The sequence below is a fragment of the Dermochelys coriacea genome, chromosome 9 (genome assembly GCF_009764565.3).
Source record: "Dermochelys coriacea isolate rDerCor1 chromosome 9, rDerCor1.pri.v4, whole genome shotgun sequence".
Lineage (NCBI taxonomy): Eukaryota > Metazoa > Chordata > Testudines > Dermochelyidae > Dermochelys > Dermochelys coriacea.
In genome coordinates, this window is record NC_050076.1 from 55,956,418 (window position 1) to 56,017,365 (window position 60,948).

Consider the following 60,948-nt stretch of genomic DNA (forward strand, 5'->3'; position numbering starts at 1 on the left):
AGGCAGAGCAGCAGCAGTGCTGAGGCAGTGTGGAGCTGGAGCAGTCCAGAGCCAGGTGCAGTGAGCAGCTGGGGAAAGTGAGGGGGACCCTGGGCAGCAGGCTCAGTGCAGGGAGACACCCCCAGCCAAGAGGCTTTACAGGCCAGACTTGGGAGGGGGATCGTAACCCCAACGTGTGTGTGTGGGGGGGGGGGGGGGGAGCCTGACGCTGGGAAGAAGGGTCCTGCTGCCTACAGCCTGAGGGCATGTGCTCACCACCAGAGCAAATGACTGACCTGCAGCATCCCTGCAGCACAGCCAGGCCCTGGGCAGGAGGCCTGGGACACGTGAGGAACAGACTGTGAACTGCCCTTACATTCCAGCAACAGCTGGTTATGGTGTCATGCCCACAGAGCAGGGTGATGGGTTTTCTTTTAACCTTTCCCATTTTTTTTCCTTATTTTTAAAATTGATTGGTGTTTAATAAATTGTGTTTGCTTGAACAATATGCAATGATCAGTGGGTCAGGGAAGTATCCAGTGCAGAGAGAGCACCCCGTAGTGGGGACACCCTAGCTCCTGCCCTAAGTGACCACAACAAGGTTGGGGGTTAAGCCCCCCCAGGAATTCTGGGCCCACACTTGCTGGGGTTACAAGGACTCTGCCACACAGGAGACTAGAAGGGGAGCCCTTGAGGTCAGATAGGCCTCTGGGTGGAAAAAAAAAGTGGGAGCGAGGACTCAAATCCTTCCGCTAGCCTGTTTCACTGGGGTAATTTTTAAGCCAGAAAAGTTCCCCATAATAGCGGGATCATTTGCCCACTTACATATGTAAATACAATAAAATGGGTGCCTCTGATTTATTTTGCAAACAAAGTAAAAAACATCTTAAAATGGAAGTGAGAAAATAGATCAGGCAATAATCATATGGCAACAGACTGCTTCGGTTGGGCAATATGGAGGTGTGGCACACAGGCTTTATACTACCGTCCAATTTCAGTGGATTTACTTTGGTGTAAATTGAGTAAGAGCATGGCAATCAGGCTCATGGTCTTCAATTAGTTTTCTTTCAGCTAGTCAGTATTTTATAGCACTGCATCTAGACCAGATGCAATCTGTAAGAGTTCCTCCTCCTTATCCAGTCTCAGCTACGTCTCTTTTTCACAAGACAGTAAGTTAAATCACTGACATAGTGTTGAAGGAAGATCCTTAGAAATCTATAGCAATGACATCTGTAAAAGTGTGAGACCAATCAGGTTATGAGCTGGAGGTCCCCACCAGTTGGAAGCACCTCTATTCCTTCCTCCACCTGCTCACTTGTAGGTTCTGCCTCTCTTTCTGTTTCTTTCAGTTTCTCCATGCTGCACTTTGGTGTGGTGGCTGCATCTCACCAGGGCTTTTTTGGCTTTTTTGTCTCTACTCTCACTCCTTCTCCTCTTCATCTATATTACAAGTAATTAACTATGCATTAGAACAGGGATGGGCAAACTATGGCCTGGGGGCCTCATCCAGCCCTTCAGATGTTTTAATCTGGCCCTCGAACTCCTGTTGGGGAACAAGGTCGGGGGCTTGCTCCACATTGCTTCCAGAAGCAGCGGCACGTCCCAGCTCCGGCTCCTATGCATAGGGGCAGCCAGGAGGCTTCACACACACACCCAAGAGCCACCCCTGGCCATGCCTCCATTTAGGAGCTTGGGGGGAGGGTGTAGGACATGCCGCTGCTTCCGGGAGCTGCTTAAGCACCGCCCAGAGGATCCCAGGGGATGCCTGATCCCCTCCTGTGTCCCAATCCTTTGCCCCAGCCCTGATACCCCTTCTGCTCTCCAAACCCCTCAGTCCCATCCTCCTGCACCCTAGAGCCCGCACCCCCAGCCAGAGCCCTCACACCCCCCACCACACCCCAATCCCCAATTTTGTAAGCATTTATGGCCCACCATACAATTTCCATACCCAGATGTGGCTCTTGGGTCAAAGTTTGCCCACCCCTGCATTAGAAACAAGGGGATGGGAACCTTAGTCTCCCACTTTCCAGCTGAGTGCCCTAACTGCTGAACTATAGTCTCTTTCACACATTGTCCCAGTACATATTTAATTATTTATACACAGTGATACTCGGATAGTGCTTCAGGAGCCAAATTAGTGATCAACATTACCCAAAAAAGCCACAGAAGTGTGAATTCAGAGTTTCATTTAATATAGTGCCATAGATTCATATTTAAACAGTATGACAGGGGAAACATATATTTATAATTTCTCATAGCAAAATAACTGACCAAGTATTATTATTTTATCAACTACAATTGTGTAATATAGTAAAAGTGCATCTTGATTGGTTAATAATTAAATCACAGTATTTTAAAACCATCTGCTGCAAAAGACACATTAAAGAGCCACTTGTGAGCATCACTGATTTATACACAGTGGAACAGTTTCATCAGGAGAGATTGAGAGAGACCTTTCCCAGAATATACCTAGTGAGAGGTGGAGGACACAAGTTCAAATCTCTTCTCAGCAGGCAGAATTGAACACTGTCTTCCACATCCTGGCTGAGCATTCTAACCACTGAGCTAAACATTTTGTGTGGAGCTAGGTGTGCTTTGAGAAAGCTTGCCTACAGAGTCTGATCCAGTAGGCAAAGTGGGGAATACTTAGGGCTTGTCTACGCTACCTGCTGGATCTGCAGGCAGCGATTGATCCAGCAGGGGTCGATTTATCGCGTCTAGTATAGACGTGATAAATCAAATGCTGAGCGCACTCCAGTCCACTCCGGTACTCCACCAGAACAAAGAGCGCAACTGGAGTTGATGGGGGAGTGTCAGCTGTTGACTTACTGCAGTGAAGACATTGCGGTAAGTAGATCTAAGTACGTCAACTTTAGTTATGCTATTCACATAGCTGAAGTTGCGTATCTTAGATTTTGACCCACGCGGTAGTGTAGACAAGCCCTTTGGTTGAGGCTCCCTCGAGGGCTCTGGTATGAGATCATAGAATCCTAGAATATCAGGGTTGGAAGGGACCTCAGGAGGTCATCTAGTCCAACCCCCTGCTCAAAGCAGGACTGTGACGCAGTAGGGAGTGGGGTGGATTGACCGGGGAATGTCGTCTAGTTCTGCTGGGACTGTCTGCATGGGCGATGGGAGAGCAGGGGATGACTCCACTTGAGTGAGGATACCTGAGCCTGTAACCTGAGATGGGAGGGGGTTGGGCCCACGTGACACCTTTGCCCGGGAAACTGGACAAAGGCAGGGGGAGGAGGAGTGAGACTGTGGGCGGGGGCTGGCTGGGAAGATGCAGGGAACCCCAAGTCTGGGGTCTAAGCTCCTTGCCCCCAAGAGGGACCTGACTGAGGGGTTCTGGTACTTACAAGCCCTGCTTGGAACTGTGTTCCTGTCATCTAACAAACATTCTGTGTTTCTGGCTGGCTGAGAGTCACGGTGAATCGCAGGAAGTGAGCATGCAGGGCCCAGACTCCCCCACACTCCGTGACAACTGGTGGCAGATGTGGGATCTACTGCACTCCATGGACGGCGCTTCCTGCAGTAAGTGACTGGGGAGCAGTAAGCCGAGGGGGATTGATGGGGACCAGGCATGCTGAAGGCTCAGAGGAGCCGTTTTGGGGGGGGGGCGGTTAACCCCTGGGAGTGTGTGACCAGAGAGAAGGACTTTTGCAGTAACAGGATCCCACTGGGGATTGCAGTGAGCTGTCCCAGGGATAGAGGAGTCTGTGGCTTGACCCTGGCAAAGAGGTGGTGACCTCGAGAAGGGCTGGCACCCTAGGGGTTCTCCCTGGATACTGTGGGGAGCAGCGAGCACACAGGCCTGCGAGTGGCCAGCAAGGAGATGTATAGCAAATGCCTTTAGAGCAACCTGGTGGAGCTGTGCAGGCAGATGGGGCTGCGCATTGGGAGGCTCACAAAAGAACAGCTGATTGCCCAGCTGAAGGAGGGAGATCACTGGGACAAACCAATCCCTGTCTCTGAGGGAAGCAGCCTGGCAGATGCAGTGCAAGCACCGGTATCTGTCCCAGCGGGGAGTGAACAGGAGGCTGCTGAGAGCTTCCCAAGACCCCTCCTACCTATGCCTAGGGGAAGGGCTGGGAGGAGCCCAGCGAATACTGAGGGCACCGTGACCCCCGCGGCCAGCAGGGGATCCTCCCGGCAGAGCTCCCCATCCCTGGAGCTGAGGTGGCTGCAATGGGAGAAGGAGCTAAAACTGAGAGAGTTGGAGCTCAGGCAGCGGGAACTGCAGGAGGAGTGGGAAGAGCAGGAAAAGCAGCATCAGCATGAGCTGGAGGAGAAGGAGAAACAGAGACAGCATGAAGAGAAGCAGAGACAGTATGAGCTGGAGTTGGCCAAGCTGAGGAGCAGCGAGCCCCTGGCTGTGGTGAGTGATGGGGGACCCAGGACTGCACGGAGCTTTGATAAGTGCATCCTGGCTCAGCTAAAAGAGAGGGAGGACATGGATGACTTCCTGGATACCTTTGAGATGGCCTGCAAGCTGCATCAGGTTGATCTTGCAGACAGGCTCCAGTTTCTCACCCCCTTACTGGATCCCAAAGTTGTGGCATTGTACCACCGACTGGAAGGGGCGGAGAAAGGGGACTACGAACTATTCAAAAAGGCCCTGCTCCGCGAGTTTGGGCTGACTCCTGAGATGTATCAGAAAAGGTTCCGGAGTCAGTGTAAAACCCCTGAGGCCTCATATCTGCAACTAGCCATCCACAGGGAGGGATATGCCACCAAGTGGGCAGAGAGGGCCCAGATGAAGGAAGACCTGGTTAAACTGATTGTACTAGAGCAACTGTATGAGCAGTGCCCATCTGACCTGAGGCTATGGTTGGTGGACAAAAAGCTAGAGAACCCGTGACACACAGGGCGGCTGGCCGATGAGTTTGTGAAGAGCCAGACAAGGGATGGCAGGGAGGAGTCCCAAAGGAACAGGCCGGCCATGATGCAGAGGGAGAGTCACCCTGGGATCTCCGAAAGGAAGACTATGGAGAACCCCTTCCCAAGGGGAACATCCAGCATCAGTGCCAACCAACCAGCTCGAGGGGAACAGGACATGGGCTGCTATTACTGTGGCCAGAGAGGCCACATGTGGACAAGGTGCCCCAAGCTCAGGGAAAGACTGAGCAGACCGAACCCACCCAGGGTTTTAACTGGGTAGGAACCCAGCTGGATGAGGGGCAGGCTTCCCAGGTAAGGGGGGCTGGCAGCTTATTAATTGCTCAGGAGGGGGAAGGGCCCCAGGCCAGCTCCTCTTGGGGGCTGGATGCCCAGACTCAAGGTTCTCCATTTACAGGGTGGGCATGAGGCTGTCCTTGTGGGGCAAATGCCTTGTTCCCCTGGAGGTGGATGGGAGGAAGATCAATGGATACTGGGATATGGGTGCAGAGGTAATGCTGGCCCGGCCTGAGATGGTGGTGCCAGATAGGGTGATGTCCAACACCTACCTGACCCTGATGGGGGTGGGCAGGACCCAATTCAAGGTGCCCGTAGCAAGGGTACACCTGAAATGTGGGGCCAAGGAGGGCCCCAAGGACTTGGGAGTGCACCACCATTTGCCCACTCAGGTGTTAATGGGAGGGGACCTGGAGGACTGGCCAAGCAACCCCCAGGGTGCCCTGGTTGTGACCCAGAGCTGGCGAGGGGCACTGCGCCCTGACCTTGGGGAGGGTACCTTGCCCGAGGCACAGGATCCTACCTCAGAGGGGAGGGAGCACTGAGGGGCACGGCTCAGAGAGGCTGTGGTCTCAGACCCAGCCAGTGAGAGGGAATTGGTCCCCATCCCTTCCCCAGCTGCTGAGTTTCAGGATGAGTTGCAGACAGATCCCTCCTTGCAGAAGCTAAGGGACCTGGCCGACTTCAGTGCGGTACAGACCATGGGGAGAGGTTGCAAGGAGAGGTTCCTGTAGGAGAAGGGGTTCCTGTACCGAGAATGGGCTCCCCCAAGGGAAATGGAGTCATGGGGGATCCGGAGGCAGCTGGTATTCCCCCAGAAGTTTTGCCTCAAGTTACTGTACCTGGCCCATGACATCCCTCTCTCAGCGCACCAGGGAATTCAGCACACCAGGCAGAGGCTGCTACAGAACTTTTACTGGCTGGGGATCTTTACTACTATCCAGCAATATTGGCGATCCTCTGACCCCTGTCAGAGGGTGGAGATGGCCCAGGACAAGGGGAAAGCGGCTTTGAGACCCTTGCCCATCATAGGGGAGCCTTTCCAGAAGGTGGCCATGGACATAGTGGGACCTCTCAGCAAGACTGCCCAGTCAGGGAAGAAATGCATTCTGGTGGTGGTAATTTCACCACCCACTACCCTGAGGCAGTGCCCTTAGCTTCCATTGAAGCAGAGACTGTGGAAGATGCACTGCTGACCATTTTCAGCTGAGTGGGGTTCCCCAAGGAAGTCTTGACAGACCAAGGGTCCAACTTCATGTCGGCCCTGCTCCGGTGCTTGTGGGAGAAATGTGGCGTTTGGCACAACTGGACCTCTGCATACCACCCCCAAGCCAACGGGCTGGTGGAGAGGTTCAATGGAACTCTAAAGATGGTGCTGAAAACCTTTATGAACCAGCATGAGCAGGACTGGGACAAGTACTTACCTCATCTGCTGTTCGTGTATAGGGAATTACCCCAGGAGTCTACTGGGTTTTCGCCTTTCGAATTGTTATATGGCAGGAGGGTAAGGGGGCCCTAGACCTGATGAGAGATGAATGGGAGGGGAAGGCCGCTCCCGATGGAGAATCTGTGGTGGAGTATGTCCTGACCTTCCGAGAAAGACCTGCTGAGTTCATGGGCCTGGCCAGGGAGAATTTAGCCAGAGCCCAGAGGAAGCAGAAGGCCTGGTATGACTGCACAGCAAGGGCCTGCGCCTATGACACCAGGGATCAGGTAATGGTTCTCATCCCCATGAGGAGAAAAAAAAAAACTACAAGCTGCCTGGGAAGGTCCCTTCAAGGTTGTCAAGCAGCTAAATGAGGTAAACTATGTAGTGGGCACATCGCTGCTGGGTGTACTATGTGAATATGATGAAGCCATATTATGACAGGGGGAATGTGGTGTTGGCCGTGTGTGGACATTGGGAGGAGCAGGGAGATAACCCTTTAGTAGATCTGTTCCCTGGGACAAGAGCTGGTTTCCCCCGGGGAAAAAATCCCTCTCTCCTATCAACTAACCCCTGCCCAGCAAGCTGAGATCAGAGGGATGCTGCAACTGTACTGACAGCTGTTTTCCAACCAGCCTGGGACTCACTAATTTGACTGTCCACTGGGTAGAGACAGGATCACATTCCCCTATAAGATTCTTCCCCTTCCGTGTCACAGGGAAAACTGCTCAGGATCTGGAAAGAGAGGTCAGGGACATGCTGGTTTTGGGGGTGATCCAGCCATCTGTCAGCCCTTGTGCTTTGCTGGTGGTGCTGGTCCCCAAAAAGGAAGGGTCGATCTGATTCAGTGTGGACTATCAGCTCAGTGCCATTACTATATCTGATACCTAACCCATGCCCAGGCCTGACGAGCTCCTAGACAAATTGGGAGGAGCTCGGTATCTTACCAGCATGGACCTTATAAAGGGCTACTGGCAAGTGCCACTGGATGCAGATGCCAGGCTGAAATCGGCCTTTATCACCCCTCTGGGCCTCTATGACTTCCTGACCCTGCCTTTTGGTCTCAAGGGAGCGCCAGCCACCTTCCAGCGCCTGGTGGATCAGCTTCTGAGGGGGATGGAGAGTTTTGCTGTGGTATATATTGACAACATCTGTGTCTTTAGCCAGACCTGGGAGGACCATGTGTCCCAGGTTAGATAAGTGCTGAATCAACTCCAGGAGGTGGGACTGACCGTAAAAGCCGAGAATGCAAGGTGGGGATAGCGGAAGTATCTTACGTGGGCCATTGGGTGGGGAGTGGCTGCCTAAAGCTGGAACCAGCCAAAGTGGAGGTGATCAGAGACTGGCCTGCTCCCTAAACCAAAAAGCAGGTCCAAGCCTTTATTGGGATGGCAGGGTACTATCAAAGATTTGTGCCCCACTTTAGCACCATAGCTGCCCCCATCACTGGGCTATGCAAGAAGGGAAAGCCAGACAAGGTAGTCTGGACCGAGCAGTGTCAGAGGGCTCTCTTTGCACTGAAGGAGGCTCTGGTCAATGGCCCAGTTCTGGCAAACCCAGACTTTGACAAGCCCTTTATGGTGTTCACCGACGCCTCAGACATGGGTATGGAGTTAATGCAGGAGGATGAAAAGGAGGAGAGACCCCCCCCCCCCCATCATGTACCTGAGCAAGAAGTTCCTCCCCCTGGAGCAAAACTACATGGCCATTGAGAAGGAATGCCTGGCCATGGTGTGGGCCCTCAAGAAACTAGAGCCATATCTCTTTGGGCAACACTTCACGGTGTACACTGACCACTCTCCCCTGACCTGGCTACACCAGATGAAAGGAGCCAACGTCAAGCTGAGGTGGAACCTGCTCCTGCAGAATTATGATATGACATGGCCCATGTAAAGGGAAGTGCCAACAGGATAGCGGATGCATTGTCCCGGAGAGGGGGCCCTGAACTTCCCAGGTCACTGGTCAGAGTGACCATGTTCAGTTCAGTCTTAAAGGGGGGAAGAGATGTGACACAGTAGGGAGCGGGGTGGATTGACTGGGGAATGCAGTCTAGTTCTGCTGAGACTGTCTGAATGGGGGATGGGAGAGCAGGGGATGACTCCACTTGAGTGAGGATACCTGAGCCTGTAACCTGAGCTGGGAGGGGGTTGGACCCAGGTGACACCTTTGCCTGGGAAAGGTGGGGGGAGGAGGAGTGAGACTGTGGGCGGGGGATTTCAGTTTTGGGCTGGCTGGGAAGATGCAGGGAACCCCAAGTCTGGGAGTCTAAGTTCCTTGCCCCCCAGAGGGACCTGGCTGAGGGGTCCTGGTTGTACTTACAAGCCCTGCTTGAAACTGTGTTCCTGTCATCTAATAAACCTTGTGTTACTGGCTGGCTGAGAGTCACGGTGAACCGCAGGAAGTGAGGGTGCAGGGCCCTGACTCCCCCATACTCCATGACAAGGACCAATCCCCAGACCCCTCAATGGCCCCCTCAAGGATTGAACTCACAATACTGGGTTTAGCAAGTCAATGCTCGAACTACTGAGCTATCCCTCCCCCCTCGAGATAGGTGCCTAAATGCATTAATAGCTGTGCGCATGCTCCCTGGCAGATTTTTAGGCAGCTAGGGGACTTTACCAGCAGAAATGTAGGGACTTTAGATGTCCATTGGGTCAGGCAGCTGCTGAGCAGGAATTTTTTGGAGAGCAATAGGGCTTGAACATTGGACTTAGGCATTTAGGTGGCATCTCCATGTCTCTAGGCCTCAGCTCCCCAACTGTACAATGGGTATTGTGATGAATACATCAAAAGACTCGTACTCTAATTCTATGATAATAGGGGTCCTAGACAGTAATACGCACATCTTCATTCTGTAGGAATCCATTCTTACAGGGACTCCCAACTGAAAAGCTAGTTAGTTTCACCAAAGGATTTAAAAGCAGTTTCAGCGTTAACCTTATCCCCAGAGGCCCTGTGCCAAAGTGTGTGGTTTTTACAATCCCCTTACATAGCCCCTCTCCCATTCGACTAGGGGAAGCAGTGAAACTGCCTACGCACACAAAGTGCTATTGAATGCATAACCAGCATTTCCTAGAATTATCTGTTTCTTTGCAAAAAGGAGTACTTGTGGCACCTTAGAGACTAACAAATTTATTTGAGCATAAGCTTTCGTGAGCTACAGCTCACTTCATCGGATGCACGATGACCTGTTTCTTTGATTCCTCTTCTCCAGTGTAAAATATGAAAGTAATCAAATGGAAATGTAGCATTTTATATTTACCATGGACTTAGTTTAGTGCCAATCTCTTCCCATTCAATAAGTACCTAAATTGTTTTCAATTTTTCTATCTTTTTAGGATACATTGATTTTTATGGAGTCATAATAGTGACTTTATGGCAAAATCTGAAAGCATTTCCATTCTAAGCCTGAATTGAGACACTAGTTATCCTGATAAATTCTTTCCACCTGTCTGAAGCTCCTGTGGAATTCTATCTAAGTTGGCAGTTATCCAGCCACGCCATTTTTGAGGTATGTGACTCTGAGTAACTGCTCATTTTCCAAGACTGGTCCAACCATTTCTCATTTCACTTTTAAGTCAAAGACCTTGCTGTGCAAAATGGATCACCACCTTAGCCCTCATGAAGAACTCATGCACAGGATTTGTTTCACCAAGTTTGGTTTCCAAACTATGGACAGCCTGACTGCTTCCCTGCCCTGAGAGAAAGGATAAGGGGAAGAAGAAAAGGAGTACTTGTGGCACCTTAGAGACTAACAAATTTATTAGAGCATAAGCTTTCGTGAGCTACAGCTCACTTCATCGGATGCATCTGGTGGAAAAAACAGAGGAGAGATTTATATACACACACACACAGAGAACATGAAACAATGGGTTTATCATGCACACTGTAAGGAGAGTGATCACTTAAGATAAGCCATCACCAGCAGCAGGGGGGGGAAAGGAGGAAAACCTTTCATGGTGACAAGCAAGGTAGGCTAATTCCAGCAGTTAACAAGAATATCAGAGGAACAGTGGGGGGTGGGGTGGGAGGGAGAAATACCATGGGGAAATAGTTTTACTTTGTGTAATGACTCATCCATTCCCAGTCTCTATTCAAGCCTAAGTTAATTGTATCCAGTTTGCAAATTAATTCCAATTCAGCAGTCTCTCGTTGGAGTCTGTTTTTGAAGCTTTTTTGTTGAAGGATAGCCACTCTTAGGTCTGTAATCGAGTGACCAGAGAGATTGAAGTGTTCTCCAACTGGTTTTTGAATGTTATAATTCTTGACGTCTGATTTGTGTCCATTCTTTTACGTAGAGACTGTCCAGTTTGGCCAATGTACATGGCAGAGGGGCATTGCTGGCACATGATGGCATATATCACATTGGTAGATGCGCAGGTGAACGAGCCTCTGATAGTGTGGCTGATGTGATTAGGCCCTATGATGGTATCCCCTGAATAGATATGTGGACAGAGTTGGCAACGGGCTTTGTTGCAAGGATAGGTTCCTGGGTTAGTGGTTCTGGTGTGTGGTTGCTGGTGAGTATTTGCTTCAGATTGGGGGGCTGTCTGTAAGCAAGGACTGGTCTGTCTCCCAAGATCTGAGAGAGTGATGGCTCGTCCTTCAGGATAGGTTGTAGATCCTTGATGATGCGTTGGAGAGGTTTTAGTTGGGGGCTGAAGGTGATGGCTAGTGGCGTTCTGTTATTTTCTTTGTTGGGCCTGTCCTGTAGTAGGTGACTTCTGGGTACTCTTCTGGCTCTGTCAGTCTGTTTCTTCACTTCAGCAGGTGGGTATTGTAGTTGTAGGAATGCATGATAGAGATCTTGTAGGTGTTTGTTTCTGTCTGAGGGGTTGGAGCAAATGTGGCTATATCGTAGTGCTTGGCTGTAGACAATAGATCGAGTGGTATGATCTGAATGAAAGCTAGAGGCATGTAGGTAGGAATAGCGGTCAGTAGGTTTCCGATACAGGGTGGTGTTTATGTGACCATCGCTTATTAGCACCGTAGTGTCCAGGAAGTGGATCTCTTGTGTGGACTGGTCCAGGCTGAGGTTGATGGTGGGATGGAAATTGTTGAAATCATGGTGGAATTCCTCAAGAGCTTCTTCACCATGGGTCCAGATGATGATGTCATCAATGGAGCACAAGTAGAGTAGGGGCATTAGGGGACGAGAGCTGAGGAAGCGTTGTTCTAAGTCAGCCATAAAAATGTTGGCATACTGTGGGGCCATCTACCAATGTGATATATGCCATCATGTGCCAGCAATGCCCCTCTGCCATATACATTGGCCAAACTGGACAGTCTCTACGTAAAAGAATGAATGGGCACAAATCAGACGTCAAGAATTATAACATTCAAAAACCAGTTGGAGAACACTTCAATCTCTCTGGTCACTCGATCACAGATCTTAGAGTGGCTATACTTTCAACAAAAAAGCTTCAAAAACAGACTCCAACGAGAGACTGCTGAATTGGAATTAATTTGCAAACTGGATACAATTAACTTAGGCTTGAATAGAGACTGGGAATGGATGAGTCATTACACAAAGTAAAACTATTTCCTCATGGTATTTCTCCCTCCCACCCCACCCCCCACTGTTCCTCTGATATTCTTGTTAACTGCTGGAATTAGCCTACCTTGCTTGTCACCATGAAAGGTTTTCCTCCTTCCCCCCCCTGCTGCTGGTGATGGCTTATCTTAAGTGATCACTCTCCTTACAGTGTGTATGATAAACCCATTGTTTCATGTTCTCTGTGTGTGTGTGTATATAAATCTCTCCTCTGTTTTTTCCACCAAATGCATCCGATGAAGTGGGCTGTAGCTCACGAAAGCTTATGCTCTAATAAATTTGTTAGTCTCTAAGGTGCCACAAGTACTCTTTTCTTTTTGCGAATACAGACTAACACGGCTGCTACTTTGAAACCTGTGATAAGGGGAAGGAATCTCACCAGCAGGTGTAGCTCACTAATTCCACCCTGGTTACAAGGGAGGTGGACGCTGCTCTTTTTAGAAGTGAGAACTGGGGTCTAGAACAGAAATATGTGCACAGAAACCCTAGGAACAGCAAAACTTGGGGAGAAGACGTAGATTCATGTTACCAATAAAGCCAATTCCCAGGAAGGGGTATATGTTTGGACTAAACACAGTTGCTCAGATTGTGGGAGTGGCCAAGTTGCACTTGATGCAGGACTTATACAAAGGAGACTATATGCTACCTTTGTTCTTCCCAGGTCTTGGTGCCTCTAAATTGCACTTTCCTGCCCTCAATGAGTCATTGAATCAGACAGAAATAGAACATAACCGTACTCTGGCCATGCCCACTATATATCCCCTGGGAAACTCACTCAGCCAGAGGAATTCCTGTAGGAGCAGATCAGTTTGAGTTACAGTTTCTGTGCCACTGAGTTGTGCAAAGGGGCTGTATCAGACCAGGTTGTGTAGGTTTTGGTCAGAGCATAATAGGAGCTTCTGCTATAGGCTGTATACTGTATTTTGTACACTAAGGCTACAAGGAATAAAATCTGACTGGTGCCATCATATTAAAAACAAATCAGTCTTTATTTTTATTAATTCTTATGTTTTATCAAGATTCTTACAGTCATAAAAAAAACATACATTCATTAGAAGATCACTGGAAATAACACCAAGATTCTCCAGCTGTTCTCCTAAGAAAGATTATGAGGTCTCCAGTTAGACTAGGGTATAATACTGGCAAAACATTATACAAGGTTTTGTAAATTAAAATAGTGGGTTTTTTTTTAAAATTCTGATCAAGTTTTAAATAGTCAAACCCCCAAGTCCCTGCCAGATAATCATACATTCACTGGAAAATGTTCTCATTAAATGTAAATGTTTGTCCTGATCCAGAAAAGGTTCATCTCAGACTTGTTTTCAGTTAGAACAATGAAATCCCACAAGCCTGGCATGGTAAACACATGCCCTTCTGCACTTCTCTCAGGCCTCTGGCCAGCATGGCTACTTCCCATGTAACACTGCCATTGGTTGCGCTCTGCCTATTGATGTATTGTGGCCAGAGGAGGAAGAGTTCATGCTCATTACAAGGGAATCCTATGGGTTGAGGCCATGCAAACAATCTGTTCCTCAATTCCACAGCCCTTCAGCAGGCCAAGCCCCGCATTTCAAATGGGGTTTTATTTGCATATTTTTGGTGCTGAGGAGCTGCCAGCGCCTAAGAGGTATGGAATCATGCTACCACTGTGTAATTACCTTTCCTGCTGCCCAGCTTCTTAACTCCTATTTCTGTACAATCAATGCACCTACATTCCCCTCTCTGCTGTGCAACAGAGAGGAAGGGAGCAGAGACATTGGTCAAGCGGCTAATAGCCCCAATCCATGAAGAAAATTGATGTATGTACCCTAGTTAACATGTATATTTTCTCCTTTCCCTTCCTTGTGGATTACCAAAATGCAAGCATAACCAGATGCTGTCTTTATAAACTGGCCTCTTCTATTCCATGGTGCCCCAATACGATCTTTGCCATCAAAACAGCCTAGTTTGATACATAATCACCAGTTTAGCCAAAATCTAATGAAAGACTGTAGTCTACTTCCATGACTTTACAAGATCTATGGACAGGATGATTACATTCTCTGTTAAACTAAGCGAGGGCACGGTGAATGAAAGGGGCAAAATTCTGTCCTGGTAAAGGGGTAAAACTCTGGCCTGGTTAGTCCAAAGCTGTCTTTGGCTCAGGGTGTTGTTGATGGGATGCTGTTTATACCTCTGATCTCAGACCTTTGTAATATCTGTGTGAAAGGAAAGATTACAGAGGAGTTGACATTACTGGAAACCCTACTCTGGGTACCAACTACAGTATTTCTAGTGTGCCTATAACTGTAGTATCCAAGTGTCAGCACGAATTGTTAACTCTGGCTTGGCGCTAGTGAGGCAAATGCTATAGAGAAGCCCTAAACACAGCTGATCTCAGCTGGGAGTTACAGGGACAAAGATATAATCATGATGCCCACTAAGAGCTGCCTGTTGGACACCTAGTGGAGCTCAGCAAATTATTACCACTGCCATGAATTTACCAACTGTGCCAGGATTACCCCACATACATACACCTATGAGCAAGTGAGGGGCAAATACCTATAATTCCAGGATCAGGAACATCACTGCCATAATCCTGCCATTTACACTCCAGAGATCTACCAGAATTTAATCTTCCATTTCCATAGCTGACTGCACCCACAAATCACATACTTAGATCGAAGAGGCCTAAGCTGCAGGTGTAATAATTTGCACATGTAAAATTGTAGGCCTGTGTTTGAAAACAGACTGTAAATTGTCTTGCTATGCAGAGTAAGAAGCACAGAGATTTTAAACTGCCCCACTGGCAGAAAGTGATAGAAAGCGCAGATGGTCTACCAAATCTGGATGCTGCTTACACTTTCTTCTTGCTGCGTGTAGCTCTTGCTAACATCCATGAGCAAGGACTATGAATGAAATAACAAAATCTAAAGTAGAGAGGAAAAGCCATCAACAGAGCATTAGAGAGTTAAGGCTTTTCAAGGGTTCCACCAGCTGGACTGGGATGGGAGATAATTCTAAGCACTGCAGCATGGGAGAGAATGACAGGTAGGCCCCATATATGCAGTCCTTTACCATTTCATTACAATCAAAGTGAGCAAAGCAGCTTTGAAAATTGTTGTTCAATCTGTCAGTGTCTAAAGTGCAGTTATGAGCTAGAGATACAGTCGATACAACAGGACATGCACCGGTTTCTCAGCAACACGAAGCTCTCAGGAACTAGCTGGCAGTGTCTTGTAAGGGTTCAGAATCCCTTTGGGGTCCAATATGGCCTTGATCTGCTGCATGAGAAGGACTGCCTCCTGTGGCTTACTGTATTGAATGTAATGCTTCTTCTTGAAGCCCAGTCCATGCTCTGCACTGATACTGCCATTATACTGTGCAGTCCACTTGTACACAAATGGCTCAATGGCATCCAGCAGGGAATGGCTGTAGGACTCAGCTGTGATGTTCAAGTGCAGGTTTCCATCTCCTGGAAGAAAGCATAACAGAGCTGGGTCTGAGATGGTTCTGCTGGAGAAACTGAATGACCCTGCTATGGAAATTTATCATTGGCTCTGCTGTGTAACAAAACAGCAGAGTGTGTGTTATGTCCTGAGAGCAGCTGTCCATTAGTATTCTACAAACAGTGGTTCCTCTCTTCAGACAGTTATGTGCTTGAATAACTCAGAAGGTTTCCTAGTTAATTGTGCCATCTCTAAGAAGTACAGTCTGTCAGAAAGCCCTCACAATGTAGAGTAAAATAACTTTCCATTTCCTGATTTTGTGCTTTTAGAACTTCAGCCATAATATTTCTTGTGGCAAAGATTTATCTAAAACTTACTTCACTAGGATTGTGACATTTTAATTTACCCATACCACATTATTCAATCTCTTCCAATTATATATTTGCAACCATTTAAATCAGGGGTTCTCAAACTGGGTGTCGGGACCCCTCAGAGGGTCACGAGGTTATTACATGGGGGGTCATGAGTTGTCAGCCTCCATCCCAAACTCTGCTTTGCCTCCAGCATTTATAATGGTGTTAAATATATTTAAAAGTGTTTTTAATTTATAAGGGGGGGTTGCACTCAGAGGCTTGCTATGTGAAAGGGGTCACCAGTACAAAAGTTTGAGAACCACTGATTTAAATGTACCTCTGGGTTACATTAATAGAGTTATGTTTTCTTTTGGACTGCCTCTGAATAATGATCTTTGATTCACATCTAAATATCTATTGACTATTTGGGAATCAAAATAAATCTAAAGTTTTTAGTGATTCATGTTCACTTCGGAAGCTCTCCCAAAAGGGAACATGACTCTTAACATTAATAAGTAGAATTAAAAATAATAATCCTATTTGTTATACAGTCAAATGTGTACAAAAGACAATCTTTATTAAGCAACATCCTCCTTAAAGACACTGCTCTAAAATATCTTCAAATAGAGAATGCTTAACAGTGCTACACTTCTAATGACTGCTCAGCTCTGTTAAGCAATCCATTTGTCTGTCTCCGGAGTAGCTGAAGTCAAGTTTCACTACATAAATTTCAAAATATCCCTTTGCAAATTCCAAGGCCCTTTTTTCTTCAATTGTATTATTTTAATCACTTTCTTCTGGTGGTTAATGGCTCAGCCATAACTGGTTTACAAATATTGCTACTTCCTCTAACAAGGACAGTGGTTACCTACCAAACATTTACATTTATTATTTGACAGTGCAGATCAAACTTATTGCCCAATTAAATCTACCCAAAACTCTACATAAGGAGCTACAAGGCAACATCTCTTTGAATAACTTCTTATACTGTGCTATTTTGTTAGCAATTGTTAATGTTATGAAGTCAATTTTTCCATTAGCATAGGGATCATGTCCGAAATTAGAGGATTTCCACAAATCCTCACACCTCCGACTAGAGCTATAGCTCTCAGTCAGCCAATTCCATCTAGTTTCCGTTTCTTAGAAGCTAAACTACAAAAGGAAATCTGTAATGTTTCCCAACTCACCTAGATGGCCATAGCCAACCACATTCTTGGCAGTCTTGCCCAGTCGAGCCCTGGTATCAATCACAAGGTCATAAAGTCTCTCCACAGGGAGTGAGATGTCATATTTGTAAACACAGCCATCATGAGTTAGGGCCTCTGTGATCCGCTCCCTCAGAGACCACAATATCTGTGATTCATTGGATCAAACAGGATAAAGTGGAGCGAGAAAATTAAAATGAACCAAATACAACAGATTTCATTCTTCATTAAGTTTGGGGATGGGGGTGGGGAAGAGGGGCAGGGAACTGTTATCCAACTATATGAGCTACTGTGATGGCCTTATGTCCTCCCTCGACATATGTATTATCTTACAGCTCCCAGAAACATCCATTTATATTTGTTTGGCAAATTGGCACCAGCATATGGTGGAGCTATGCATGAGGTCTCTAAATTCAGCAATTTCAGATAAAGCAGTACTGGTTAAAATAACTGACTTGCACAGTACCCTGCTACTGCAGTCTTTGGTTCCCATGCACCTCAGTCCTGCCTTACCAGTACCCTGCTATCTCAGCCCCATACAAACCATCTCAGCCTTGATGCACAGCAGCCTCTGGCTCTACATACGGGGCTCCTATCCAACTTTGACTGTGTTTAGTTCCTGTCTCGGAGAAAGGAGAAAACATATAATTTCATTTTCCTGGATATTTTAGAATGGCTAATTTTCTGTCTAGAGTGAATATTCAGATCTCCTGCCAGTGCATTGGCTGCAGGGGAAGGGGAAGACTATGGAAGCATCTCCCCACAAACATCCACAAAGCCATCTCACTGTCCTCTTTAAACTCTCCATTGCCAACAGGGCAACAAAAAACCACAATGGTCAGGCAACTGGTATGCAATGACCACTGCTTATCACACTGACCAGGAGTGTCTCGTTTCCTTTTTTCAGTGTTTCCTTGTGCTCTCCTGTTGGTTTGCTGTATCTATCTGTTGTCTCTTGTCTTGTATTTAAATTGTAAACTCCTTGGGATGGTGGCATCTCTATTACGTGCTGATACAGTGTTTGGCACAATAGGGCCCTAATACAGGACCCTAGGTGCTGCTATAATGTAAATAATCATCATCTCAGCTCTATGCTAGTACTCAAAGCTTGCTTCCCATACATGACTGCAACATGCTGCTGAGACTGAGAGTCCAGTCCAACACAAGATCTTCCACTATACACACCACTGTAACATATTCCAAGGAAGTGAGGGTCAAGGTATAGTCCAGCACTGCAAATCTTCCCACTTCTACAGAGGAATAAGGTTATTCTACTCCATCGCCTCTCAGCCTCTCTCTATTGTTTTTGTTTTGCTGGCTAAGGAAATGAGGAATTTCTCTACTACTTTGTGCTCAAGCAGAATTGCATGCCTAGAGAAAGAAGATTCAGCACCTCCTCATTAACACCATAAGAGAGGGCTCTGAGGAAAATATTGGCAGAACATTTGAAAACAGCCAAAAAAATTGTTGGCATACGTTTCACCACATAAACAAGCTACAGTTTTTCCTCCTGATGTCAGGAGACTTGGGAACTCCTAAACCACAGAACAAATTGTTTAACCATTCATCAAAGTACAAACTCAAATAGAGAATTATTCCATGAGTGTTTGTGTAGGACGGGGAATCACCTTTATTTTCTTATCCTCTGTAGCCACAGTCCCATCTGTCACCAAACCAGAGACCATGACACGTTCCAAGAAATTGTTCAGCTTTTCTTCATCATGGGCAGAATTGGAGCCTGATGTTTCAATTAAAATATAAAAGGGGCTTCCTGGAAATGAGAGGACAGAAAAAGATAATAGCAAGTAGAAGATAGGGATTTAATTCAGACGATTAAAAGATCATCTTGAGAAGTCACTGGGTTAAAAATAAAGCAACATTCTCTACAGTGACTCCTTTTGTATAAGGTAGAGGGCTGAGATAACTGATCTTCCCAAGCTTCAGCATCCTTTCACCATTCCCTATAGGAATTCTGCTGGCCAAGGCAGGACTGAAATAGTTGTGAATGCCTCCAGAGCTGTGATATGTGGGAAGACTCCCTCATGAACAACCGCTCTGCACTCTGCATTGGCTAGAGCGCACCGAGCTCTAGACAGAGCACAATGGATGCAATGTCCTCGAGAGTTGGAAATTCTGCAAATATTTTTTGATTTTGTCAGAGTATCTGCTTTGTGTTTGAAAGTGAGTGTTTCAGAGTGATACTATCTGTATGGAAATAAACTCTGCTACAAGGCATGCAGCTTATCTACTGCTTTCTTCAAGTTAACCAATGTAAATAAAGTCCAAAATTCTGAAAGGATGCACTTTCCCGCTGCATTTCACGTAGGTTCCCTCTGAGGAATCCCTCTCTGCTACTCTATAGCCTTGATGCTACATCAGTTGCTCTATGCACTGCCCTTGTTTTAATCACTCTTTATTGTAGCAGCTGCTGTTGAGATGGGGCCAATAACTTAAAATAAAATACCGCCCCCCAATAATACAAAAAATTATGATTCATGTGATAAAGAAAAGGAGTACTTGTGGCACCTTAGAGACTAACAAATTTATTTGAGCATAAGCTTTCGTGAGCTACAGCTCACTTCATTGGATGCATTCGGTGGAAAACCCGACGTAGGTCACGAAAGCTTATGTTCAAATAAATTTGTTAGTCTCTAAGGTGCCACAAGTACTCCTTTTCTTTTTTGCGAATACAGACTAACACGGCTGCTACTCTGAAACCGATTCATGTGATGTTTGAATGTCTCAGAATGACTAAGCTGGGGAGACAGGGAAGTTTGCTCAGTGATAAATTGTTACAATGTTACTGGAATTTATTCAGCCTATTTATTAGGTTGCTGTCTCCTTCCTACCCCACAGGACCAGACATAGTCCCTATGAAAAGCTGTCTTTTTGCTCTCTCTGGAGAGACCCCTTAATAACTGAACATGTAGGCTAAACACTTCTCTTGCCCTAGCAGGAGACTAGCTGCTCCATGGCAAGGTTGGAGTGCAGTGTTGGAACAGTGTGGGGAAATCCAGACTTCAGTTAACCTGGATACTGGACTCCCTTCTCACCTTTGGAGAGACCCTTCTTTAGATCAGCTAAGTATTTAGCCCACCATTCCCCCCTCCTCCCAAAAGAAATCCCCAGAAGATCTTTTTCCACAGCACAACAAAACATCAAGATACCTGGGTTCATAGCACAGCCTTATACTTCAGATCACCTGTCTATGCATGTACATTAATTCTAGTACCTGTCACTGGTTTGGACAGTTTGAGGTGGCTCTCAACCAATTTCATGCACTTGTCATCCATGAATTCGTATGCAGACAGGATCTCTCCCAGCATGCCTTTGCAGGTAGTGAAAGTTTCAAGAACCTGAGAGAAACTCTGACAACCTTTCCACAGACAACAAACACAGAAAAAATTAAAACTGCTAACATACTAAAAAATATTACCTGGCTCAAAATAGTTTGTCCAGGGTCCAGTAAATAATAATTAATGATGTGTGCTACACAGAACGCTGTTAGAAATGTTTGTGATGGTAAATGTTTAGAGTAGACCATGCAAGTACACCTCTTACCTGACTGGTCTTTTTCATACCAGTGATTTTTAGAAAACAGGACACCTTGGATCCTATCAAGATGCTTAGGGCACCATTTCCCTATTCCCCACTTATCTGGGCTAGAAGGGTGGTGAGGCAAGGAAGTGGTGAGGCAAAATATAACCAATACAGCTAACACTGGGTCCCTTCCCTTCTCTACTTCTACCTACCATTTTTCTACCTGAGAATGACATTTTGCCTGCCAGAGCTAAGCTAAAGCTCAAATGGCATGGTGACAGGTACCTTGGGAATACCACAGATGAGAGTTTTGCTAAATCCCAGTGACCACAAATATTTTAATACACACCACCAAACTCTCAAATATTTTGTTATTAGAAATAAAATCAAGTTGGTGATTTACAGCAATTTACTAACTTGTGCCTTCTCTCAATTCTCATTCTTTCCCAGCTTCTTCTGTCATTGGTTTCAGCAGTCAAGTTACTAAACAACAGCCCCTAGGATCACAGGGCAGCTTCATCTCCAGTAATATACCCCAAATCAATCTCTTGGTCCACTGATACTGTATGAACAGCATTGCATATTGTTTCTGGTTACCAACACCACAGCTGGAGAGTGAGAGAGGGACAGAGCCTACCTAGGAAGGCCAGATTCACAGACTTGGGTTTCCGTGGACAGAGGATAGAGACAGCAGTAATGACCCCCAAAGTCCCCTCTGACCCAATGAAAAGCTGCTTCAAATCATAGCCAGTATTATCCTTCCGCAGAGAAGCCAAGCAGTTCAGAATGGAGCCATCAGCCAAGACCTGGCAGAGGACAAAGAAACAATACTGATAAACCCTTCATTTCAATTACATAAATACACACAGGTGATGAGCTGGTGTGAAGAGACAAGATGATCAGAAGTTGCAGCAAACCTCTCAAGAGAGAGCCCTGCATGGATACATCTGATCCATAAAAATGGTCTGCAGATATCCACAGATTTGCAGGGCTCTACCCCTCAGCGCTGCAAAGTGGTTATATATTTTTTCCTTTTCCAATTATTGTCCCTCCCCACACTTTTTCCCTATCGCTTCTTCCACATAGCTCTCCCTGTCCAAGGCGCTCTCTCATCTACATCCTGCCCATTTTGCTCCACCAAATTCCTCTCTTCCTTAGATGCTCTGCTCATGTGTCTCATGTAAAGCAAGGAACAGTTACACCAATAAAAACAGAAATGTTTTTCATACCAATCAGTGATCTTTCTCCAATGGACATGATCAGCCACTATATGTAGATTTTAGCTTAGGACAGCTGATGTAACCAATGAAAGTAAAGTGCCAGTTTTGAAACAGTGAGGTAATTAATCATCAGAAGTAATAAGTTCTCCATCATTTGCGTCCTTAAACCAAAATTGGATGGGTTTCTAACAGGTATGCTCTAGTTAGAGATTGCCTTGACTTCTTAGACACATTAGAGATGAAAAAGACCACCTGGGTCATGTAATCCTTTCTCCTGCCAATACTGTTCTTTACAACAAACATACTAATGAATTTTTCAGTCTATCTTTAAATGTTCCAAACACCAGGACTTCCAGAAGTAAGCAGATTAATTTACAACCTAATAGAACTACAAAGACATTCAGCCAACACTTTTCTGTGTTTTAAGTGAACTTCATTAATAGGCTGGTAGCACGACCTATTTTGCCAAACCTTAATGGTTTGCGCTGACATTTTCCATGCACGGTGTCTGCCTCAGCCCTGTATCATAGAATCATAGAAGATTAGGGTTGGAAGAGACCTCAGGAGGTTATCTAGTCCATCCCCTGCTCAAAGCAAGACCAACACCAACTAAATCATCCCAGCGAGGGCTTTGTCAAGCTGGGCCTTAAAAAGCTTTAAGAATGAAGATTCTACCACCTCCCTAGATAACGCCTTCCAGTGCTTCACCACCCTCCTAGAGAAATAGTTTTTTCCTAATATCCAACCTAGACCTCCCTCACTGCAACTTGAGATCATTGCTTCTTGTTCTGTCATCTACCACCACTGAGAACAGCCTAGCTTCATTCTCTTTTGAACCCTCCTTCAGGTAGTTGAAGGTTGCTATCAAATCCCCCCTCACTCTTCTCTTCTGCAGACTAAATAAGCCCAGTTCCCTGCTGGTTTTAAGATTATATAGCAAGCGGCCACTAAGAGATAGTTACAGGTAGGATCTCTGTAAGCAGAGGTACAACGTCACGATTTCCAAGTTTTAATTAAAAGAGCTCTCTCCCCACTTCTTAGCACTAAAAGGCCATCTAACATCATTGGATGTCACCAGTAAGACAATGGTTAAAGTAGGAGGTTGAGAGTTAACTTTTAAAATATCTCTGTATCAAAAAATACTGATGTAAAGTCTTTTAACAACACTATTCAGGAGAGCTAGGAAAGTAACATTTTAAGGATGGCTGGAAATCTGCAGAAACTGGCAGCATAGAACCCTCAAATGTAGGGCAGGAAGTAATCTCAAAAATCACCAAGTCCAGCCTCCGGTGCTGAGGCAGGACCAAGTTGTAACACCCTGGCACCCTCTTATTCACCATCATATAATTAGGATATGTTTTGCACAAAGTATGCCTTGTGAGGTATTCTAAAAGTCTTGATCAGATAGACGTTAATCTCTCATTGGATTATATGTGCTATCATTGTATGTGAAGTTATGAAATTTGGCTATGTATATGTTACTGAAACAGGTTGTGAAAACAGCCACAAGCAACCTTTCAGGTACAACAATAAAAAGACCAAACAATATTAATGGCTTATTGAGGAAAAGCACACGAACACAAGGATTACCCCAGGAGCTGTGTACAACAGAAACCTCTCAGAGACAGCACTACTGTTTGGACCCAGGTCACAGCAAAAGAGCTTTCCAGCAAGTAGGAAAAAAAAAAAAAGATATAAAAGGGGGAAATGACAACATGAAGGTACCTCACTCTCCCTATAACTACACACCTGAAAACACCCGAGGAACAAAGACTGGACTGGGGGAAGTGATGGTCCCAGGCTAAAGGGATTTCTAGCATGCGTATGAAAACCTGGGAAACCGAAGCTGCTAAGCAAAGGCAGCTTGTGCCTTAAGAATCTGCCAGCCTGTTTATCACTCAGGGTGAGAATTTGCCAATCCATATCCTACCTATCTAGTATGTTAAACTCATCTTGCATTTTTGTTTATTTACTGCGTAATCTGCTTTGATCTGTTTGCTATCACTTCTAATCACTTAAAATCTATCTTTTGTAGTTAATAAAAACTTATTTTATGTTTTAATCCAAAACAGTGTGCATTTGATTAAGGTGTCTGGGGAAAATCTCATCTTGATTACCACAAGTATGCATGGTCCTCTTCACATTGAGGGAGACACAGACCAGGTGTTAAACCCATATACTGGCCAGATTTGACCAGGGCAAGATGGTACTGGTCTGTGGTCCTAGGCTGAGAAGCTGGTGGTTAGAGAGTCTGCATGTAACTGCACCTGGGTGTGTCCCTACCTGCGTGAATGCTGGTGAAAGTGCAGGCTGGATGGCTTTGCAGCTTGTCACAGCAGTTAAGTGCGAGAGGGAGCCTAGGCTGGTGGGTCAGAGGGCTCAGTGGTACCCCAGTTCCAGGCAGCACCTCAAGGGCAACTCATCACACAAGTAAACCTAGACCATCCCTGACAGGTGTTTGAAGGGTTTTAAGAACAGGTTGGACAACAGGGGATTCCACCACCTCTCTTGGAAGCCTTTTCCAGTGCTTAACTACTCTTAGAGAAGAGGAAAAACTTTCTAACTCCAACCAAAATCTGACATTACACCCATTACTTCTTGTCCTCCCTTCAGTGGACATGGGGAATTGATCACAGTCCCCTTTATAACAGCCCTTAACATACTGGAAGACTTATCAGGTTCCCCTCTCAGCCTTTTCTTCTCAAGACTAAACATGCCCAGTTTTTTTTAACCTTTTCTCATAGTCCCGGTTATCTAAATCATTTATCATTTTTGTTGGTCCAGAGGAGAGCAGTGTTCTCTCTAATTTTTTAGATCCATGTGCAGAATGAATTTTGTTATGTGTACCAATATGGAGCTGATGTGTGGTGGGGGGTGGGACTGAGGGGTTTGGAGTGAGGGAGAGGGCTCAGGGCTAGGGCAGAGGGTTGGGCGTGGGGGGGTGAGGGCTCTGGCTAGGGGTGCGGGCTCTGAGGTGGGGCTGGGGATGAGGGGTTCGGGAGGGGGGGCTCAGAGGTGGGGCAGAGAGTTGGGTGCTGGGGGTGACTGCTCCAATTCGGGATGAACGCTCTGGGATGGGGCCAGGGATGAGGGGTTTGGGGTTCAGGCTGTCCTGGGGCTGTGGCAGGGAGAGAGGACTCCCCCCAGCCCTCTCTCTCTGCTGCAGCTCGGGGCCAGGTGAGAGGCGCTTCTCCCTGGCTGCGGCAGCTCCGGCACGCCTGGGCTGGGGGAGGGGCTCTTCTCCCTGGCAGCTCTGGCAGGCCTGGGCTGGGCCAGAGATCCTCTCCCCGGCTGTGGTAGTTCTGGCGGGCCTGGGCCGGGTGAAGGGCTCCTCTCCTTGGCAGCTCCAGTGGGCCTGAGCTGGGCCGGGGGAAGGGCTCCTCTTCCCGGCTGCGGCCATTCCAGCAGGCCTGGGCTGGGTGAGGGGTGCCTCTCCCCACCTGCACAGCCCTTGATAGCCTGCAGCACAGCCACACAGCTTACAAGGGAATTTAGCTCTGGACTCTCTCCAATTTGTCCACCTCTCTCAAAGTGTGGGCCAACAACTGGACACACAGTACTCCAGCTGAGGCCTCGCCAGTGCTGAATAGAGCAGGACAACTACTTACATAGCACACTCCTGTTAATACACCCTAGAATTACATTAGCCTTTTTCACAACTGCATCACACTGTTAACTCGTATGCAATTAGTGATCCACTATAACCTCCGATTCTATTCAGCAGTACTACCAGCTAACTAATTATGCCCCATTTTGTAGTTGTGCATTTGATTTTTCCTTCCTAAGCACAGTACTTTGTACTTGTCTTTATTAAACTTCACCTTGTTGATTTCTGACTAATTCTCCAATTTGTCAAGGTCATTTTAAATTTTAATCCCATCCTCCAAAGCACTTGCAACCTCTCCCAGGTTGGTGTTGTGATGTACATTTTTAGAACAACAGGAATATAAAAACAGGATGGTGGCAGGATACAGGATGGAAAGTTCAGATACAGAAAGCAGCTACAAGACACTCATCTTACCACTTCCAGTCCCAGAACTGTCCCTCGGAGAGAGCCGTACCTCAACAGCCTCAGGCCTCCTGCATTTGTTGCCACATTACCACCAATGTGGCAGCTGCCCTTTGCCCCAAGGTCAAGTGGCATGACGAAGTCCAGCTCTTCAAGATACTTGTTCAGGTTCTCTAAAATACAGCCAGCCTGGCAAACAAGGATTCCTGAAAACACAAGAATCAAGCTACAATTTGACACACAGAAATGATCTCCTAAAGAGACAGGACAGTGGTAAGCAACTAGGACCTCCTCTTTCTCCAAAACGTCTACCTTGATGGTACAATTAAAATCCAAAACAACTCGTCATGGCTCTATCTCCCTCCTACTGAAGTCTATGGGAGTTTTCAGAGTAGCAGCCGTGTTAGTCTGTATTCGCAAAAAGAAAATGACTACTTGTGGCACCTTAGAGACTAACAAATTTATTTGAGCATAAGCTTTCGTGAGCTACAGCTCACTTCATCAGTTGCATTCAGTGGAAAATACAGTGGGGAGATTTATATACACACAGAGAGAACATGAAACAATGGGTTTTATCATACACACTGTAAGGAGAGTGATCACTTAAGATGAGCTATTACCAGCAGGAAGTGGGGGGGAAGGGAGAAGAAAAACTTTTGTGGTGATAATCAAGGTGGGCCATTTCCAGCAGTTGACAAGAACGTCTGAGGAACAGTGGGGGGTTGGGGGGGGGGGGAATAACATGGGGAAATAGTTTTACTTCATGTAATGACCCATCCACTCCCAGTCTCTATTCAAGCCTAAGTTAATTGTATCCAGTTTGCAAATTAATTCCAATTCAGCAGTCTCTCATTGGAGTCTGTTTTTGAAGCTTTTTTTGTTGAAGGATAGCCACCCTCAGGTCTGTAATCGAGTGACCAGAGAGAGACTGAAGTGTTCTCCGACTGGTTTTTGAATGTTATAATTCTTGAAGTCTGATTTGTGTCCATTTATTCTTTTACGTAGATACTGTCCAGTTTGACCAATGTACACGGCAGAGGGGCATTGCTGGCACATGATGGCATATATCACATTGGTAGATGCGCAGGTGAACGAGCCTCTGATAGTGTGGCTGATGTTATTAGGCCCTATGATGGTATAATGCGGTTGTATCGTAGAGCTTGGCTGTAGACAATGGATTGTGTGGTGTGATCTGGGTGAAAGCTGGAGGCATGTAGGTAGGAATAGCAGTAGGTTTCCGGTATAGGGTGGTGTTTATGTGACCATTGCTTATTAGCACCGTAGTGTCCAGGAAGTGGATCTCTTGTGTGGACTGGTCCAGGCTGACGATGGTGGGATGGAAATTGTTGAAATCATGGTGGAATTCCTCAAAGACTTCTTTTCCATGGGTCCAGATGATGAAGATATCATCAATGTAGCAAGTAGCGCTATTCCTACCTACATGCCTCCAGCTTTCACCCAGATCACACCACACGATCCATTGTCTACAGCCAAGCTCTATGATATAACCACATTAGCTCCAACCCCTCAGACAGAGGCAAACACCTACAAGATCTCTATCAAGCATTCTTACAACTACAATACCCACCTGCTGAAGTGAAGAAACAGATTGACAGAGCCAGAAGAGTACCCAGAAGTCACCTACTACAGGACAAGCCCAACAAAGAAAATAACAGAACGTCACTAGCCATCACCTTCACCCCCAATTAAAACCTCTCCAACGCATCATCAAGGATCTACAACCTATCCTGAAGGACGACCCATCACTCTCACAGATCTTGGGAGACAGGCCAGTCCTTGCTTACAGACAGCCCCCCAATCTGAAGCAAATACTCACCAGCAATCACACACCACACAACAGAACCACTAACCCAGGAACCTATCCTTGCAACAAAGCCCGTTGCCAACTCTGTCCACATATCTATTCAGGGGACACCATCATAGGGCCTAATCACATCAGCCACACTATCAGAGACTTGTTCACCTGCACATCTACCAATGTGAAATATGCCATCATGTGCCAGCAATGCCCCTCTGCCGTGTACATTGGTCAAACTCTACATAAAAGAATAAATGGACACAAATCAGACGTCAAGAATTATAACATTCAAAAACCATTCAGAGAACACTTCAATCTCTCTGGTCACTCGATTACAGACCTGAGAGTGGCTATTCTTCAACAAAAAAAAACTTCAAAAACAGACTCCAACAAGAGACTGCTGAATTGGAATTAATTTGCAAACTGGATACAATTAACTTAGGCTTGAATAGAGATTGGGAGTGGATGGCTCATTACACAAAGTAAAACTATTTCCCCATGTTATTCCCCCACCCCCCACTGTTCCTCAGACATTCTTGTCAACTGCTGGAAATGGCCCACCTTGATCATCACCACAAAAGGTTTTCTCTTCCCCCCCCCCCACACTTCCTGTTGGTAATAGCTCATCTTAAGTGATCACTCTCCTTACAGTGTGTATGATAAAACCCATTGTTTCATGTTCTCTCTGTGTGTATATAAATCTCCCCACTGTATTTTCCACTGAATGCATCCGATGAAGTGAGCTATAGCTCACGAAAGCTTATGCTCAAATAAATTTGTTAGTCTCTAAGGTGCCACAAGTATTCCTTTTCTTTATGGGAGGTTTGACACTGACTTCAGGAGGCGAAGGCGCTGGATTGGTATCTGGAACACCAGGGTACCAAATATTTCTCTCCCTTTAATTTTCCCTTACCTCAACCTTTTAAGAACTTAAATGTTCAAATCAACCAGAGGTTCTCTCATTTCCAAAGTCCAACCACATATGCATACTTTTCCCATTTCTCTCCTCCACAAATGCCTGTGCAGACTGGCCAAAAACCTGGCAGATCCTTTCTTCAATACAGCTGTAATTTATGTCCTATCCTTTACTATCAGATCCAGATAGTATCCCATACGGATTTCTTAAACAGATACTGGGATGAGTGCAGGTACTCCTTTTCCTTCCCCCAGTCTCCATGTACTAACAGAAACAACATCAGAAGAATCCCGGATTCAGGAAGCCCCTGCTGCCTCCTCGTGGTGCTGCTGGTCTGGATCCCTGCTGATATACTACACTAAGCACCTCTCTGAAGAAGGGCAGGATTCAGAGGACTAAAAGATGAGCCCTTTTACATTAGAACAAATATATTTACCAGACACACTGTTGAAGCTGATGACCTGGTTCATCAGAGCTGTGGAGAGAATAATCTCATCAAAGACAGGAACGCTGCCCCCCACAAGGCCAGTGTTACCTCCCTGGGGGTTTACTGCCAAGTTCCTTTTGTTACAATACCTGAAAGGGAACACATTGTTCAACGGTCACACTGCTCAGAGCCATGCCCCACTTCCCTTCTACATGCCTCTGGGAGATTTGTTCTCACATGCACACGTGCAGTTGAATTAATCGGTTGTCCATATTAACGCTAATTGTTTCAGTCCTAAAAACTGAATTTGAGATGAAGGGCCAGTTTCAGATAGAGAGTGAGTGAGAAAGCACAACTCCTGCTGATGCCAATAGGCCTTGAATAAAGGAATATAAATGTAGGACCATCACTTTTTTGGCAGTTTCAGTTGTACAATACGATATTTTTACTCCCAACAGCAGTCAACTCCTTTTAGAAACTAATTGTTCATGAGGCTGCCTTTGTTAGCAAATCTCTATCACACTGCTGTGTGTTCTTTCCACCTCATTGCATGAGATTTTGGTTTCTTTGGTTTTGCTGGGGCTCCCATGTCCCCCAGAGCAGTGGTGTGTGGGAGCTCCAGGGTCCCCCTGCCCATGGAACTGGGCAGCAGTGGGGAGTTCCCCCACTGGCGGGCAACTGTGGCATCTGTCGGCCACCTGCTGCCTGCTGGGCAGCTGCGGGGAGGTCTCCGCAGGGGACCCCTGCCACGGCTAGGCAGCTGCGGGATCCACTGGCCACCTGCCACAGCTGGGCAGCTACGGAGTGAAGGCTGGGAGCTGTGGGGGGCAGGGCTGGCTGGGAGCTCCAGCCCCAGGTTAGAAAATGTCATGGAGGTCAATGGAAGTCATGGAATCCGTGACTTCTGTGACCTCATCGTAGCCTTATTTATAGAGAACTATGGGTACGTGCAGGGCATCTTACAGAACAAGTAAAAAGACAGGTCTCTGCCCCACAGAGCTTACAATCTAATTCCAAAATTGCAGTCTAAGTTAATTCCCTGCTTAGACCTCATACACATGTACAGGGTGGAGGATTAAGGAAGGACTAAGAACAGAAGGCCAATTCAGGCTCTTAGAGGAAATACAGGATACTATCAAGAACAGCTGTTTACTAGCAAGGGGCCTTCAAGAAGGTAAAGTACCACAACCAGTTCTTACACAGCTGTGATGCATCTCAGGATAAGGACTATCTAGTTATGTAAAAATATTTTTTAGTTTCTCTTGTAACTAATGGACTTTAAAAATCTCCTCTAAAACCTCTTAGAACTAGGAAAATATGGTATTCTTTTGTTGCTGAACCAAGAGACATCCTGAATCCTGCAAATTCCAGTTGTATTAAGTGTACAAAGCTGCAGTGTACTAGGAAATATTTCAAAAATGCAGATCTTGATAGTAGAAGGTTTTAGGATCACTTTACACTTTGTTGTAACACACCTGGTATTGGGCTCATACACTGTTGTAAAATATGATCAACCTTTAACTGTCTGAACCACCAAGTTGTGAGCTTAGGACTCGATTCTACACCCAGCGTAGATCCTTTTCTACACCTAGGAAAGTGTCATTGACTTCGATGGATACAGGATCAGACCTTCAGGTTCAGGAGCTGTTTGAAGCTGGGATCAGGCTCAAGGTTTCTCTGGGAGGATTTATTTTGAATCTCTTATTTTATTTTCCTTTTGTTCTCCTAATCTCCTTTTTGCCCTTTGGCTATTTTTCTCCTTCATCCTGAGCTTGTTGTGACCTTCTGAGGGTGGTCCCTTCCTGCTACTGGTACTGTTTCCAATTAGGTCAGTTCAGTGGAGCAGAGAAAACACTAGTGATGAGACGTTGCCCTCTACACCCCCCCCCGCCCCCACACACTCTACTACTTAGTATTTTCTAATCAGGGCAGGGCCACAGGTGTGTGGATCTGAGGAGCCAGATGTTTCCCATTTGGCATTTATAGTATTTGTTAGCTGTTCTCAGTGATCACATTGCTAGTTAGGAACCCATTACTTTCCCTAAACATATGAAAGCTCTCTTGGTCTAGCTTTTATAGTTAGACTGGATTTTGCTCATTCATGCACATTACCTGGTTTCTTGATTAAATCTGGTATCAATGTCAAATGATATAATGAGAAAGTTAGTAGAGTACAGCAAAGACAGAATTCAGAGATAGTAAAATAGAAGCACTAAGTAGCAAAGATCAGTTAAAAAGATGTAAATTACCTGAGAATCTCAGATACCTCTGCTGCTGTCCGTGGCCTCAGCAACATAGTACTGCAGCCTGCAATGGAAGTAAGGTATAGTAAAATCAATCTGAAGCAAAGATTGTGGCCAAAAAGAAAAACCTGACATCTTTTGGTATTTCTGACACTAGTGGCAACAGAACATGCCAGGGCCACCTGCACCATGAGGTTCAATTATGAGGTGAGGTTACTTGTTCCTTGGGTGTTGCAGAACAGGTAAAATCATGGAAGAAACATGTTCCTGCAATGCTCCAATAGTAACCAAACTCGCTGATCAGAAATGACATTGATGGGCTGCAAAGGGAGCAATGTCCCATAATAAAAGGAATAATACCAAGCTCTCATATAGTGTTTTTTATCTATGCTCTCCAAGCACTTTAGTAAAGAGGTAAATATCATTATTCTCATTTTACAATTAGTCAGAGTACGTTGCTATGGTGAGGACATGAGATGGTCAGAAAATAAGAGAGATTAAATGGCAAGAGTTTTGTTCAATATCTTCATAAATGATCTGGAGGATGGTGTGGATTGCACTCTCAGCAAATTTGCGGATGATACTAAACTGGGAGGAGTGGTAGATACGCTGGAGGGGAGGGATAGGATACAGAAGGACCTAGACAAATTGGAAGATTGGGCCAAAAGAAATCTAATGAGGTTCAATAAGGATAAGTGCAGGGTCCTGCACTTAGGATGGAAGAATCCAATGCACCGCTACAGACTAGGGACCGAATGGCTCGGCAGCAGTTCTGCGGAAAAGGACCTAGGGGTGACAGTGGACGAGAAGCTGGATATGAGTCAGCAGTGTGCCCTTGTTGCCAAGAAGGCCAATGGCATTTTGGGATGTATAAGTAGGGGCATAGCGAGCAGATCGAGGGACGTGATCGTTCCCCTCTATTTGACACTGGTGAGGCCTCATCTGGAGTACTGTGTCCAGTTTTGGGCCCCACACTACAAGAAGGATGTGGATAAATTGGAAAGAGTACAGCGAAGGGCAACAAAAATGATTAGGGGTCTAGAGCACATGACTTATGAGGAGAGGCTGAGGGAGCTGGGATTGTTTAGTCTGCAGAAGAGAAGAATGAGGGGGGATTTGATAGCTGCTTTCAACTACCTGAAAGGGGGTTTCAAAGAGGATGGCTCTAGACTGTTCTCAATGGTAGCAGATGACAGAACGAGGAGTAATGGTCTCAAGTTGCAATGGGGGAGGTTTAGATTGGATATTAGGAAAAACTTTTTCACTAAGAGGGTGGTGAAACACTGGAATGCGTTACCTAGGGAGGTGGTAGAATCTCCTTCCTTAGAGGTTTTTAAGGTCAGGCTTGACAAAGCCCTGGCTAGGATGATTTAACTGGGACTTGGTCCTGCTTTGAGCAGGGGGTTGGACTAGATGACCTTCTGGGGTCCCTTCCAACCCTGATATTCTATGATTCTATGATTCTATGAAATACCATCTCTCATGTGATTGGATTTTTTCCCCACAGAAGAACTTGGATAATTGGCCAGATGTAATAATGGGTGACTTTCACCTCTCCCTGAAGTACTGTACACATAGTCTGCTAGAAAAAGCAGGGTTCAAAATTAGGTAAATCACTGGTAGGGCCCTACCAAATTCATGGCTATCAAAAACATGTCGCGGACCATGAAATCTGGTCTCCTCCCATGAAATTTGTACAGTATAGGGTAAAAGCACACAAAAGACAAGATTTCATGGGGGGAGACCAGTGTTTCTCAAATTGGGGGTCCTGACCCAAAAGGGAGTTTCTGGGGGTTGGAAGGTTATTTTACAGGGGTCACAGTATTGCCACCCTTACTTCTGTGTTGCCTGCAGAGCTGGGTGGTCGCAGAGTGGCAGCTGTTGGCTGGGTGCCCAGCTTTGAAGGCAGTACCCTACCATCAGCAGTGCAGAAGTAAGGGTGACATACCATACCATGTCAACCTTCCGCACTGCAGCCTTCAGAGCTGGGCAGCCAGAGAGTGGTGGCTGCTGACTGAAGGCTTAGCGCTGCAGGCAGCAGAGCAGAAGAAGGGTGGCAATACCATACCATGCCATCCTTACTTCTGCGCTGCTGCTGGTGGCGGCTCTGCCTTCAGAGTTGGGATCCCAGCCAGCAGCCACTGCTCTCCAGCTGCCCAGCTCTGAAGGCAGCACTGCCGCCAGCAACAGCACAGAAGTAAGGATAGCAGTACCGCAACATCCCCTACAATAATCTTACACACACACAACTCCTTTTTTGGGTCAAGATGCCTACAATTACAACACCGTGAAATTTTATATTTAAATAGCTGAAATCATTAAACTTATGATTTTAAAAATCCTATGACCGTGAAATGACCAAAATGGATCATGAATGTGTTAGGGCCCTAATCATTGGTCTGTGTCAGAGACAAATCTTAAATTTCCTAAATTAGCTCTACTCAGTCTGGTGTTCTGCTTCATTGCCTTGGCATTGGCAACCATGGAAAACGTATGCCATTTTCCATGCTAAGAGAATAAATAAGTGGAGACACGAAAACTCCAACAACAATCACCCTCTCAAAAACAAGTCAGCTGTTTTGAAGACTGAAGAATAATACCCTACTGTAGGGTATTTTAACACCTTGCTCTAAATACTCACGGGGTCAGTGAGTTTAATGATGATACAAGGCAAGTACTTTATAGAGCTCTCACATATCTACAGGCACCCTTGCATTTTTAGACTAATTTTCAGGGACAACATCCAATAGCTCCATCGTGAGGATAATCTGAAGATTTCAAATGAACACCCTTATTTTTAAGGTGGATACCATACTCTAAAAGAAAAAAATCAAACAAAACATAATTGACTGCTTAGTGGATGAATTTCACTATAAATGAACTATTTCAAAAGCAAGGTAAAACTTTGGGTATATGTAAACAAAAACATAATTTAACAGTTAACCAAAAGAGCTGATTGGGAAATATTTTTTGTTCCAATGAAAAATTCTGACAAAAATAAGAGTTTGACCCAAAAAAAATTCATAGGAAAGTATTTTTTTAAATAAAAATTTCAACCAGCTCTAATAACCACACTTGATTTTGTAGGATTTGTATAAATAAGTACCAACACAAACTAGGCACCAGAGTTGATGTTTCTGCCTACAGATTTTTCATACTGCTAATCATGGTGAAAAGGGGGTAGGGTGTGTCAAAATGTTAAAACACCTACCTCGGACTGACTGCAGCCAGTCCACATTAAACAGTCTCAGTTCATCTGGGTCTGTGATGACTCTACCAGGTATAAGGTGCTCAAAAAAAGCTAAATCACTATCAGAAACATGAGAAAATGGCAGCCTCTGCACACCATACCGCTCACTAGTCAGCATCACTTCCTTGGGGCTGATGGAGGTTGTAGAGAGAGCTCCCTTGCCCAGCACACTGGTGCCTGATAGGATGCGTGACCTGAACACTGGTATCCTGTATAGCTCTGCTAGTTTCTTCTGCTTAAGCGTCCACTGAGCAGTAGCACTGGTCCACACTGCCAAGGATCTCTTATGGCCGTTCATCTGCCATCTTGGTAGGGTCCAACAGCACCAAACCAAATGAAGCCGGACGAAAGAGGAAACAGCCATGGTTGCCCTGAAATGCAAACAGAGGATTAACACCCAGTTTCAATTCTTCCTGCTGCTCTCCAGGTCCTGTATGCATAAAAAACTAGATTTTTCAACTAACTGACTTGCTACTGTTCTTTATGGAGGCAGAACTACAGGGAAAACCTAGCTCCCTTTGGGAGTAAAAGGTTATTCAAATTTGCAGATAGGATAGTTTCAGCATCATCATTATATTATTGCACACAATCAATCCATCTCATATCTAGGAAAATCCAGACTTAAGTAGGAGGGAAACCAAAGCTTCTAGTATTACTGGAAATTCCCAATGAAATATTCATGATATATCATGTTTCAGAGTGGTAGCTGTGTTAGTCTGTATCAGCAAAAACAAGGAGTCCTTGTGGCACCCTAGAGACTCACAAATTTATTTGGGCATAAGCTTTCATGGGCTAGAACCCACTTCATGGGATGCATGGAATGGAAAATACAGTAGCAGGTATAAATACACAGCACGTGAAAAGATGGGAGTTGCCATACCAAGTAGAAGGTCAGTCTAACGAGACAATTCAATTAACAGTAGGATACTAAGTGAGGAAAAACCACTTTTGTACTGGTAATGAGAGTGGCCCATTTCAAACAGTTGACAAGAAGGTGTGAGTAACAGTAGGGGGAAATTAGGTTTTGTAAAGACTGGGAGTGGATGGGTCATTACACAACCTAATTTCCCCCATCTTTTCATGTGCTGTGTATTTATTCCTGCTACTGTATTTTCCACTCCATGCATCTGATGAAGAGGGTTCTAGCCCATGAAACCTTATGCCCAAATAAATTTGTGAGTCTCTAAGGTGCCACAAGAACTCCTCGTTGTTTCTATTGATATATCATGTCTTTTATTGAGAAATGCATGTATTATAATGTGCTCTAATGGTCCTTCAAAGCAGTTTTCACTGAAGAATAGAGCTTCATGTTTAATGCACCAAGTCATGTGCTGCTTCCTGAGGACATATGCCCTCAGCCCTTATGCTGCACATGACAAAATTAGTTTTTTTCACAAATTCTACCCACAGCTCAAGCCTGCTTTTCCCCTGCATCTTGTCCTTGTGACGGTACCAACATATAAACTTCTGAAGTCTGATTCTCCCCTCCAAGGCACAATGCAATGGAGAATCAAACTCCTGTCTGTGCGTCTCCCATGATATTGGGTAGATCTGCAAGAATCTATAAACTGGGATACTTATTAATGTGTAAGAATCCAAAGAACAAATATCTGACCAATCAACACCGTTTGGTGGCTGTCTGGAACAGGGACTGCATAGGTGTGTTTATGCATGCATAGAAATTACAATTCAGATAACCACCACCACCAAGGAGCAGATGTAAACTACGCCAATGACCAATGAAGGGGTGTGGAAGATCTAAAGCCTTAGTGAAAACTGATAAGTCAAACAAAGAACGCACACTGCCAAGATATGGGGGGGGGATGCATTGCACACTGCTTCGGGGGGTGGGGAGGAGAACTCCACACTACCAAGATATGGGGGGGGGGGAGAGGGAGCATTGCACACTGCTTCAGGGAGGGGGTGGATGAGGCACACTCCACACTGCCAAGATATGGGGGTTAGGGAGAAAGCTCTGCACACTGCCTCGGTGGGGGGGACAAGGCACACTCCACACTGCCAAGATATGGGGGTGGGGGGGAAAGATCTGCACATTGCCTCGGGGGGGGGGGGACAAGGCACACTCCACACTGCCAAGATATGGGGGTGGGGGGAAAGCTCTGCACACTGCCTCGGGGGGGGGGGGGATAAGGCACACTCCACACTGCCAAGATATGGGGGTGGGGAGGAAAGCTCTGCACACTGCCTCGGGGGGGGAAGATAAGGCACACTCCACACTGCCAAGATATGGGGGTGGGGGGGAAAGCTCTGCACACTGCCTCGGGGGGGGAACAAGGCACACTCCACACTGCCAAGATATGGGGGTGGGGGGAAAAGCCCTGCACACTGCCTCGGGGGGGGACGACAAGGCACACTCCACACTGCCAAGATATGGGGGTTGGGGGGAAAGCTCAGCACACTGCCTCGGGGGGGGGCAAGGAACATTCCACACTGCCAAGATATGGGGGTGGGGGGGAAAGCGCTGCACACTGCCTCGTGGGGGGGGACGACAAGGCACACTCCACACTGCCAAGATATGGGGGTGGGGGGGAAAGCGCTGCACACTGCCTCGGGGGGAACGACAAGGCACACTCCACACTGCCAAGATATGGGGGTGGGGGGGAAGTTCTGCACACTGCCTTGTGGGGGGGCAAGGCACACTCCACAATGCCAAGATATGGGGGTGAGGGGGAAAGCGCTGCACACTGCCTCGGGGCGGGGGACGACAAGGCACACTCCACACTGCCAAGATATGGGGGTTGGGGGGAAAGCTCTGCACACTGCCTCGGGGCGGGGGACGACAAGGCACACTCCACACTGCCAAGATATTGGGGTGGGGGGAAAGGCCTGCACACTGCCTCGGGGGGGGGACGACAAGGCACACTCCACACTGCCAAGATATGGGGGTGGGGGGGAAAGCGCTGCACACTGCCTCGTGGGGGGGGACGACAAGGCACACTCCACACTGCCAAGATATGGGGGTGGGGGGGAAAGCGCTGCACACTGCCTCGGGGGGAACGACAAGGCACACTCCACACTGCCAAGATATGGGGGTGAGGGGAAGTTCTGCACACTGCCTTGTGGGGGGGCAAGGCACACTCCACAATGCCAAGATATGGGGGTGAGGGGGAAAGCGCTGCACACTGCCTCGGGGGGGACGACAAGGCACACTCCACACTGCCAAGATATGGGAGTGGAGGGGAAAGTGCTGCACACTGCCTCGGGTGAGGGGGACAAGGCACACTTCACTCTGCCAAGATATGGGGGTGGGGGGGAAAGCTCTGCACACTGCCTCGGGGGGGGGACAAGGCACACTCCACACTGCCAAGATATGGGGGTGAGGGGGAAAGGTCTGCACACTCCCTCGGGGGGGGACAAGGCACACTCCACACTGCCAAGATCTGGGGGTGGGGGGGAAGCGCTGCACACTGCCTCGGGGCAGAGGACAAGGCACACTCCACACTGCCAAGATATGGGGGTGGGGGGGAAATCTCTGCACACTGCCTCGGGGGGGGGACGACAAGGCACACTCCACACTGCCAAGATATGGGGGTGGTGGGGAAAGCTCTGCACACTGCTTCGGGGCGGGGGACGACAAGGCACAGTGCACACTGCCAAGATATGGGGGTGGGGGGGAAAGCGCTGCACACTGCCTCGGGGGGGACGATAAGGCACACTCTACACTGCCAAGATATGGGGGTGGGGGGGAAAGCGCTGCACAATGCCTTGGGGGGGGACAAGGCACACTCCACACTGCCAAGATATGGGGGTGGGGGGGAAGCGCTTCACACTGCCTCGGGGCGGAGGACAAGGCACACTCCACACTGCCAAGATATGGGGGTGGGGGGGAAAGCTCTGCACACTGCCTCGGGGGGGACGACAAGGCACACTCCACACTGCCAAGATATGGGGGTGGGGGGGAAAGCTCTGCACACTGCCTCGGGGGGGGGATGGCAAGGCACATTCCACACTGCCAAGATATGGGGGTGGGGGGGAAAGCGCTGCACACTGCCTCGGGGGGGGACAAGGCACACTCCACACTGCCAAGATATGGGGGTGGGGGGGGAAAGCGCTGCACACTGCCTCGGGGGGGGACAAGGCACACTCCACACTGCCAAGATATGGGGGGGGGGGGAAAGCACTGCACAGTGCCTCGGGGGGAGGACAAGGCACACTCCACACTGCCAAGATATGGGGGTGGGCGGGAAAGCTCTGCACACTGCCTCGGGGGGGGGCAAGGCATACTCCACACTGCTAAGATATGGGGGTGGGGGGGAAGCGCTGCACACTGCCTCGGGGGGGGGGGACAAGGCACACTCCACACTGCCAAGATATGGGGGTGGGGGGGAAAGCTCTGCACACTGCTTCGGGGTGGGGGATGACAAGGCATACTGCACACTGCCAAGACATGGGGGTTGGGGGGAAAGCTCTGCACACTGCCTCGGGGGGAGGCAAGGCACACTCCACACTGCCAAGATATGGGGATGGGGGGGAAGCTCAGCACACTGCCTCGGGGGGGGGGACGACAAGGCACACTCCACACTGCCAAGATATGGGGGTGGGGGGGAAATATCTGCAAACTCCCTCGGGGGGGGCAAGGCACACTCCACACTGCCAAGATATGGGGGTGGGAGGGAAAGCGCTGCACACTGCCTCGGGGGGGGGACGAGAAGGCACACTCCACACTGCCAAGATATGGGGATGGGGGGGAAAGCTCTGCACACTGTCTCGGGGAGGGGGGACGACAAGGCACACTCCACACTGCCAAGATATGGGGGTGGGGGGGAAAGCTTTGCACACTGCCTCGGGGGGGGACGACAAGGCACACTCCACACTGCCAAGATATGGGGATGGGGGGGAAAGCTCTGCACACTGCCTCGGGGGGGGACAAGGCACACTCCACACTGCCAAGATATGGGGGTGTGGGGGAAAGCGCTGCACACTGCCTCGGGGGGGACGATAAGGCACACTCTACACTGCCAAGATATGGGGGTGGGGGGGAAAGCGCTGCACAATGCCTTGGGGGGGGACAAGGCACACTCCACACTGCCAAGATATGGGGGTGGGGGGGAAGCGCTTCACACTGCCTCGGGGCGGAGGACAAGGCACACTCCACACTGCCAAGATATGGGGGTGGGGGGGAAAGCTCTGCACACTGCCTCGGGGGGGAGGACAATGCAGACTCCACACTGCCAAGATATGGGGGTGGGGGGGAAAGCGCTGCATACTGCCTCGGGGGGGGACGAAAAGGCATACTCCACACTGCCAAGATATGGGAGTGGGGGGAAAGCGCTGCACACTGCCTCGGGGGGGGGGACAAGGCACACTCCACACTGCCAAAATATGGGGGTGGGGGGAAAGCTCTGCACACTGCCTCGGGGGGGGGACGACAAGGCACACTCCACACTGCCAAGATAAGGGGGTGGAGGGGAAAGCTCTGCACACTGCCTCGGGGGGGGGGACGACAAGGCATACTCCCCACTGCAAAATATGGGGGTGGGGGGGAAAGCTCTGCACACTGCCTCGGGGGGGGCAAGGCACACTCCACACTGCCAAGATACGGGGGTGGGGGAGAAAGCGCTGCACACTGCCTCGGGGGGGGGACGACAAGGCACACTGCACACTGCCAAGATATGGGGGTGGGGGGGAAAGCGCTGCACACTGCCTCGGGGGGGGGAAAAGGCACACCCAACACTGCCAAGATATGGGGGTGGGGGGGAAAGCTCTGCACACTGCCTTGGGTGGGGAGGACAAGGCACACTCCACACTGCCAAGATATGGGGGTGGGGAGGAAAGCTCTGCACACTGCCTCGGGGGGGACAAGGCACACTCCACACTGCCAAGATATGGGGGTGGGGGGGAAAGCTCTGCATACTGCCTCGGAGGGGGGACAAGGCACACTCCACACTGCCAAGATATGGGGGTGGGGGGGAAAGATCTGCAAACTCCCTCGGGGGGTCAAGGCACACTCCACACTGCCAAGATATGGGGGTGGGGGGGAAAGCTCTGCACACTGCCTCGGGGGGGGCAAGGCACACTCCACACTGCCAAGATATGGGGGTGGGGGGGAAAGCTCTGCACACTGCCTCGGGGGGGGGACGAGAAGGCACACTCCACACTGCCAAGATATGGGGATGGGGGGGAAAGCTCTGCACACTGTCTCGGGGAGGGGGGACAACAAGGCACACTCCACACTGCCAAGATATGGGGGTGGGGGGGAAAGCTTTGCACACTGCCTCGGGGGGGGACGACAAGGCACACTCCACACTGCGAAGATATGGGGGTGGGGGGGAAAGCGCTGCATACTGCCTCGGGGGGGGACGACAAGGCACACTCCACACTGCCAAGATATGGGAGTGGGGGGAAAGCGCTGCACACTGCCTCGGGGGGGGGACAAGGCACACTCCACACTGCCAAGATATTGGGGTGGGGGGGAAAGCCCTGCACACTGCCTCGGGGGGGGGGGACGACAAGGCACACTCCACACTGCCAAGATATGGGGGTGGGGGGAAAGCTCTGCACACAGCCTTGGGGGGGGGGTGACAAGGCACAGTCCGCACTGCCAAGATATGGGGGTGGGGGGGAAAGCTCTGCACACTGTCTCGGGGGGGGACAAGGAACACTCCACACTGCCAAGATATGGGGGTGGGGGGAAAGCTCAGCACACTGCCTCGGGGGGGGGGGGACAAGGCACACTCCACACTGCCAAGATATGGGGGTGGGGGGAAAGCGCTGCACACTGCCTCGGGGAGGACGACAAGGCACACTCGACACTGCCAAGATATGGGGGTGGGGGCGAAAGCTCTGCACACTGCCGGGGGGGGGACAAGGCACACTCCACACTTCCAAGATATGGGGGTGGGGGGGAAAGCTCTGCACACAGCCTGGGGGGGGACGACAAGGCACACTCCACACTGCCAAGATATGGGGGTGGGGGGGAAAGCGCTGCACACTGCCTCGGGGGGGGGGACAAGGCACACTCCACACTGCCAAGATATGGGGGTGGGAGGGAAAGCGGAGCACACTGCCTCGGGGGGGGGACAAGGCACACTCCACACTGCCAAGATATGGGGGTGGGGGGTGAATGCTCTGCACACTGCCTCGGGGGGTGACGACAAGGCACACTCCACACTGCCAAGATAGGGGGGTGGGGGGGAAAGCGCTGCACACTGCCTCGGGGGGGGACAAGGAACACTCCACACTGCCAAGATATGGGGTTTGGGGGGGAAAGCGCTGCACACTGCCTCGGGGGGGGGACAACAAGGCACACTCCACACTGCCAAGATATGGGGGTGGGGGGGAAAGCTCTGCACACTGCCTCGGGGGGGACGAGAAGGCACACTGCACACTGCTAAGTTATGGGGGTGGGAGGGAAACTGCTGCACACTGCCTCGGGGAGGGACAAGGCACACTCCACACTGCCAAGATATGGGGGTGGGGGGGAAAGGTCTGCACACTCCCTCGGGGGGGGGCAAGGCACACTCCACACTGCCAAGATATGGGGGTGGGGGGGAAAGGTCTGCACACTCCCTCGGGGGGGGGCAAGGCACACTCCACACTGCCAAGATATGGGGGTGGGGGGGAAAGCGCTGCACACTGCCTTTGGTGGGGGGGACAAGGCAGACTCCACACTGCCAAAATACGGGGGTGGGGGGGAAAGCTCTGCACACTGCCTCGGGGGGACGACAAGGCACACTCCACACTGCCAAGATATGGGGATGGGGGGGAAAGGTCTGCACACTCCCTCGGGGGGGGACAAGGCACACTCCACACTGCCAAGATATGGGGGTGGGGGGTGAATGCTCTGCACACTGCCTCGGGGGGGGACGACAAGGCACACTCCACACTGCCAAGATATGGGGGTGGGGGGGGAAAGCTCTGCACACTGCCTCGGGGGGGGGGACGACAAGGCACACTCCACACTGCCAAGATATGGGGGTGGGGGGGAAAGCTCTGCACACTGCCTCGGGGGGGGGGAAAGGCACACTCCATACTGCCAAGATATGGGGGTGGGGGGGAAAGCTCTGCACACTGCCTCGGGGGGGATGACAAGGCACACTCCACACTGCCAAGATATGGGGGTGGGGGGGAAAGCTCTGCACACTGCCTCGGGGGGGGACGACAAGGCACACTCCACACTGCCAAGATATGGGGGTGGGGGGAAAAGCGCTGCACACTGCCTCGGGGGGGGGGACAAGGCACACTCCACACTGCCAAGACATTGGGGTGGGGGGTAAAGCTCTGCACACTGCCTGGGGGGGGACAACAAGGCAGACTCCACACTGCCAAGATATGGGGGTGGGGGGTGAATGCTCTGCACACTGCCTCGGGGGGGGGACGACAAGGCACACTCCACACTGCCAAGATATGGGGGTGGGGGGGAAAGCTCTGCACACTGCCTCGGGGGGGGGACAACAAGGCACACTCCACACTGCCAAGATATGGGGGTGGGGGGGAAAGCTCTGCACACTGCCTAGAGGGGGACGACAAGGCACACTCCACACTGCCAAGATATGGGGGTGGGGGGGAAAGCTCTGCACACTGCCTCGAGGGGGACGACAAGGCACACTCCACACTGCCAAGATATGGGGGTGGGGGGGAAAGGTCTGCACACTGCCTTGGGGGGGAAAAGGCACACTCCATACTGCCAAGATATGGGGGTGGGGGGGAAAGCTCTGCACACTGCCTCGGGGGGGACGACAAGGCACACTCCACACTGCCAAGATATGGGGGTGGGGGGGAAAGCTCTGCACACTGCCTCGGGGGGGGACGACAAGGCACACTCCACACTGCCAAGATATGGGGGTGGGGGGGAAAGCTCTGCACACTGCCTCGGGGGGGGGACAAGGCACACTCCACACTGCCAAGATATGGGGGTGGGGGGGAAAGCGCTGCACACTGCCTTGGGGGGGGACAAGGCACACTCCACACTGCCAAGATATGGGGGTGGGGGGGAAGCGCTGCACACTGCCTTGGGGCGGAGGACAAGGCACACTCCACACCGCCAAGATATGGGGGTGGGGGGGAAAGCTCTGCACACTGCCTCGGGGGGGACGACAAGGCACACTCCACACTGCCAAGATATGGGGGTGGGGGGGAAAGCGGAGCACACTGCCTCGGGGGGGACGACAAGGCACACTCCACACTGCCAAGATATGGGAGTAGGGGGAAAGCGCTGCACACTGCCTCGGGGGGGGGGAGAAGGCACACTCCACACTGCCAAGATATGGGGGTGGGGGGGGAAAGCTCTGCACACTGCCTCGGGGGGGGGAAAAGGCACACTCCACACTGCCAAGATATGGGGTGGGAGGGAAAGCTCTGCACACTGCCTCGGGGGGGGGACAAGGCACACTCCACACTGCTACGATATGGGGGTGGGGGGAAAGCTCTGCACACTGCCTCGGGGGGGACGACAAGGCACACTGCACACTGCTAAGTTATGGAGGTGGGGGGGAAAGGTCTGCACACTCCCTCGGGGGGGGGCAAGGCACACTCCACACTGCCAAGATATGGGGGGGGGGGGGAAAGCTCTGCACACTGCCTCGGGGGGACAACAAGGCACACTCCACACTGCCAAGATATGGGGGTGGGGGGGGAAAGGTCTGCACACTCCCTCGGGGGGGGACAAGGCACACTCCACACTGCCAAGATATGGGGGTGGGGGGAAAGCGCTGCACACTGCCTCGGGGGGGGGACAAGGCACACACCACACTGCAAAGATATGGGGGTGGGGGGGAAAGCGCTGCACACTGCCTCGGGGGGGGGACAAGGCAAACTCCACAATGCCAAAATATGGGGGTGGGGGGAAAAGCGCTGCACACTGCCTCGGGGGGGGGGCAAGGCACACTCCACACTGCTAAGATATGGGGGTGGGGGGAAGCGCTGCACACTGCCTCCGGGGGGGACAAGGCACACTCCACACTGCCAAGATATGGGGGTGGGGGGAAGCGCTGCACACTGCCTCGGGTGGGGGACAAGGCACACTCCACACTTCCAAGACATTGGGGTGGGGGGGTAAAGCTCTGCACACTGCCTGGGGGGGGACAACAAGGCACACTCCACACTGCCAAGATATGGGGGTGGGGGGTGAATGCTCTGCACACTGCCTCGGGGGGGGACGACAAGGCACACTCTACATTGCCAAGATATGGGGGTGGGGGGGAAAGCTCTGCACACTGCCTCGGGGGGGGACGACAAGGCACACTCCACACTGACAAGATATGGGGGTGAGGGGAAAGCTCTGCACACTGCCTCGGGGGGGGGGACGACAAGGCACACTCCACACTGCCAAGATATGGGGGTGGGGGGGAAAGGTCTGCACACTGCCTCGGGGGGGACGACAAGGCACACTCCACACTGCCAAGATATGGGGGTGGGGGGAAAGCGCTGCACACTGCCTCGGGGGGGGGGGGACAAGGCACACTCCACACTGCCAAGACATTGGGGTGGGGGGTAAAGCTCTGCACACTGCCTGGGGGGGGACACAAGGCACACTCCACACTGCCAAGATATGGGGGTGGGGGGGGAAAGCTCTGCACACTGCCTCGGGGGGGGGGACAAGGCACACTCCACACTGCCAAGACATTGGGGTGGGGGGTAAAGCTCTGCACACTGCCTGGGGGGGGACAACAAGGCACACTCCACACTGCCAAGATACGGGGGGGGGGTGAATGCTCTGCACACTGCCTCGGGGGGGGACAACAAGGCACACTCCACACTGCCAAGATATGGGGGTGGGGGGGAAAGCTCTGCACACTGCCTCGAGGGGGACGACAAGGCACACTCCACACTGCCAAGATATGGGGGTGGGGGGGAAAGCTCTGCACACTGCCTCGAGGGGGACGACAAGGCACACTCCACACTGCCAAGATATGGGGGTGGGGGGAAAGGTCTGCACACTGCCTTGGGGGGAAAAGGCACACTCCATACTGCCAAGATATGGGGGGTGGGGGGGAAAGCTCTGCACACTGCCTCGGGGGGGACGACAAGGCACACTCCACACTGCCAAGATATGGGGGTGGGGGGGAAAGCTCTGCACACTGCCTCGGGGGGGGACGACAAGGCACACTCCACACTGCCAAGATATGGGGGTGGGGGGGAAAGCGCTGCACACTGCCTTGGGGGGGGACAAGGAACACTCCACACTGCCAAGATATGGGGTGGGGGGGAAGCGCTGCACACTGCCTTGGGGCGGAGGACAAGGCACACTCCACACTGCCAAGATATGGGGGTGGGGGGAAAGCTCTGCACACTGCCTCGGGGGGGACGACAAGGCACACTCCACACTGCCAAGATATGTGGGGGGGGGGGAAAGCGCTGCACACTGCCTCGGGGGGGGACGACAAGGCACACTCCACACTGCCAAGATATGGGGGTGGGGGGGAAAGCTCTGCACACTGCCTCGGGGGGGACGACAAGGCACATCCACACTGCCAGATATGGGGGTGGGGGGGGAAAGCTCTGCACACTGCTCGGGGGGGGGAAAGGCACACTCCACACTGCCAAGATATGGGGGTGGGGGGAAAGTCTGCATACTGCCGGGGGGGGGGACAAGGAACACTCCACCTGCCAAGATATGGGGTGGGGGGGGGAAAGCGCTGCACCACTGCCTGGGGGGGACGACAAGGCACACTCACACTGCCAGATATGGGGATGGGGGGGAAAGTACTTGCACATTGCCGGGGGGGGACAAGGCCACATTCCACACTGCCAAGATATGGGGGTGGGGGGGAAAGTCTGCACACTGCTCGGGGGGGGGAAGCAAGGCACATCCACACTGCCAAGATATGGGGGTTGGGGGGGACGCGCTGACACGCCCGGGGGGGGTACAAGGCACACTCCACACTGCCAAGATATGGCGGTGGGGGGAAAGTGCTGCACACTGCCTCGGGGGGGACGACAAGGCACACTCAACACTGCCAAGATATGGGGGTGGTGGGAAAGCTCTGCACACTGCCTCGGGTGGGGACACAAGGCCACCCACCACTGCCAATATATGGCGGTGGGGGGTAACAAGCGCTGCACACTGCCTCGGGGAGGGACGACAAGGCACATCCACACTGCCAAGATATGGGGGTGGGGGGGAAAGCTCTGCCACTGCCTCGGGGGGGAATCAAGGCCTACTCACACTGCCAAGATATGGGGTGGGGGGGAAAGCTTGACACTGCCTCGGGGGGGGAACAAGGCACACTCCCACACTGCCAAGATATGGGGGTGGGGGGGAAAGCGCTGCACACTGCCTTGGGGGGGGGGACAAGGCAGACTCCACACTGCCAAGATATGGGGGTGGGGGGGGAAGCGCTGCACACTGCCTTGGGGCGGAGGACAAGGCACACTCCACACTGCCAAGATATGGGGGTGGGGGGGAAAGCTCTGCACACTGCCTCGGGGGGGACGACAAGGCACACTCCACACTGCCAAGATATGGGGGTGGGGGGGAAAGCGGAGCACACTGCCTCGGGGGGGACGACAAGGCACACTCCACACTGCCAAGATATGGGAGTAGGGGGAAAGCGCTGCACACTGCCTCGGGGGGGGGAGAAGGCACACTCCACACTGCCAAGATATGGGGGTGGGGGGGAAAGCTCTGCACACTGCCTCGGGGGGGGGAAAAGGCACACTCCACACTGCCAAGATATGGGGGTGGGAGGGAAAGCTCTGCACACTGCCTCGGGGGGGGGGGACAAGGCACACTCCACACTGCTACGATATGGGGGTGGGGGGGAAAGCTCTGCACACTGCCTCGGGGGGGGACGACAAGGCACACTGCACACTGCTAAGTTATGGGGGTGGGGGGGAAAAGTCTGCACACTCCCTCGGGGGGGGGCAAGGCACACTCCACACTGCCAAGATATGGGGGTGGGGGGGAAAGCTCTGCACACTGCCTCGGGGGGACAACAAGGCACACTCCACACTGCCAAGATATGGGGGTGGGGGGGAAAGGTCTGCACACTCCCTCGGGGGGGGACAAGGCACACTCCACACTGCCAAGATATGGGGGTGGTGGGAAAGCGCTGCACACTGCCTCGGGGGGGGGACAAGGCACACTCCACACTGCAAAGATATGGGGGTGGGGGGGAAAGCACTGCACACTGCCTCGGGGGGGGGGACAAGGCAAACTCCACAATGCCAAAATATGGGGGTGGGGGGAAAAGCGCTGCACACTGCCTCGGGGGGGGGCAAGGCACACTCCACACTGCTAAGATATGGGGGTGGGGGGGAAGCGCTGCACACTGCCTCGGGGGGGGACAAGGCACACTCCACACTGCCAAGATATGGGGGTGGGGGGGAAAGCTCTGCACACTGCCTCGGGGGGGGGGACAAGGCACACTCCACACTGCTAAGATATGGGGGTGGGGGGGAAGCGCTGCACACTGCCTCGGGGGGGGGGACAAGGCACACTCCACACTTCCAAGACATTGGGGTGGGGGGTAAAGCTCTGCACACTGCCTGGGGGGGGACAACAAGGCACACTCCACACTGCCAAGATATGGGGGTGGGGGGTGAATGCTCTGCACACTGCCTTGGGGGGGGACGACAAGGCACACTCCACATTGCCAAGATATGGGGTTGGGGGGGAAAGCTCTGCACACTGCCTCGGGGGGGGGACGACAAGGCACACTCCACACTGACAAGATATGGGGGTGAGGGGAAAGCTCTGCACACTGCCTCGGGGGGGGGACGACAAGGCACACTCCACACTGCCAAGATATGGGGGTGGGGGGGGAAAGGTCTGCACACTGCCTCGGGGGGGGGGGGAAAGGCACACTCCATACTGCCAAGATATGGGGGTGGGGGGGAAAGCTCTGCACACTGCCTCGGGGGGGACGACAAGGCACACTCCACACTGCCAAGATATGGGGGTGGGGGGGAAAGCTCTGCACACTGCCTCGGGGGGGACGACAAGGCACACTCCACACTGCCAAGATATGGGGGTGGGGGGGAAAGCTCTGCACACTGCCTCGGGGGGGGACGACAAGGCACACTCCACACTGCCAAGATATGGGGGTGGGGGGAAAAGCGCTGCACACTGCCTCGGGGGGGGGACAAGGCACACTCCACACTGCCAAGACATTGGGGTGGGGGGTAAAGCTCTGCACACTGCCTGGGGGGGGACAACAAGGCACACTCCACACTGCCAAGATATGGGGGTGGGGGGGAAAGCTCTGCACACTGCCTCGGGGGGGGACAAGGCACACTCCACACTGCCAAGATATTGGGGTGGGGGGTAAAGCTCTGCACACTGCCTGGGGGGGGACAACAAGGCACACTCCACACTGCCAAGATACGGGGGGAGGTGAATGCTCTGCACACTGCCTCGGGGGGGGACAACAAGGCACACTCCACACTGCCAAGATATGGGGGTGGGGGGGAAAGCTCTGCACACTGCCTCGAGGGGGACGACAAGGCACACTCCACACTGCCAAGATATGGGGGTGGGGGGGAAAGCTCTGCACACTGCCTCGAGGGGGACGACAAGGCACACTCCACACTGCCAAGATATGGGGGTGGGGGGGAAAGCTCTGCACACTGCCTTGGGGGGGAAAAGGCACACTCCATACTGCCAAGATATGGGGGTGGGGGGGAAAGCTCTGCACACTGCCTCGGGGGGGACGACAAGGCACACTCCACACTGCCAAGATATGGGGGTGGGGGGGAAAGCTCTGCACACTGCCTCGGGGGGGGACGACAAGGCACACTCCACACTGCCAAGATATGGGGGTGGGGGGGAAAGCGCTGCACACTGCCTTGGGGGGGGACAAGGAACACTCCACACTGCCAAGATATGGGGTGGGGGGGAAGCGCTGCACACTGCCTTGGGGCGGAGGACAAGGCACACTCCACACTGCCAAGATATGGGGGTGGGGGGGAAAGCTCTGCACACTGCCTCGGGGGGGACGACAAGGCACATTCCACACTGCCAAGATATGGGGGTGGGGGGAAAGCTCTGCACACTGCCTCGGGGGGGACGACAAGGCACACTCCACACTGCCAAGATATGGGGGTGGGGAGGAAAGCGCTGCACACTGCCTCGGGGGGGGACGACAAGGCACACTCCACACTGCCAAGATATGGGGGTGGGGGGGAAAGCTCTGCACACTGCCTCGGGGGGGACTACAAGGCACACTCCACACTGCCAAGATATGGGGGTGGGGGGGAAAGCTCTGCACACTGCCTCGGGGGGGGGGACAAGGAACACTCCACACTGCCAAGATATGGGGGTGGGGGGGAAAGCGCTGCACACTGCCTCGGGGGGGAAGACAAGGCACACTCCACACTGCCAAGATATGGGGATGGGGGGGAAAGCACTGCACATTGCCTCGGGGGGGGGGACAAGGCACATTCCACACTGCCAAGATATGGGGGTGGGGGGGAAAGGTCTGCACACTGCCTCGGGGGGGGGAAGATAAGGCACACTCCACACTGCCAAGATATGGGGGTTGGGGGGAAAGCGCTGCACACTGCCTCGGGGGGGGTACAAGGCACACTCCACACTGCCAAGATATGGGGGTGGGGGGGAAAGCTCTGCACACTGCCTCGGGGGGGGAACAAGGCACACTCCACACTGCCAAGATATGGGGGTAGGGGGAAAAGCCCTGCACACTGCCTCAGGGGGGGGACGACAAGGCACACTCCACACTGCCAAGATATGGGGGTTGGGGGGAAAGCTCTGCACACTGCCTCGGGGGGGGGCAAGGCACACTCCACACTGCCAAGATATGGGGGTGGGGGGGAAAGCTCAGCACACTGCCTCGGGGGGGGGGACGACAAGGCACACTCCACACTGCCAAGATATGGGGGTGGGGGGGAAAGCGCTGCACACTGCCTCGTGGGGGGGACGACAAGGCACACTGCACACTGCCAAGATATGGGGGTGGGGGGGAAAGTTCTGCACACAGCCTTGTGGGGGGGCAAGGCACACTCCACAATGCGAAGATATGGGGGTGGGGGGGAAAGCGCTGCACACTGCCTCGGGGGGGGGGATGACAAGGCACACTCACACTGCCAAGATATGGGGGTGGGGGTGAATGCTCTGCACACTGCCTCGGTGGGTGACAAGGCACACTCCACAATGCCAAGATATGGGGGTGGGGGGGAAAGCGCTGCACACTGCCTCGGGGGGGGACGACAAGGCACACTCCACACTGCCAAGATATGGGGGTGGGGGGAAAAGCTCTGCACACTGCCTCGGGGGGGGACAAGGCACACTCCACACTGCCAAGATATGGGGGTGGGGGGGAAAGGTCTGCACACTCCCTCGGGGGGGGCAAGGCACACTCCACACTGCCAAGATATGGGGGTGGGGAGGAAAGCTCTGTACACTGCCTCGGGGGGGGGACGACAAGGCACACTCCACAAAGCCAAGATATGGGGGTGGGGGGGGAAAGCTCTGCACAGTGCCTCGGGGGGGGGATGGCAAGGCACACTCCACACTGCCAAGATATGGGGGTGGGGGGGAAAGCGCTGCACACTGCCTCGGGGGGGGACAAGGCACACTCCACACTGCCAAGATATGGGGGTGGGGGGGAAAGCACTGCACAGTGCCTCGGGGGGGGACAAGGCACACTCCACACTGCCAAAATATGGGGGTGGGGGGGAAAGCGCTGCACACTGCCTCGGGGGGGGGACAAGGAACACTCCAAACTGCCAAGATATGGGGGTTGGGGGGGAAAGCGCTGCACACTGCCTCGGGGAGGACGACAAAGCACACTCCACACTGCCAAGATATGGGGGTGGGGGGGAAAGCTCTGCACACTGCCTCGGGGGGGGGAAAAGGCACACTCCATACTGCCAAGATATGGGGGTGGGGGGGAAAGCACTGCACATTGCCTCGGGGGGGGGACGACAAGGCACACTCCACACTGCCAAGGTAAGGGGGTGGGGGGAAAGGGTCTGCACACTGCCTCGGGGGGGGACAAGGCACACTCCTCACTGCCAAGATATGGGGGTGGGGGGGAAAGCGCTGCACACTGCCTCGGGGGGGGACAAGGCACATTCCACACTGCCAAGATATGGAGGTGGGGGGGAAAGCTCTGCACACTGCCTCGGGGGGGGGAAAGGCACACCCCACACTGCCAAGATATGGGGGTGGGCGGGAAAGCGCTGCACACTGCCTCGGGGGGGGGGACAAGGCACACTCCACACTGCCAAGATATGGGGGTGGGGGGGAAAGCTCTGCACACTGCCTCGGGGGGGGGGACGACAAGGCACACTCCACACTGCCAAGATATGGGGGTGGAGGGGAAAGCTCTGCACACTGCCTCGGCGGGGGGGACGACAAGGCATACTCCACACTGCCAAGATATGGGGGTGGGGGGGAACGCTCTGCACACTGCCTCGGGGGGGGGCAAGGCACACTCCACACTGCCAAGATATGGGGGTGGGGGGGAAAGCTCTGCACACTGCCTCGGGGGGGGACAAGGAACACTCCACACTGCCAAGATATGGGGGTGGGGGGAAAGCTCAGCACACTGTCTCGGGGGGGACGACAAGGCACACTCCACACTGCCAAGATATGGGAGTGGGGGGAAAGCGCTGCACACTGCCTCGGGGGGGGGGGGACAAGGCACACTCCACACTGCCAAGATATGGGGGTGGGGGGGAAGCGCTGCACACTGCCTGGGGCGGGACAACAAGGCACACTCCACACTGCCAAGATATGGGGGTGGGGGGGGAAAGCTCTGCATACTGCCTCGGGGGGGGGGACAAGGCACACTCTACACTGCCAAGATAAGGGGGTGGGGGAGGAAGCGCTGCACACTGCCTCGGGGGGGGGACAAGGCACACTCCACACTGCCAAGATATGGGGGTGGGGGGAAGCGCTGCACACTGCCTCGGGGGGGGGACAAGGCACACTCCACACTGCCAAGATATGGGGGTGGGGGGGAAGCGCTGCACACTGCCTGGGGCGGGACAACAAGGCATACTCCACACTGCCAAGATATGGGGGTGGGGGGGAAGCGCTGCACACTGCCTCGGGGGGGGGACGACAAGGCACACTCCACAATGCCAAGATATGGGGGTGGGGGGGAAGGGCTGCACACTGCCTCAGGGGGGGGACAAGGCACACTCCACACTGTCAAGATATGGGGGTGGGGGGTGAATGGTCTGCACACTGCCTCGGGGGGGGCAAGGCACACTCCACACTGCCAAGATATGGGGATGGGGGGGAAAGCTCAGCACACTGCCTCGGGGGGGGGGACGACAAGGCACACTCCACACTGCCAAGATACGGGAGTGGGGGGGAAAGCGCTGCACACTGCCTCGGGCGGGGGATGACAAGGCACACTCCACACTGCCAAGATATGAGGGTGGGGGGGAAAGCGCTGCACACTGCCTCGGGGGGGACGCCAAGACACACTCCACACTGCCAAGATATGGGGGTGGGGGGGAAAGCTCTGCACACTGCCTCGGGGGGGGGAAAGGCACACCCCACACTGCCAAGATATGGGGGTGGGCGGGAAAGCTCTGCACACTGCCTTGGGTGGGGAGGACAAGGCACACTCCACACTGCTAAGATATGGGGGTGGGGGGGAAAGCTCTGCACACTGCCTCGGGGGGGGGACAAGGCACACTCCACACTGCCAAGATATGGGGGTGGGGGGAAAGCTCTGCACACTGCCTCGGGGGGGGGGGGACAAGGCACACTCCACACTGCCAAGATATGGGGGTGGGGGGGAAAGATCTGCAAACTCCCTCGGGGGGGGCAAGGCACACTCCACACTGCCAAGATATGGGGGTGGGGGGGAAAGCTCTGCACACTGCCTCAGGGGGGGGGACGAGAAGGCACACTCCACACTGCCAAGATATGGGGATGGGGGGGAAAGCTCTGCATACTGTCTCGGGGAGGGGGGACGACAAGGCACACTCTACACTGCCAAGATATGGGGGTGGGGGGGAAAGCTTTGCACACTGCCTCGGGGGGGGACGACAAGGCACACTCCACACTGCCAAGATATGGGGGTGGGGGGGGAAAGCTCTGCACACTGGCTCGGGGGGGGGACAAGGCGCACTCCACACTGCCAAGATATGGGGGTGGGGGGGAAAGCGCTGCACACTGCCTCGGGGGGGGACAGGGCACACTCCACACTGCCAAGATATGGGGGTGGGGGGGAAAGCGCTGCACACTGCCTTGGGGGGGGGACGACAAGGCACACTCCACACTGCCAAGATATGGGGGTGGGGGGGAAGCGCTGCACACTGCCTCGGGGGGGGGACGACAAGGCACACTCCACACTGCCAAGATATGGGGGTGGGGGGGAAGCGCTGCACACTGCCTCAGGGGGGGGACAAGGCACACTCCATACTGTCAAGATATGGGGGTGGGGGGTGAATGGTCTGCACACTGCCTCGGGGGGGGGAAGGCACACTCCACACTGCCAAGATATGGGGATGGGGGGGAAAGCTCAGCACACTGCCTCGGGGGGGGGGGACGACAAGGCACACTCCACACTGCCAAGATACGGGAGTGGGGGGGAAAGCGCTGCACACTGCCTCGGGCGGGGGACGACAAGGCACACTCCACACTTCCAAGATATGAGGGTGGGGGGGAAAGCGCTGCACACTGCCTCGGGGGGGACGCCAAGACACACTCCACACTGCCAAGATATGGGGGTGGGGGGGAAAGCTCTGCACACTGCCTCGGGGGGGGGAAAGGCACACCCCACACTGCCAAGATATGGGGGTGGGCGGGAAAGCTCTGCACACTGCCTTGGGTGGGGAGGACAAGGCACACTCCACACTGCTAAGATATGGGGGTGGGGGGGAAAGCTCTGCACACTGCCTCGGGGGGGGGACAAGGCACACTCCACACTGCCAAGATATGGGGGTGGGGGGAAAGCTCTGCACACTGCCTCGGGGGGGGGGACAAGGCACACTCCACACTGCCAAGATATGGGGGTGGGGGGGGAAAGCTCTGCACACTGCCTCGGGGGGGGGGACGAGAAGGCACACTCCACACTGCCAAGATATGGGGATGGGGGGGAAAGCTCTGCATACTGTCTCGGGGAGGGGGGACGACAAGGCACACTCCACACTGCCAAGATATGGGGGTGGGGGGGAAAGCTTTGCACACTGCCTCGGGGGGGGGGGGACAAGGCACACTCCACACTGCCAAGATATGGGGGTGGGGGGGAAAGCTCTGCACACTGGCTCGGGGGGGAGACAAGGCGCACTCCACACTGCCAAGATATGGGGGTGGGGGGGAAAGCGCTGCACACTGCCTCGGGGGGGACGATAAGGCACACTCTACACTGCCAAGATATGGGGGTGGGGGGGAAAGCGCTGCATACTGCCTCGGGGGGGGACGACAAGGCACACTCCACACTGCCAAGATATGGGAGTGGGGGGAAAGCGCTGCACACTGCCTCGGGGGGGGGACAAGGCACACTCCATACTGTCAAGATATGGGGGTGGGGGGTGAATGGTCTGCACACTGCCTCGGGGGGGGGGAAGGCACACTCCACACTGCCAAGATATGGGGATGGGGGGGAAAGCTCAGCACACTGCCTCGGGGGGGGGGGACGACAAGGCACACTCCACACTGCCAAGATACGGGAGTGGGGGGGAAAGCGCTGCACACTGCCTCGGGCGGGGGACGACAAGGCACACTCCAGACTGCCAAGATATGGGGGTGGGGGGGAAAGCGCTGCACACTGCCTCGGGGGGGACGCCAAGACACACTCCACACTGCCAAGATATGGGGGTGGGGGGGAAAGCTCTGCACACTGCCTCGGGGGGGGGGAAGGCACACCCGACACTGCCAAGATATGGGGGTGGGCGGGAAAGCTCTGCACACTGCCTTGGGTGGGGAGGACAAGGCACACTCCACACTGCTAAGATATGGGGGTGGGGGGGAAAGCTCTGCACACTGCCTCGGGGGGGGGGGACAAGGCACACTCCACACTGCCAAGATATGGGGGTGGGGGGAAAGCTCTGCACACTGCCTCGGGGGGGGGACAAGGCACACTCCACACTGCCAAGATATGGGGGTGGGGGGGAAGCGCTGCACACTGCCTCGGGGGGGTGGAGAAGGCACACTCCACACTGCCAAGATATGGGGGTGGGGGGTAAAGCTCTGCACACTGCCTGGGGCGGGACAACAAGGCACACTCCACGCTGCCAAGATATGGGGGTGGGGGGTGAATGCTCTGCACACTGCCTCGGGGGGGGGGACGACAAGGCACACTCCACACTGCCAAGATATGGGGGTGGGGGGGAAGCGCTGCACACTGCCTCGGGGGGGGGAGGACAAGGCACACTCTACACTGCCAAGATATGGGGGTGGGGGGGAAGCGCTGCACACTGCCTCGGGGGGGGAGGACAAGGCACACTCTACACTGCCAAGATATGGGGGTGGGGGGGGAAGCGCTGCACACTGCCTCGGGGGGGGGCAAGGCACACTCCACACTGCCAAGATATGGGGATGGGGGGGAAAGCTCAGCACACTGCCTCGGGGGGGGACAAGGCACACTCCACACTGCCAAGATATGGGGATGGGGGGGAAGCGCTGCACACTGCACGGGGCAGCGGCAACTCCTAGGGCGGGGTGGTCGCTGACGGGGCGACCCAGCAGCTGCTGCCCGCCCGGGGCGCCCGCGCGATGCCTGCCCCTCGCCACTTTACCGAGGCCGGGACTGCGGCCGCTTCGGCCGCCACGTCACACAAAGGCGCCCGTCAGCCTCTTCGTCCCGCCGACCAGAAACCAGGCGGCTCCTGCGCGCAGCCTCCTTAGAAGCGACTCACGGGGCGGGGCCAGGAGCCCGAGCGAAGGGCGCGGGGCCAGGAGCTGTGACGCAAAGAGCTACACATGCGCACAACTGGTCCCTCGCGGCCTGTCGGGCGGATAGGGGATGAGGATGCCGATGCCGGGCGAGGGGAGGAGGTGAAGGGGCGGGTATGACGCGTTAGAGCCCCTGCAATGCGGGGTGACCCCTGATATACGGGAGCCCTACTGGTTCCGCCCATTGCACCTGTCTGGGCCTCCTCACCCTGTCCTGCTAATGTGGCCCTCAAGGCTGCTCCGGCAGGCAAAGGACGGGCCACACCCAGCTGCAGGCACAGACTGAAGTCAACTCTGTGTGAGAGGAGGAGGCTGCCACAGGGACAGCGTCATGATTCAAATCCCGGCACAATCAAAGAAACAAGATATGAGTGGAATAACGGAGACTTGGTGGGGCAGTTCACATGACTGGAGCACTGTCAGGGATGGGTGTGAACTGTTCAGGAAGGCTAGGTGGGAGAGAAAAGGCGGAGGAGTTGCACTGTATATAAAAGAGCAGTATGATGGCTTAGAGCTCCAGTCTGAAACTGGAGAAAAGCCTGTTGAGAGTCTTTGAGTTAAGTTTAGAAGCAAGAACAACAAGAGTGATGTTGTGGTGGGTGTGTGCTATACACCAGTGCTCTCCAAAGTGGGGTGTGCACACCCCGGGGGGAAGACGATCGATTGGGGGGCACAGCAGGAGGAGCGTTGCCGAAGCAAAAGGGTGGCATGGCAGGAGGAGCACCGCCGGAGGGAAAAAAGGGGGGGTAGCCCTGACTCCTCCGGCCTGTGGAGGAGCAGGCAGCTAGCGGCCAGAAAGAATCGGCACTTTCGCCTTCAAAGCCGGCCAGAGAGAAGCAGCGCTTTGCAGGGAAATGCGCCGCTTCTCTCCGGCCACTGGCTGCACCGCTGCCCCTGCTCCTCCTGAGTCCTCCAGCCCATGCTTGCAGGGCCGCATTCCGAAAGGGGCTTTAGAGCTGCAGGCCAGGGCCCCGGGGCCCCCTTAGCTCAGGGCCCTAAAGCCCCTGCTTTCTGGATGGCCCTGCCTGCCGGGAGGGGGGCGGCTCCCAGAATCGTGGCCATGTGGGTGGTGCTGCGCTGCACAGAGCCACCTGCACACCCCCTGCACCAAACAGGAGCTGCCCCAGGTAAGTGCTCTGCACATCCTGCCTGCCCATACCCTGAGGCTCCTCCCGCACCCCCACCCTGAGCGCTCTCCCTCACCTTAACTCCCTCCCAGACCTGGCACACCACCCTGAGTGCCTGCTGTATCATAAAGTGTTAAACCAAGATTTTCAAAAATAATAAAGCATATTCAATCACATTGCTCTCACTAAAAATATTATTATTAATAATTTTTAGTGAGAGCAAAAAGGTTTTTTGTACTGTTAATAAATAAAAAATATTTTAAAAAATATTGTTTATTTCATCTTTATCTCATCATTTTTTAATGTCTATTTTTGTGTATGTTTTATAATTTACACAATGTACTAGTACAGTAGTACATGTATATAATTTATACATAAATAAATATACATATATTGGGGGTGCATGCTCTAAATTTGTGTACTGATGGGGTGCACGATCAAAAAAGTTTGGAGACCACTAGTATAGACCACTGGGCTAGGAGGATGAGGTAGAAGAGGCTTTCTTCGGACAATTAACTGAAGTTTCCAGAACACAGGCCCTGGTTCTAATGGGGGACTTCAATCACCCTGGCATCTGCTGGGAGAGCAATACAGCAGTGCACAGAAAATCCAGGAAGTTTTTGACAGGTTTCAGAGTAGCAGCCATGTTAGTCTCTATTCTCAAAAAGAAAAGGAGTACTTGTGGTACCTTAGAGACTAACAAATTTATTAGAGCATAAGCTTTCGTGAGCTACAGCTCACTTCATCGGATGCATTTGGTGGAAAAAACAGAGGAGAGATTTATATACACACACAGAGAACATGAAACAATGGGTTTATCATACACACTGTAAGGAGAGTGATCACTTAAGATAAGCCATCAACAGTAGCAGGGCGGGGAAGGAGGAAAACCTTTCATGGTGACAAGCAAGGTAGGCTAATTCCAGCAGTTAACAAGAATATCAGAGGAACAGTGGGGGGTGGGGTGGGGGGGAGAAATACCATGGGGAAATAGTTTTACTTTGTGTAATGACTCATCCATTCCCAGTCTCTATTCAAGCCCAAGTTAATTGTATCCAGTTTGCAAATTAATTCCAATTCAGCAGTCTCTCATTGGAGTCTGTTTTTGAAGCTTTTTTGTTGAAGGATAGCCACTCTTAGGTCTGTAATCGAGTGACCAGAGAGATTGAAGTGTTCTCCAACTGGTTTTTGAATGTTATAATTCTTGACGTCTGATTTGTGTCCATTCATTCTTTTACGTAGAGACTGTCCAGTTTGGCCAATGTACATGGCAGAGGGGCATTGCTGGCACATGATGGCATATATCACATTGGTAGATGCGCAGGTGAATGAGCCTCTGATAGTGTGGCTGATGCGACTAGGCCCTATGATGGTATCCCCTGAATAGATATGTGGACAGAGTTGGCAACGGGCTTTGTTGCAAGGATAGGTTCCTGGGTTGGTGGTTCTGTTGTATGGTGTGTGGTTGCTGGTGAGTATTTGCTTCAGATTGGGGGGCTATCTGTAAGCAAGGACTGGCCTGTCTCCCAAGATCTGTGAGAGTGATGGGTCGTCCTTCAGGATAGGTTGTAGATTCTTGATGATGCATTGGAGAGGTTTTAGTTGGGTGCTGAAGGTGATGGCTAGTGGCGTTCTGTTATTTTCTTTGTTGGGCCTGTCCTGTAGTAGGTGACTTCTGGGTACTCTTCTGGCTCTGTCAATCTGTTTCTTCACTTCAGCAGGTGGGTACTGTAGTTGTAGGAATGCATGATAGAGATCTTGTAGGTGTTTGTCTCTGTCTGAGGGGTTGGAGCAAATGCGGTTATATCGTAGAGCTTGGCTGTAGACAATGGATCGTGTGGTATGATCTGGATGAAAGCTAGAGGCATGTAGGTAGGAATAGTGGTCAGTAGGTTTCTGATATAGGGTGGTGTTTATGTGACCATCGCTTATTAGCACCGTAGTGTCCAGGAAGTGGATCTCTTGTGTGGACTTGTCCAGGCTGAGGTTGATGGTGGGATGGAAATTGTTGAAATCAGGGTGGAATTCCTCAAGGGCTTCTTTTCCGTGGGTCCAGATGATGAAGATGTCATCAATGTAGCGCAAGTAGAGTAGGGGCATTAGGAGACGAGAGCTGAGGAAGCGTTGTTCTAAGTCAGCCATAAAAAAGGTTGGCATACTGTGGGGCCATGCGGGTACCCATCGCAGTGCCGCTGACTTGAAGGTATACATTGTCCCCAAATATGAAATAGTTATGGGTGAGGACAAAGTCACAAAGTTCAGCCACCAGGTTAGCCGTGACATTATCGGGGATACTGTTCCTGATGGCTTGTAGCCCATCTTTGTGTGGAATGTTGGTGTAGAGGGCTTCTACAGCCATAGTGGCTAGGATGGTGTTTTTAGGAAGATCACCAATGGACTATAGTTTCCTCAGGAAGTCAGTGGTGTCTCGAAGATAGCTGGGAGTGCTGGTAACGTAGGGCCTGAGGAGGGAGTCTACATAGCCAGACAATCCTGCTGTCAGGGTGCCAATGCCTGAGATGATGGGGCGTCCAGGATTTCCAGGTTTATGGATCTTGGGTAGCAGATAGAATACCCCAGGTCAGGGTTCTAGGGGTGTGTCTGTGCGGATTTGTTCTTGTGCTTTTTCAGGGAGTTTCTTGAGCAAATGCTGTAGTTTCTTTTGGTAACTCTCAGTGGGATCAGAGGGTAATGGCTTGTAGAAAGTGGTGTTGGAGAGCTGCCTAGTAGCCTCTTGTTCATACTCCGACCTATTCATGATGATGACAGCACCTCCTTTGTCAGCCTTTTTGATTATGATATCAGAGTTGGGAAGAAGGTGAGCAGCCCTCAGTGGTGAAAGAACAGGGTAAGGACTATTTAGAAAAGCTGGATTTGCACAAGTCCATGGGTACATATCTAATGTATCCAAGGGTGCTAAGGACATTGACTGATGTGATTGCAGAGCCATTGGCCATTATCTTTGAAAACTCCTGGCAATCGGGGGAGGTCCCGGATGATTGAAAAAAGGCAGATATAGTGCCCATCTTTTAAAAAGGGAAGAAGGAGAACCCGGGGAACTACAGCCCTGTCAGGCTCACCTCAGTCCCTGGAAAAATCATGGAGCACGTCCTCAAGGAAGCACATTTTGAAGCACTTAGATTCATAGATATTAAGGTCAGCAGGGACCATTATGATCATCTAGTCTGACATCCTGCACAATGCAGGCCGCAGCATCTCACCCACCCATTCTTGCGATAAACTTCTCACCTATGTCTGAGCTATTGAAGTCCTCAAATCATTGTTTAAAGACTTCGAATGCAGAGAATCCTCCAGCAAGTGACCCATCCTCCATGCTACAGAGGAAGGCGAAAAGCCCCCAGGGCCTCTTCCAATCTGCTCTGGAGGAAAATTCCTTCCCGACCCCAAATATGGCGATCAGCTGAACCCTGAGCATTTGGGCAAGATTCACCAGCCAGATACCCAAGAAAAATTCTCTGTAGTAACTCAGATC

The 60,948-nt window shown here is 51.8% G+C and overlaps 1 protein-coding gene across 3 annotated transcripts; it reads right to left on the reverse strand.

Annotated features, from left to right (window-relative positions):
- Positions 1 to 13,107: 13,107 nt before the first annotated feature.
- D2HGDH (D-2-hydroxyglutarate dehydrogenase) lies at positions 13,108 to 56,313 on the reverse strand. 3 transcript variants are annotated; one of them, XM_038417194.1, is made up of 10 exons: positions 56,172 to 56,313; positions 34,509 to 34,918; positions 31,304 to 31,361; positions 29,064 to 29,203; positions 25,905 to 26,098; positions 21,301 to 21,469; positions 20,356 to 20,499; positions 18,752 to 18,894; positions 17,106 to 17,271; positions 13,108 to 15,591 (listed from the first exon to the last, which is right to left on the reverse strand). In XM_038417194.1, the coding sequence occupies exons 2-10, from the start codon at positions 34,909 to 34,911 to the stop codon at positions 15,332 to 15,334; spliced, it is 1,677 nt and encodes a 558-aa protein (XP_038273122.1). In that variant the 5' UTR covers positions 34,912 to 34,918; positions 56,172 to 56,313; the 3' UTR covers positions 13,108 to 15,331. The 3 variants fall into 3 exon arrangements, with proteins under 3 accessions (XP_038273122.1, XP_038273123.1, XP_038273125.1); XM_038417195.2 differs by lacking the exon at positions 56,172 to 56,313 and having other exon boundaries at positions 34,649 to 34,772; XM_038417197.2 differs by lacking the exon at positions 56,172 to 56,313 and having other exon boundaries at positions 29,064 to 29,102; positions 34,509 to 34,569.
- Positions 56,314 to 60,948: the final 4,635 nt, after the last annotated feature.

Excerpts from the sequence above, each read along its gene's own strand:
- D2HGDH (XM_038417194.1), bottom strand. The coding sequence starts at position 34,911 with ATGGCTGTTTCCTCTTTCGTCCGGCTTCATTTGGTTTGGTGCTGTTGG. Across the intron at positions 31,362-34,508 it reads CTGGCTGCAGTCAGTCCGAG|GCTGCAGTACTATGTTGCTG; the intron begins GTAGGTGTTTTA and ends CTTCCATTGCAG. Across the intron at positions 18,895-20,355 it reads ACTGTCCAAACCAGTGACAG|GAAGCCCCTTTTATATTTTA; the intron begins GTACTAGAATTA and ends TCTCATTTCCAG.